Source organism: Hippopotamus amphibius, chromosome 9, assembly GCF_030028045.1.
Source record: "Hippopotamus amphibius kiboko isolate mHipAmp2 chromosome 9, mHipAmp2.hap2, whole genome shotgun sequence".
NCBI lineage: Eukaryota > Metazoa > Chordata > Mammalia > Artiodactyla > Hippopotamidae > Hippopotamus > Hippopotamus amphibius.
Genome location: NC_080194.1, coordinates 40,869,144 through 40,940,507, shown reverse-complemented (window position 1 = coordinate 40,940,507; position 71,364 = coordinate 40,869,144). Strand labels below are relative to the sequence as shown.

The 71,364-nt window shown below is 42.3% G+C and overlaps 5 protein-coding genes across 7 annotated transcripts; 3 read left to right on the top strand and 2 right to left on the bottom strand.

Moving 5' to 3' along the window:
• Nucleotides 1–17,262: 17,262 nt before the first annotated feature.
• On the top strand, nt 17,263–18,301 carry LOC130828961 (olfactory receptor 52I2-like). Its single transcript, XM_057695015.1, has one exon. It carries the CDS (start codon nt 17,327–17,329, stop codon nt 18,299–18,301), a length of 975 nt encoding a protein of 324 aa, XP_057550998.1. The 5' UTR covers nt 17,263–17,326.
• A 3,568-nt stretch (nt 18,302–21,869) lies between these two features.
• TRIM68 (tripartite motif containing 68) lies at nt 21,870–31,600 on the bottom strand. Of its 3 annotated transcripts, XM_057695013.1 has the most exons (8): nt 31,540–31,600; nt 28,516–28,997; nt 26,807–26,902; nt 25,697–25,957; nt 25,208–25,230; nt 24,512–24,612; nt 24,166–24,306; nt 21,870–23,825 (listed from the first exon to the last, which is right to left on the bottom strand). In XM_057695013.1, exons 2-8 carry the CDS (start codon nt 28,939–28,941, stop codon nt 23,662–23,664), a joined length of 1,212 nt encoding a protein of 403 aa, XP_057550996.1. In that variant the 5' UTR covers nt 28,942–28,997; nt 31,540–31,600; the 3' UTR covers nt 21,870–23,661. The 3 variants fall into 3 exon arrangements, with proteins under 3 accessions (XP_057550996.1, XP_057550995.1, XP_057550997.1); XM_057695012.1 differs by having other exon boundaries at nt 21,870–24,306; XM_057695014.1 differs by lacking the exons at nt 28,516–28,997; nt 31,540–31,600 and adding an exon at nt 28,139–28,278 and having other exon boundaries at nt 21,870–24,306.
• A 12,508-nt stretch (nt 31,601–44,108) lies between these two features.
• Nucleotides 44,109–45,083, top strand: LOC130829165 (olfactory receptor 51D1). Its single transcript, XM_057695409.1, has one exon. The coding sequence runs from the start codon at nt 44,109–44,111 to the stop codon at nt 45,081–45,083; it is 975 nt and encodes a 324-aa protein (XP_057551392.1).
• Nucleotides 45,084–58,299: 13,216 nt separating this feature from the next.
• LOC130861634 (olfactory receptor 51E1) lies at nt 58,300–59,295 on the top strand. The gene has a single exon (XM_057750676.1). The coding sequence runs from the start codon at nt 58,300–58,302 to the stop codon at nt 59,251–59,253; it is 954 nt and encodes a 317-aa protein (XP_057606659.1). The 3' UTR covers nt 59,254–59,295.
• Nucleotides 59,296–63,635: 4,340 nt separating this feature from the next.
• Nucleotides 63,636–64,649, bottom strand: LOC130829208 (olfactory receptor 51I2-like). The gene has a single exon (XM_057695484.1). It carries the CDS (start codon nt 64,596–64,598, stop codon nt 63,636–63,638), a length of 963 nt encoding a protein of 320 aa, XP_057551467.1. The 5' UTR covers nt 64,599–64,649.
• Between the last annotated feature and the right edge of the window lie 6,715 nt (nt 64,650–71,364).

Sequence of the window (71,364 nt, the reverse complement as noted above, 5' to 3'; positions counted from 1 at the left end):
CCCAATGCATTTCATGGCTTCTCCTGTGTCAGAACTTTCATATTCTGAGGACAGAAGTAGAATGAAGGGAGGAAAACTTCTAGGATCAGTGTCACAATCCCATTTACTAATCCAGTTCTATCCTCCAGCCCATATACATTACAGGGATCTTGTTGCTCAAGTCAATTATGAGGTTAATGAGACAGCTTCAGGCTGAGAAACATCAACAAACCTCACCAAAAAATCATTTCTGAAGTAGAGATTCTTGAATTCAAAGATCTTTAGTTTGGATCTGAAGTATGGAAAGGAACTCTTGGGTCTGGGGCCCCATAATAAAGCTGCATATTGTGATTTCAGCAGTTCTGTTATGATTAACTCTAGTCTAAAACCCTAGGGCCGTAAAAAGACTCAGAAAATTAAAGAATTTCTAAGACTAACAGCTAAGGGCCAGAGAAAGAACCATGTGCTTCTATGAAGGCAAAAATGCCAAGAGCTTGAAAGTGAGAGCTAAAAAGCAGGAATATGAGGACATTATGGATAGTACAGTCTATCCCCCCAGTAAGTCATTCCCTAGCCTTGGCGTTTCGCCTCCCAAATTCCAGCCAAATGGAACTGGAATCTAAGTGAACCCAAATGCCTCCCAGATTTCAAGCTCCCTAAGAAAAAGGCTGATTAAGGGGGAATGGAAAGAATAAGGAAAGTTAAGTTTGATTAACAGCCCCTGTGTCCTGAAGAGGATTTGTTAAAAGATGCATCTCAGACAGGGCAAGTATCCTAGACACAAAATGCACTGGACAGTGAGTCCTTCCTGAAAGCTTTGGGGCAGCTGGTAGCTATAAAGTAAGCCCAGTGAAGGTACTAGGAAGACAATGGGCTGTATACATAAAGTTTCCCTCTTATGGGAGATACCTTGAGTCAGGAGAGAAAGTAGCCCATAACCCGCCCTCATCAGGCACGCTGAGGCTAGTTTTAAGAGATAATGCTAGAGTTAGAACCAAAGCTTGAGGCAGCTAGGAAGGTCCTTCTTGCAGCCCTCCATTGTAAGGGACACCAAACGGAGAATTAGCAATGCCCTTCCTAATGAAAGCAGGGCTAGGGCTCGCAGCCCAGCCCCTTAGCTAGCATCATCTTTGAGAGTTATTTCCAGTCCAAGGTTTTCCCAGAGCCCACAACAAGCCAAGTAAAGGAAGCAGGGGTAGGAGGAAAGAACTCCACCTGAAGATATAGTTTCCAGTTTTTGATCAGCCCACAGCATTTCTTCAGCTCAGTACCAAGTTTCTTTTTCATTAGTGAAAAGAAAGCCCAAGCCTCAACTTCTTGTAAATATTCTGTGATTATGAGGTAGAAGAAAGGAAAGTAGGACTAAAACCTAGGTGCCTCATCCATTTTGCCTGTCTTCCCCTCACAGCCAAGAAACAGGGAATTCACTTTCTCACAAAGGAGGCAGAAACAGAAAAGTAGAAACTGACAGAAAAGAGAAACTAAATTTCATAACTCCCCGTCTCTCTCCAACTAGTACTCAGGATCAACCCTCCCTTCCCTTCAGCCAGCAGCAGAAAAAGCCGACAAGCTGCAGAATCTTACTTAAGCAGAAGGGGAGAGAACCTAATTGGTCAGAGTTGGAGGCCGAACATGATTGGTCAGATTGGAGCCAATGAGCTTCCTGAATCTATTAAATCAGGAGTGAAGTGGCAGCTGAGGACTGGTGCTTACTTTTCTGTTTTTTAAAAATTGGGAGACATTTAAGTGTGTCCACCTGTAAGTACTGTATGATAATTACCTCTTCAACAAGAAAAAAAAATGTTGCAACTGTCAGAAATGGGCTAGAATCTTAAATTTTTAGTAAAGAAAATAAACTCAGTAAATAGTGATATTACACCATTCTACATGAAAACAATAAATATTTCTTTCCTTAATTATTATAGAAGAAGACACAAGTCGTATCACTTATCTGTGTGAGCAGAAGCCACCACTAACTCCCTCCTTTTTAGAGTCTGTTCTTACAGCCCCAACCCACTTCCTCCAGAAACATATTTGGGCAAAACAAGACTGTGTAACTAGTGGTCATTCAGTCACTTCATGGTCTCACACTGTCCCTCTAGATGGCTGCACTTGATATCGAAACCCACTTTTCATGTCTTAGTTTTTCTCATCAATACATCCTCATCCTCAGCTTTGAGCTTAGGAAAATTGGTGAAATCTCTAATGAGGGAAGCTGGAGTACAATTTTTATTTCTACCCTGACACATTAGTAGAAGAGTGTTTATGCTGCCAGGCGAATATTCATAAGTTTATGAATCTTTTCTCCAACAGCTGCACCAGCAGCATCACCTGAGACATTAGAAATGCAAATTCTTAATCTTCTGAATCAGAAACTCTTGGGATAGCGGTCAGCAATCTGAGGTTTAACAAGCTCTCCAGGTGATTCCAATGTAGGCCAAAGTTTCAGAATCAGTGCTCTATACCAATTCAACCAGAATCTTGTGGGTGGGGGGTGCACTGTGTTGCTTTTCTAAACACCAAGTGTAGCTTTTGTAAAGTTCTCTGGGTGATTTCCATGTGCAGCCAAGGATGTTAACCACTGCCTTCATTATGCACGAATTCAGGTACCATCTTGGTGCAGACTGATAACTCTGGTCCAGACCTCCCTCATCACCTTCAGACCAATATATCCAACTGATTCATAGAGAACTAATTACATGTAGGGCCAGGTGCTACGTGCTTTACAATTTACCATTTTATTTAATCCCTGTGAGGTAGCTGTTTTAATAGCTCTTTAGGAACTGAGGCTTTAGGATATTAAATAACCTACTCAAAAATACACAGTTAATGAGTGGCCAAGCCCAGATTCAAGAGCATAACTTGCTTGATGATTACTACACTGATTTTGTCCATGCTATTTCCCAGCAGTTCATCACTAAACAGAGTCAGCTGACTTGAAGTGTGACATGACTCGGTGACAGAATAGATTTAGAATAATTTAGAGACTTAAGAAAATTATAGACGAGTTAGGATTCACACAGAGTATAGAAAATCCTGAAAGGAGGGTGTCATAGGACACAAGCACAATTCTACATTTGGGGGACCAAAATTGAGGCATTTCTTTGATGTATCAAGAAAAAGCCCTTCTCCTCTATGGACCACTTATATTTCCCCAGCTACAGAATAAAGGTTTTACACTATATCCTAAGGTTCCCTACAAGCACATTTTTGTTTATTTTTTTTTAAAGATTATCTATTTCCTATAGGTAAAAGGAGCAGAAAAGCAACTTGACAGCAGCATTACAAAATGGCAAGTTTAGTGAATTATTAAATCAATAAATGACAAGTGGGCACTCAGGTATCTCCTACGAAGCAAAAACTCTAAGTATAGACAAAGGTATATGGGGAAGGAAGTAATTGCTACAGAAAAACCTTGCTGGAAATCCAAATCTATATTTAACATATTGTACAATATGTTAAATATAGAAAGCTTCACAATTCATTTTATGGCGGTAACATCATCCTGAAATCAAATTAGAATAACAATAGTATAGAAAAGAAAATCATACAGTATTTGCTTATGACAAAGGATACAACCCCTCCCAACCCCCCAAATAAAAATCAGCAAATGAAAACCAAAGGTGCATTATAATGATAATATATAAATAACCAAGGGATTCTAATCCAAAACTGCAAAAATAGGTTAACATTAGATAACTTATTAATGGAATTCATTTTTCAAAGCATTCCTGGCTGGTCACAGATTACACAAAAGAGATCTCATATGTGTTTACTATTGGGATATTTTAAATTCATGATTTTTTTCCTAGGATGCAGAAACTTCTCAGAGGTTAGGTGTCCACCCAGAGAAGTAGATACATCGTATTTCAGAAGGGTTCCTACTTGGTGGCGGTGGTCAGAACTGCCAGGGACAACTAGAATCCCCCTGGATCTGGAAGCTCAAAACTTGCACCTGACCAGTTTTTTCCCATATCATTTAAGTTTATTTACAATTTTTTGTGGTCTTTTTTCTTTTCCATTATGGTTTATTACAGGATACTGAATATAGTTTCTTGTGCTATATAATAGGACCTTGTTTTTCATCCATTATATATATGATAGTTTGCACCTGCTAGTTCCAAACTCCCAATCTAACCCTCCCCTGAAGCCCCTCACCTGACCTTTTAGATTGGAAAATTATGTCACTACCCAAGTAAAATCTAAAAAGCAACAAATGCTAATTTTATGTGTATCGCATGTATACAATCAGGTTCTCTGGCTTCTTGAAGCAAATTCGATATCAAAAAGGCAACATTTCATTCAAGGATAGAAAGCAGAATTATTTAGTCAAATAATACCTTCAGCTTCTTTCATTCTTGAAAGACCATTGCCTTTCAATTATATTAACAGAATTAACACAACATTAATATTTGTTGAATGTAGTCAAGAAATATTTAACTTTCTACTACCTGCCAGAAATTTCACCGGGGGAAAGGGGGAAACCAGAAACACAGTACCTGCCTGCAAAAAAGAACATTCTAGAGGAAAAGTTTAAGAAAGGTAAATGATTGTTTTTGCCTGGGTTTCTCTGAAAGAAGAGCCTGAGTGAAAAGCTTATTTACTGCTACTTCATTAAGGGTTGTAATTTCAGGGAAGCAGTAGTGAAGAAAATATGAATACAGAGAAGAAAGGCAAGCCAATATAGTCGTGTTTTACTAAGCTGATCACCATTTTGTAACAAGTGTGACTGAATGCTTAGCAACATGCCAGCACCTTGTAAAAGTGCATATGAACAATATCATATTAGAAAAACCTATCTAAAGTAAGGATAGGTGAAGGTGAATGTATCTTTTCGCTCCTATATCCTGTTGATAAAAGTTGGCTGCATTATGTATTAACTGACCCTACTTCTGGGCTGCCCATGCATGAGTACCAAGTAGGTTCTCTAGGACATTATGACTCAGTGTCAACAAGGAAGCCTAGAGGTAGGAAGTGAGACATAAACATTTTGGGCATGAGGTGAGGAATTGTGTAGATGTACCCACATGAACTTGATCAGGCTCCACACAGAGCAGTTGCCACAGCAATGGCTGGAATGAAACAAGTGGACAAAAGTACAGGGGGTAGATGAAGATGAGAAGACCCAAGTGGTATATACAAAGTGTTAGATATATTTCACTCCTTGCCCCATGTATATCTACCCATGCCATCCATTATATCCAGCTCTCACGCCAGAATATGTGGCTTATCTTTATGTAAAATCAAGATGCTTTCACTTCTTTCCAGAAAGAGAAGGTACAAGTTTAGTCTTTTATATATTCACCTTCAAGGTAGTAGCTAGCTGCAATCTCTGGCATGATTTAAGGCAAGGGGATGAGTAAAACAAGCTATAATCTCTACTGTCATAGCTGATCCTAAGGTTGTATTTGATGTTCATCTCCTCTTCCTCCACCACGCATTATAGATTTTTCTCATTCTTGTTTAACCCTTTGACTAGTGTGGGTTGCTTACCTAGTGGTTAACTAGATATTTATTCCCAAGGAGTCTGAACTGTTATGTGTCTTGTCCTTCTCAGGCCAGTTGCTTCATTTGACTATATTGCCACTGAGCATGGAAAAAACAAGAGACATGCTGATTAATCCCCTGAGTTCCAGGTATATTCCTCTCTGCCTCCATGTGTAGCAACAATCCTAGCTCATTCTGGTAATCAGGGTCAGCTAAGCTTATCAGTAGAGATACACATCTTTACCTGCTAGTCTGTTGACATGAAGAACCCAAAGAGACCAAGTGGTAGTTGAGGATTCAAGCTCAACAGAAGTTTTACTAGAACTCTGGTAGAAATATTTCCTCTGAACTAAGACCTCAAACCCAACAAAGCTTAAAATTGTGAGGAGAGGAAGTTTAAATACCAAAATTGGGATCCTGGGAGTGATGGTGAGAGAAGCTAAACCTATTCCTATCCCTTGGTTCCTGGAACATGGATTCTAATTACTGTGGACACAATTCCATACATTGGATGTTGGTTTAGAGAACACTTCATTCTGGAGGACAGCTCCCCATCTAGCAAGGCCTTCCCAAAATGGCATCTAGGCTCTCATTCAGATTTTATGGAGAAATCAAAAGCTTTATAGACAATCAAAAACTAAAAGAATTCAGCACCACCAAGCCAGCTTTACAAAAATGTTAAAGGAATTTCTCTAGGTTAAAAAAGGAAAGGCCACAACTGGAAACAAGAATGGATAAAGAAGATGTGGTACATACATACAATGGAATATTACTCAGCTGTAAAAAGCAATGAAACTGGGACATTTCTAGAGACATGGATGGACCTAGAGACTGTCATACAGAGTGAAGTGAGTCAGAAAGAGAAAAACAAATATTGTATATTAACACATATATGTGGACTATAGAAAAATGGTACAAATGAACCGGTTTGCAAGGCAGAAATAGAGACACAGATGTAGAGAACAAACATATGGACACCAAAGGGGAAAGTAGGGAGGGTTGGGGGGGGAACAAATTGGGAGACTGGGATACCAAATTGTACACTCTAAATATGTGCAGTTTATTGTAAAAAATAAACAAATAAAAAGTTAAAAAAAATAAATGGAAAAAAAAATTATGAAATGAAAAAGCTCACCAGTAATGGCAAACATACAGTAAAGCTGGGAAATCATCCACACACAAAGCTAGTAGGGAGGTTAAAAGACAAAAGTAGTAAACTTTTCTATATCCACAACAAGCAATTAACAGATACATAAAAAATTAGATGTAAAATATGGTATCAAAAATAATAATTGTGAGGGGAGGAGACTACAAATGCAGGGTTTTTTCAATGCATGTGAAATTAAGAGATCAGCAACTTCAAACAATCACATGTGTGTATGTGTGTGTGTGTGTGTGTATAAAACAATACAATAACTTGATGGTAACCACAAACCAAAAACCTATAATAGATCTACACACAAAAATAAAAAGGAATCCAAACATAACACTAAAGATAGTCCTCTAATTACAAGAGAACAAAAGAAGGGGAAAAAAAAAACCTGTTAAAAACAAATACAAAACAGTTAACAAAATGGCAGTAAGAACATACCTATTGATAATTATCTTAAATGTAAACATACTAAATGCTCTAATCAAAAGACTAGACTGGCTGAATGGATACAAAAACAAACCTGTATACATGCTGCCTAAAGAGACTCACTTCAGATCTAGGGACACATATACACTAAAATGAGAGGATAGAAAAAGGTAATCCATGCAACTGGAAATCAAAAGAAAGCCAAAGTAGCAATACATATATCAGACAAAATAGACTTTAAAATAAATACTGTTACAAGCGACAAAAATGGATACTACATAATGACCAAGGAATCAATCCAACAAGATATAATAATTGTAAATATATATGCCCCTGACATAGGAGCATCTCAATATATAAGACAAATATTAATGGACATAAAAGGAGAAATTGACAGTAATGCAATAATGGTGGGGGACTTTAACACCCCACTTACACCAATGGCCAGACAAAAAATCAGCACAGAAACACAGGCCTTAAACAACACATTAGACCAAATGTACTTAATTGATTTTATATATAGATATCTATATAGATATATAGATATACATATTTCCATCCAAAAGCAGCAGAATACATATTCTTTTCAAGTACACAGGTAGCATTCTCCAGGATAGATCACATATTAGACCATAAAGCCTCAGTAAATTTAAGAAAACTGAAATCATATCAGGCATCTTTTTTGACCACAACACTATGAGCCTAGAAATCAACTACAAGAAAAAAAATTACAAAAAACACAAACACGTGGAAGTTAAATAATATGCTACTAAAGAACCAATGGATCACTGAAGAAATCAAAGAGGAAATTAAAAAATACCTAGAGATAAATGAAAATGAAAACACAACCACCCAAAACCTAAGGGATGCAGCACAAGCAGTTCTAAAAGGGAATTTTATAGTGATACAAGCTTACATCTAGAAACAAGAAAAATCTCAAACAACCTAACCTTACACCTAAAGCAACTAGAAAAAGAAGAAAAAACAAAACCCACTGTTAGGAGAAGGAATGAAATCATAACAATCAGAGCAAAAATAAATGAAATGAAGACTAAAAAAACAAAAACAAAACAAAACAAAAATCCTAAAAGTTGGTTCTTTGAAAAGATAAACAAAATTGATAACCCTTTAGCCAGATGTATCAAGAAAAAAAATGGAGGGTCCAAATCAATAAAATCAGAAATGAAAAAGGAGACATTAAAGCCAACACCACAGAAATACAAAGGATCATAAAAGACTACTATAAGCAACTATATGCCAGTAAAATGGGCAACCTAGAAGAAATGGACAAACTCTTAGAATGATACAATCTCCTAAGACTGACTCAGGAAGAAATAGAAAACATGAACAGACAAATTACCAGTACTGAAATTGAATCAGGAATTAAAAACCTCCCAACAAACCCAAGTCAAGTCCAGGACCAGATGGATTCACAGGTGAATTATAACAAACATTAAAAGAAGAGTTAACACCTATCCTTCTCAAACTATTCCCAAAAATTACAGAGGAAGGAACAATTTGAAACTCATTCTATGTGGCCAGCATCACCCTGATATCAAAACAAAGATATCACACACACACAAAGAAAATTACAGCCCAATATCACTGATGAACATAGATGAAAAAATCCTCAACAAAATACTTGCAAACTGAATCCAACAATACATTAAAAGGATCATAGACCATGATCAAGTGGGATTTATCCCAGGGATGCAGGGATTTTTCAGTATTCACAAATCAATCAATGTGATACACCACCTTAACAAATTGAAAGATTAAAACCATATGATCATTTCAATAGATGGAGAAAAAGCTTTTGATAAAATTCAACATCCATTTATGATCAAAACTCTCCAGAAAGTGGGCATAGAGGGAACATACCTCAACATAATAAAGGCCATATATGACAAATCCACAGCTAACATCATAAGCAATGGTAAAAAGCTGAAAGCATTCCCTCTAAAAACTGGAACAAGACAAGGGTGTCCACTCTTACCACTTTTATTCAACATAGTTTTGGAAGTCCTAGAGACAGCAATCAGGGAAGAAAAACAAATAAAGGGAATCCAAATTGGAGAGGAAGAAATAAAATTGTCACTGTTTGCAGATGACATGATACTATACACAGAAAATCATAAAGATACCACCAGAAAACTACTAGAGCTCATCAATGAATTTGGTAATGTTGCAGGATACAAAATTAATGTACAAAAATCTGTTGCTTCTATACACTAGCAGCCAAATATCAGAAAAAGAAATTAAGAAAACAATCCCATTTACATCACATCAAAAAGAATAAAATATCTAGGAATAAACCTATCAGAGAAAACAAAAGATCTGTACCACAAAAACTATAAGATGCTGATGAAAGAAATTGAAGATGACATAAATAGATGAAAGAAATATCATGTTCTTGGATGGGAAGAAACAATATTGTTAAAATGACCATACTACCCAAGGCAATTACAGATTCAATGCAATCCCTATCAAATTACCAATGGCATTTTTCACATAACTAAAACAAAAAAATTACATTTGTAGGGAAACACAAAAGATCCCAGATAGTCAAAACAATCTTGAGAAAGAAAAACTAAGCTGGAGGAATCAGGCTTCCTGACTTCAGGGTATACTACAAAGCTACAGTAAGCAAAACAGTATGCTACTGGCACAAAAACAGACAGATTATGGAACAAAATTGAGAGCCCAGGAATAAACCCACACTTAAATGGGGAATTAATCTACAACAAAGGAGGCAAGAATATACAATGGAGAAAAGACAGTCTCGTCAATAGGTGGTGCTGGGAAGGCTGGACAGCTACATGTAAAAGAGTTAAATTAGAACACTCCCTAACACTATATACAAAAATAAACTCAAAATGGATTAAAGACCTAAATGTAAGCCCAGACACTATAAAACTCCTAGAGGAAAACATAGGCAGAATACTCTTTGATGTGAAATTTCAGGAATAGTTTTTTGGATCCATTTCCTAGACTAATGGATACAAAAGCAAAAATAACAAATGGAACTCAATTAAAGTTAAAAGCTTTTGCATAGCAAAGGAAACCACAAAATGAAAAGACAACCTATGGACTGGAGAAAATATTTGCAAACAATGCGACTGACAATGGATTAAACTGCAAAATCTACCAACAGCTTATACAGCTCAATACCAAAACAAAAACCAAAAAAAAAAAAAAAAAAAAAAACCAAAAAACAAAAACCCAATCAAAAAGTGGGCAGAAGACCTAAATAGACATGTTTTGCAAAGAAGACATGCAGATGGCCAACAGGCGTATGAAAAGATGCTCAACATTCCTAATTATTAGAGAAATGCAAATCAAAACTACAGTGAGTTATCAGCTCACATGGGTCAGAATGGCCATCATCAAAAAGTCTACAAATAATAAATGCTGGAGAGGGTGTGGAGAAAGAGGAACCCTCTTGCACTGTTGGTGGGAAGGTAAATTGATACAGCCATATGGAGAATAGCATGGAGGTTCCTTAAAACACTAAAAATAGAGTTGCCATATGATCCAGCAATCCCACTCCTGGTCATATATTCAGAGAAAACTCTAATTCAAAAAGATATATGCACTCCAATGTTCATATAAGCACTATTTAAAATAGCTAAGATGTAGAAGCAACCTAAATGTCTATTGACAGATAATGGATAAAGAAGATGTATATATATACAATGGAATATTACTCAGCCATAAAAGTAATGAAATACTGCCACTGTAGCAACATGTGTGGACCTAGAGATTACCACAATAAGTCAAGTAAGTCAGAAAGACAGAGACAAATACTGTATGATATCACTTATATGTGGAATCTAAAATATGACACAAATGAGCTAATTTGCAAAACAGAAATAGACTCACAGACATAGATAACAAACCTATGGTACCAAAGGGGATGGGGTGTGGAGGGACAAATTAGAAGTTTGGGATTAACAGATACATACTACTATATATAAAATAGATAAATAACAAGGACCTACTGCATAGTATAGTGAAGTATATTCAATATCTTTGTCAGAAAAGAATCTGACAAAGAATGTAAATATATATATATATATATAATTGAAATGCTTTGCACACCTGAAACTAACACAACACTGTAAATCAACTATACTTCATTAAAAAAAGAGTAAAAAAAGAAAAAAGAAAGATCAAGAAGTAACCACTGAAACTGACAAAATAAAAAATGATTAGAGATTACACAATTCTATGCAAATAAGTTGGAAAACCTGGGTGAAAAACAGTACAGTACAATACAGTACAATGCAATACAATGCAATACTTTTGGTCAAAATGGACCTCAGTAGAGGTAGAAAGCACAAACAAATTTTCACTGAAGAAATAAAGCTAAGGACTACTCTCTGAAAAAACAATAAGTTCAGATGATTTAACAGGAGACTCAGAAAACAAAAGAGAAATTTACAGAAAAAGAAGAAAAAGTTTCATTTTTTCCCTACATAGGAAGTGTTACATTGATGGCTTAACCTGAGAAAGATTGTGCAGAAAAGGAAAACTAGGGCTAAACTTCCTCATAAATATTGACACAAAAATACTAATTAAAATATCAGCAAACAGGGCTTCCTAGGTGGTACAGTGGTTAAGAATCTGCCTGCCAGTGCAGAGGACACTGGTTCGATCCCTGTTCCAGGAAGATCCCACATGCCATGGAGCAACTAAGACCGCGCACCAAAAAAAAAAAAAAAAAAAAAAATCAGCAAACAGAATCTAACCACATTATGAAAGTAATCTACCATTACCACATGGGATTATTCAATGAATGTAAGTGTGGTTCAATTACGAGATATCCTTTAATTCAAATCACCACATTAACAGATCAAAGGAAAAAACAACAGGCTTCTTTCTAGAGATAATAAAAATGTTCTTGCCACCTATTGTTTATAAATCACTTGAATAGGAACTGATTGTAACTGATATGTGTACTTCATTCCTAAAATCAGCATCTTACCTAAGGGAGAAACAGTAAACCATTACCATAAAGATCAGCAATAAGGCAAGAGTATCCAGTGCCTTAGATTGTGTTTTCTCAGAAGCAGATCCTGAGTCAAGGATTTGAATGGTCAGATATTCCAAAAGTAGTCTGTTTGTTGCCTGCAGAGTGCCACTGAAGATCATCTAGACAGATAATATCTCCTAAAAGGAATAGGAGCCAGGTATGTTCAATGTGAGTGGTAATTTAGCTAGACAGCCTGAAGGCTGTTCATGGCATCTGTCCCCTGTCCATGCCTCTGGATGTATATGTGCATCCCAGGCACAGCGGTTTGTAAGTAAACACTGATGTACCATGTCACAAACAACACTGCCTTGAGATCTGCCTCTCAGTTTTTAGTGGAACAGAATGATCACATCATTAACAGCAGGAAAAGTCATCTTCATCACACATCATCATGCACTTTTGGGACCCAGAGGTCCAGGATGGTCATGATCAATTAACTGCCCCTCAACAGCAAAAATGGCCAGTGATGGTGGCATTAACTCTTTTCACTTGTAGTAAAAGTGAAACTACAGTTATGTGGTTATCTATCGTGTTAGTTATCTTTCCTGTGTAACAAATCAGCCCAAATTCAGCAGCTTAGACAACAACATTTATTATCTCTTGGTTTCTGATTGGGGGGGAGGGGGTCAGGAATCTGGATGTGGCTTAACTAGGTGCCTCTGGCTCAGGTTGTCTTGTAGGTTGTGATCAAGGTGTTGGCCCCAACTGTGGTCATCTGAAGATTCACCTGGAGGAGAATTTGCTTCCAAACTCACTCACATGGCTGGGGTAAGCCTCAGAAGATCCACTTCTAGGCTCACTCAGAGACATAATTTCCTTGCTGTGTGGATCTCTCCACATGGCAGCTGGCTTATCTCAGAACTTTAGAAAGAGTGAGAGAGACACAAAACAGAGTGAGCAAGTTGGAAAGCACAGTCTGTTGGTAACAATCTCCGAAGTGAAATCCCGTCACTTTTGCAACTTTCTTCTCATTAGAAGTGAGTCACTAGGTTGAGTCTACACACAAGTGGAGGGGATTACAAATAGGTATGACTATCAGGTACTTACTACAGGTACCTCCTGAGAAATCTCAGTAATATTTGGGGCAGGGATTTTGGGGTTCTGTATCAACTAATGTAAATAACAAGTTAATAAACTTGGATGGCATGTTCCTAAGGATAGATCTTTGGTCTATTTCTGAATGCCTCCTCATCCACCTTGTGGCAGAGCACAGTACAGCAGTTTTGGGGACTAATTCTCTTTCAGGCTTGAAGACTGGACCTTGTAATGGATGCTAAGCGTAGTAAATTGCACCTAGACTACCTCCTGGTCATTAGAAATGTGCTGGCTGAGGAAGGCACGAAGTGCCTCCACTCCTCTCCAAAATTTGGCAGCAGAATGTCTCCCACCATTCACATCACTGACAACTATATCTCTGCTGAGGACTTGGGGAACTGGGAGAATGTAGCATTGTCTCCTGATTTTTCATATCTCCACATATCTCTGTATCTTTTGCCATTAAAAAAAGAAAAAACCTTTATATTTTGCACACATTGGCTTCTTCCTCTCATCTTTATTCCTGCCCCATAGTGATACCCAGGCAGAAGTCAGGACCTCTAAAATATGGCCCATGAGCCTCTCTAGCCTCATTTATTTGCATTCTCTTTCAAGCACCCTGCATTCTACCTTCTCTGGTTTATCTTCTGTTTGGAGAATATTTTGTCTTTTCATATCTTGTGCTGAGGTCCAAGCACTTCCCCCAGTTTGAAAAGCTTATCTTCCTTGGCCTCCCTTATATTCTATTTTCCTTCTCTGTTCAAATAAGACTTTATAACACACTGCTAGGGGAAGTATTTAACCAGTGGAGCCCAACATGAGTCCCCAGGCAGAATGGAGAAACTGAACAGAGAAGCAGACTTTGGAGATTAAGTATGCTATCAGTGTGACAAGTTCTTCAACAGTGTGAAATGAATTATGAATGCTAGAATTTGAATCATGACCGGTTAACTATCTTTTGACCTGCTCTGCCCCTCAATTTCATCTATAAAATGTAAATATAATAATGGAAGCTTACTTCAAAGAATTGTGAAAATTGAATGAGATCATCTTTAAAAAGTGTTTAGCAGGGTGCTTAGCATATAACAGGGTTTCACAAATCTAATCTTGGGCCTTTTGTTTTCTTTTCAGAATGCATGCTGTATTCTTCTAACTCAGGTATCCTCTGAGGACTTGAAGAAACAAAGACTCTTCACCCACTAAGCATCAGATTGTTCCTGAAATCTGGGACACTCCAGGGGACACAGCACAGACAAAAATCAGTCCTGGAGGAGTTACAGTGTTTGGTTGCTGGGCAGAGGCCAAGGGAAGCTGGGGTGTCCAGGGAAAAAGCAGGATGATAGGGTCTAAAGGGGCAAGAGGCTCCCAATGGGAAGTCTTTGAAAATGACAATACTCCTCACCATGACTCTATGTTGTTCATATTTGATCTTGTGTCACTCTTCCTGCTTCTCCTGAAGATTCCTATATAAATCCCCCTGCTTTTAAGGGAAAGACATGTGGCCTACCAGAAGACGTCAAATAGAGAAAACTCCGGAGATGTGGGTAACTGACCTGGGGACTGGGTGTTGGGCTTAATGAAGTCTCAAAGCCAGGGTCACCCTAGAAAGGAGGATATAAGCCCTCAACCCCAATCCAATGGGCTGGCCAGGTCTTGTGGGTACTGCTGATATTAAGATCACATTCTGGAAGTGATGGGACAATTGGGGAAAGAAAAGGAACAGGGAACGCATGATACTTTGGTTCAAAGCTGAGAGGGGAAGGGCTAAGTGTTACCTTGGGATGGTGGAGAGACAGTTTTCAGGGACCGGGGGTGTTGAGAGAATAGGAACTGGGCAGTAGGGCTGATTGGGAGCATGTGGTTTTGGTTGTAGAGTGGAGGCAGAGGGTTAGCATAAGCTCAAAGGCTTTATTTGAACCTAATTACGCATTACTGTTTTTACCTTTAAGACAATTTTAATTCGAATTGTGTATTTCCCACCCTTTAAATAGGAATAAAAAATCCTCACATATCCTATGATTTAGCTAAGTGACTTGTCTAAGCTTTTCTTTAGTGATTGGCTCTCCAGCTCTTCATGTGAATGTCTCTGCAGGGTTGAAGGCAGAGGCAGGTTCTGGGTCGGAAACAGGAGAGTTTGGACAGAGCTTTCTGAAGAACAGTGCACCTTAACAAACAGGAAGCAATTGTGTCTGTATCTTGATCTGGGTAGTGGCCATGAGGGTGTGTTCATGGGCTCATTTTATAAAACTTTATCAACTATACACCTTCTGTGCAATTTACAGTATGTATTGATATGTTATACTTCAATCAAAAAGTTAACCAAAAAATGAGAGACCAAGCAGTAATGTTAAATGTTTTGGATAGGTCAAGTAAAATAAAGAATGAAAACACTGGATTGGCAACATGTCACTGATGGAGATCATAGCAGAAAATTTTTAGTAGCAATAGATTGAAGAGAAAAAAAAAAGACCAACCAAACTAATTGTCCTGTCATTTGAAAGGACTAATAAGATAAGTAAACCTCTAGCGGTGCTAATCAAGAAGAAAAAGGAATGGGGGGAGAAAATCTCTCAAGAAAATGAAAGGTATGACTAGTTACACCTTGCCAGGGCTAGAGAGAGAAGGGATGGGCATGCCCTCAGAAGGAAGGTGGATTTAGGGCAGAGATGCAGAGAGGAAAATCCTGGATCAGAGGTGAGTGGACAGGAGGAGACATGCTGGTTTCTCAGACTCTTCTTCTACTCTTTAAGGAATGATGCTCAACCTTGAGTTTGTGGCTTCCAGGAAACACACAACGGTCTTAAGTATATACTGAATAATTTTTTTTCACTCTGCACTATCATTCTACTTCAAAAAGCTTTCCCATATCTTCTCATGATCTATCATTGAAGATATTTCACCCAGTGGCTATACACAGCAAGGTTCTGACTATGAAACAGAGAGCATTGCTTTATTCAGTCCATTCCATTATAAGACATTTCTTATGTTTAGGGTATTGTTTGTCTGTTTCAATAAAGACCCGTTTGCAATCATATCCCAGAAATTTAGCTTTTTAGAAAACTTCTGAGGACTCTGCTGTTGGTACCTGGGTGTGGAGTCACTTAGTGGTAGGCTCCCCAGGGGGCAAACGGAAGAGGCAAATGTTTGTCACTTGATTAGCATGAGAACCAGGTAAATGTTTGTCTCATGCTTGGCTGAAAGAGAAAATGCTACTGCAGCTGATGGGATTCTGCAGCCGGTACTCCATCAATCCGATCTACTCAATCTTTTAGGGAGGAGCCAGGCCTGATGAGAAATCCAAGAAGGGTCAAGTGAAGGCACTCTCCAAGGATATGGAAGGTCCTTAGCCTGAAAGCCCCTGACTGAGGGGAGGGACAAGGGGTAATAATTAACAGCAGGCCAGCCTTCAGGCTTGGCAAATAAGCACTCCTCATTTAAGATTGCCTATACACCTGGGAAACAGTTCTTGAGCTATATATGACTATTGTAAAGTCAATATAGTCACACAATTGGTGTGGTGACCCACTAGCCTGAGGCCTTGAGAGATGCAGTATTAGGGCAGTGAGATATTGAGGAAGGAGAAGATGCAAAATGTGACATGTTCAATTTCACAAAGTTACCTTCAACAATTATTACGTATTAGGAACTGAACATACAAAAATAAAAGAGAAACTCTTTCCTCTGTTTTCTCATTCATTCATTCAACTGTTTGCTATAATGAGTACACATATATTCTTTTAATGGACTTGTGCACCACAGCTATGGGTCACACACTTGGTATAACGTATAAGGTCATGAACAAGACATGTAAGATTGAATACAGTAAAGTCACGGGTAGAGTACTGTAATTATCAGTTTAGGTCCCTCAGAGGTCAGCATGGATGAGAGTCCATAAAAGCTCTGAAGCTCTGAAGTCCATAAAGCTCCTAATTTAGTTTCGGCATGGGATGGGGCAGGAGGTAGAGAAGACTTCCTAAAGGATGTAAGTCATGATCTTTGAACAATGAACGGAAGTTAGTGTGGCAAAAAATACTGAGGAGGATGGAAGGTGGAGCAGGATAACATTGTAAGATGTCAGTTTCTTAATTGTGTGGTCCACTGAGTTGAGAATACCATCAGGCTCTCCTAACACCATAGCTGGGAACAAGTCTTAAAGGATTACATCCTTTTCTTACATCTTATATATTAACAGGAAAGCAGTCTCATCTGTGATGCTAGGGCCACCCTACAACCATACGATGGAATCCCCTGCCACCTTCATCCTGGTGGGTATCCCAGGTTTACAGTCCTCACATCTTTGGCTGGCTGTATCACTGAGCATCATGTATACCATAGCCCTGTTAGGAAACACCCTTATAGTGGCTGTAATCTGGATGAATTCCACTCTACAAGAGCCCATGTACTGCTTCCTGTGTGTTCTGGCTGCTGTGGACATTGTTATGGCCTCCTCGGTAGTGCCCAAGATGGTGAGCATCTTCTCCTTAGGACACAGTTCCATCAGCTTTAATGCTTGTTTCACTCAGATGTATTTTGTCCATGCAGCCACAACTGCGGAAACAGGGCTGCTACTGGCCATGGCTTTTGACCGCTATGTTGCCATCTGTAAGCCCCTACACTACAGGAGAATTCTCACACCTCAAGTGACGCTGGGAATGAGTGTGACCATCACCATCAGAGCTATCATATTCATGACTCCACTGAGTTGGATGGTGAGTCATCTGCCTTTCTGTGGCTCCAATGTGGTTCTCCATTCCTACTGTGAGCACATAACTGTGGCCAAGTTGGCATGTACTGACTCCACACCCAGTAGTCTCTACAGTCTGATTGGTTCCTCCATTATTGTGGGCTCTGATGTGGCCTTTATTGCCACCTCCTATAACCTGATTCTCCAGGCAGTATTTGGTCTCTCCTCAAAGAATGCTCAGTTGAAAGCATTAAGCACATGTGGCTCCCATGTTGGGGTTATGGCTCTGTACTACCTACCTGGGATGGCATCCATCTATGTGGCCTGGCTAGGGAAGGACATAGTGCCTTTGCACACCCAAGTGCTGTTAGCTGACTTGTACCTGATCATCCCACCCACCTTAAACCCCATCATCTATGGCCTGAGGACCAAACAAATACGGAGGCGAACACGGAGCTTGCTGACGCACCACCTCTTTAACCACTCCAACGTGGGTTTATGAACACGTCTGTTCAAACCTTGAGCATTCCAGCCAACTTCAAAGATACCTCACAGGTCTGTGGAGCTGGTTTGATTCACCTGGGACCATAGAAGTTCTAAGATGAAGCTGTAAAGAGTATCTTTGCCTAACTATCCAATTTCTAGCAAGGATGTTAATGAAATGATTAATTTTGACACCTTTAATGGTTTCAATCAACTAGTATCTGAAAAAGAGATAAGTTTAGATAGAGAATATACAAGGGTAAGTCAAAAATTATCCGCACTCCAGTTATATTAAAACTTCTATAAATTCTACAGCCAGAGTGCAGATAATTTTTGACTCACCATCGTAGATTTGGGGTTTTTCTTTCCTTAGATTCTGACCTACATTTCCAACTAAGTGTCCTACCATCCCTCTGCAGAAGAAACCAACTGTTTGGTTCCCCCATACCTGACTGATTTTCTCAAAACTGATTTTTTTCATCTCCTTATGTGATTATATGGAAGCAACTCTTAATATATGACCCTGCCTTCTGGCCCAATGATGAATTCACTCAACCTGGGTCATGTGCTCACATCTGGACCAGAGTTCTTCTCTGGTCAAAATAAATTCCAGTTTATCTGAGGAGATATAAATTTGGGATCACTGATGGTGGCCATTTTCCAACTCATGAACTTGGAAAGAGAAATCTGTTCCACAGCAAGAGAAGCAGATTAGCAAAATGGGATGAAGAAACTGAGTCTCTGGTTCTCCAGTTCCAGTTCATTCTGAACACCTAGGTACCTCCCTCTTATTAAGTTCTATAAGATATGCCTCTATAGCCTTTTAATATACCCACTATTGTTAAGCTAGATGGAATCAGTGTACTAATCACCAGCTTTTTGTTTCTAAGCAACAGAAGCCAAAGCAATGTTTTGACATCTATCTTTTTGTTTCTTAGTCCTGCTTGTGTAACTTAACTATAAGATAGAAAATAGAGCGTGCTGTTCTAGGATGAAAAGGTTGATGGAGAACAATAACAGTAATGAAGTAGAACTATCACTACCCTTCCAGGTCATCAGATAGTTCATTGGTTTTTGTTTTTATTTTCCCCTTTGGAAAGTCTTAAACTAAATAATTAGTATATGTTAAAAGAAAGAGATTTCATATGTAAGAGATACATATATTTGACTCTGGTACATTTGAAAATCTTAATAAAAGGTAATTTCCTAATAAGTGTTGATGGCAAGTTATTGTATCTGAGTCTTAATATCTCCTTTCTACTGATGGGGGAACATGCTAATTCATAGATGGTACTGAAGATAAAATAAAATAATGAAATGGAAAGCACATAAAACAATACCTCATGTACTGTATATACTTTAAAAATATACCCAATAGTAAAATAGATAGCTAGTGGGAAGTTGCTGTATAACAAAGGGAGATCAACTCGATGATGGGTGATGCCTTAGAGGGCCAGGACAGGGAGGGTGGGGTGGGGGGTCGTGGGATGGAAGGGATATGGGGATATATGTATAAATACAGCTGATTCACTTTGGTGTACCTCAAAAGCTGGTACAAGAGTGTAAAGCAATTATATTCCAATAAAGAGCTTAAAAAATATATACCCAATAAATTTATAATTCCATAATTTTAAAAGGTAGTCCTAGGCACTATTGAAACTGTATTTCTGCATAGATCAGTGTTCATGTAGTAACTGATCCAGAGAGATCTCATGCTTAACCACCTAGCATCCATACTCTTTGCTAATATTGATATTATTTACCTATGTAGAATGTATTCTATTTCTGAATATCAGAGAAGTATGAATCAACCTCTAAAAATCAGATGATGCAGAGTTCCCAAAGGGTGGTGAAAAGAAACTCTCCTTCCCTGGCAACCCCATAACATAAAACTAAACCAAGATCATGAGATGGTTAAGCATATTTGATAAGATTTCCATTTAGTTGCACTATTCTTTCTCCATAAGCAACCCAATGACTTGGCTATGCCCATTACATTAAGGAATTATTATATGCATTAAAGGATCTGATGGAAAGTGACAAAGGGATAGTCCAGCCTGCACTCAAAATAGAAATTTCTTTCCAGCATTTCCATCAGGAGGCTGTCCTGCCAGCTTTGTGTTTCATTCACACTGGTATTCACTAAAACTAGCTGAGACCCACTGTTGGTACTCGAATATTGAACTTCATACTTCCCAAGGTGCACTGGTTCTCTGCCATGGCTACCCCAAAGAGAAAAACCTGTGCTTTTGCCAATATATTCAGATATGACCCCTGGTCTAGCACATGAAACAACATATCTCATTTAACTAGAGCCTGGGACTCACAGTAGAGTCTCAGTGTTAGGATTTTTAAAAGATTACAGCCAATCCTGCTTGCAAAAAAGGGAGATTGGATTTCCTGTGGGGAGTTGCTACCCCAAGGATTTGCCCTTTGTCTCCACCTTTTGCAGGACCCAAGCATTCTACCCTTTGAATAGCCTTTCCCCTCATGGCTCAGGCATTGCACCCCTTGATTTCTCTGCCAGTAAAACAAGAATATGCAAAGCTCGTCCCTGCCTTGTAGCAAATTATCACACCAAGTTGGAGGTACAACCCTAGGCATTCCAGGGTGTGGTGCAGGCACTCTGCCCTCCACATGGCTACCTGCCTTGTCCTCTTCTGGACCACTTTTGCAGTTACCATCAGATCAGTTTTTGAATGGGACTGTAATTAAATAACCTCCATTCTTTAATGCCCCTATGAGGCAAGAAGAGCTTATTTTTATTTTGATTCTAGACATATGAATGAAAGTTGCCTCACTTAAATAGTTACACACACACACACACACACACACACACACACAGAGTGCTAGACTGTGGCTGCACGGTGAAGCAAATAAGGTCCTTGTTCTTAGAAGGGAAGCGTAAGCAACTACGCTAGAAAGAAGGATTTTCATACACTTAAGACCTTTTATCTTCTTGTCTGATTTTAAAAATCAGACATTATGATAACACAATATATTTAACTTTGTAATTTTTCTAACACTCATAGCACCCAAATCAGCTTATGAATGTAAAAACAAAACAAATTAAAAAAAAAAAAAAACAACAGAAAAACCCAGAGAGCACATTACAGATGAAGCCATTCCACTCCTTAATTCATTCTAGGTTTGAATGAATTTATCAACTAATAATCCTCTTTTTCCAGGAAGCTCCCAAGATTTGGCCTAATTAAATAAACCACAGTAAAAGAACAGCATTGATTCGGCCCCTAGACTCTGTTAAGTTTCCATGCACATAACTGGAAGCACTTTGAAGATCTGTTTCTCATGTCTACACACACTTCCCCAGGGAATCCCCCACCCCACCTCCAACACACACACAGACATATGGTCCCTCTAATGTAGGTCTGCTCAACCCTTTGCCAAGACCAGGTCTGTGACTTACCAGTTCACTCCCCTCCAGGCGGATAATGGAAATTCTCCCCTTCTACTGTTAATGCTCAAGGAGCAACTTGGTAGCTTGGTGGAAGGAATCCGTTTACTTCTCCATTTTGGCCTGTTTCACCTCCTTCATATGTGAATAACCAAGACAATTAAGGTAGAAAGACAATTTTTGCTATTCTTTATTATAGGAATTATTTTGCTTCTGCCTGTACCTAAGCTAGTATCTACTTTGCTGCCCAATCCTAACTCAACAGTCACTACCTTCAAGCTTAAACTACATCAGAGGTTGTGTTACACAGCATCATGGTGACAATGCATCATGTATATATGTAGCCCCTTTCAACAGGCAAAACCCAGTTTTCACATGCTTGCCTTGCAGTTTGTTTTTAGTGCAATCATTCCCACATCGCACTCTGAAGACCTGTAACGAATTATTGATATTTTCGCCACACACAACAATCACTCTAAAGGGCAAAGAGCCCAGATATACAGTCTTAATTCCCCTTCATTATAATGCAGGGGCTTTTTGTGCCTAGTCCTATTCTTTCTTCCCACACTTCCCCCCTGTTTCCCCCCTTCGGTCACAGATTTAGAGAAGAGCAAGGAAAAATATTATGTACGAGTGTAAGTCAAAACGTATCCGCACTGTGGCTGTGCGGCCAAAGGAAGGTTTAATATAACCAGAGTGCGGATAATTTTTGACTTACCCTTGTAGTTATCACAACCATGAAGATGCCCTTGGTGACATACCAAGACCCAAACTTTAGCCCAACAAGCTTGTAGGTGAGCCTTTCAGTGCATTTGTTTTACATATGTCTTTGTATTATTTCCAGTCTCTACCCTGATGTCACAGTCCCTGTTCTAATCCAAAGACGAATACATGTCACAGATGCTCAATATGTTACGGTGGCCTGAAGTTTGCCAGGCATGGGCATCTTTCTGTCTAAAGGGCTCTAGATTGTCAGGAGAGGCCCTAAGAAACTAAGGCAGTGCTGCAAAGATGCTGTAAAAAAGGCGAGATGGGAAGGTCATGACCACAGGCAAAATCCACGGCTCGCCTTCCCTGTCCCTGAGAAAGGAACAAAAGTGCGGGATGGATCTAAGATCTTCGCGACAATCCTGTGAGGTAGGAGAGTATGCAGTTGCTACACCCATTTTCCGACGGAGGACACTTAAAATCTTTCAAACACTGGGGTGTTTCAGACCTGAATGTAATGAATGATATGCAGACACGTGACCTGAGAAGCGAGTTTGTCAACTGTTTCATTTGAGTGTGAGAAATACTTTATCATATATGCACTCTTCTCTCCACAGCTTTGTGAGAAATAACTGGCTGCACTAAGGCCATTTCAGTTTCTTCATCCATGAAGTGAAAACAGAAACAAGGCTCACAGGTTTTCTGATCCTGACATTTAGAGAAAAGGGCAGGACCAGGACACAGGTCTCCTTAGAGTCTGAGATAGTGACTTGCTCTGTTTGTGCTCAGACAGGGCACAGCCACTGGGTGGTCTGGGCAACTGGTGATGCATTTCTCTAGTTGGGAGGTCAGAGAGCTGGGGTGAATTATGGGTGCTCAGAGGCAGAAAACCTCAGGTGAAGCATCCTCCTGCTGGTATCAGCACAGCAACCAGCTCTGGACACGGCCAGTGTTCTTCTGGCTTGATGGTAAACCCGACCCAACAGGGCTCCTGAAGATCAGATCTACTTCATGGACCTCACTGAATTACGGCACGGACAGGGATGGGGAAGAGGGGCGTGACCTGCAGAAAGGACTGTGCTGCTCCTCAGAACCACTGTGATCCTCACCAAAAGCCTTGTCACAGTTCCCGCAGGGGTGCAATGCTCCTTTTGCCAAGCCTCAGCTTTTTAACATGAGTAGTTTAGTGGGAGACTTTGGCCCAGTAGAACAAACCACTGGGTCAGGCACAGGAAGCCCTGGATTCCAGGCTCAGCTCAGTTCAAGGGGTCCCTTGTCAGGGGCAGTGTCCTCCAAGACCCCTGTGGTCCAGGTGAAATCCCAAGGCCTCTGGCTAAAATGGCGGCTCTCTTAGTCTTCCCCATCCAGGGAGCAGATGGCCAAGGGAGCGGTGTTGTTGGCTCCGATGCTGTAGCAAGGACTGAAATAGGGCAGGAGGCGGCCAGGGAAGGGATAGTGGGGGAAAGTGAAAATGTGGGAGCCTTTGTCAGTCACGTTGTAGAAGGAGATGTCATGGGCCTCGTAATCCAGGAAGACTCCCACCCGGTGGGGAGGGACGGGCAAGGACAGGAGTGGGTATTCGTCGGTGCCTGCCCGGTACTCATTGCCCTTCCTCAGCCTTATCACCCAGAATCCGTAGTGGGGGGATAAGTAGACCACCTCCTTCCGGTCCACATTTTCCTTACACACTCCCAGGCCCCATTCAGACCTGTCTCCCACCTCCACCTCCCAGTAGTGCCGACCCGAGGAGATGCACTGACTGCCCAAGACGATGTTGTAGCGGTAAAATCTCTCAGGATTGTCGGGCAGCTTCTGCTTTGTGTCTCCGTAGCGCACACATCTTCTGTCCTCAGACACGATGAGGCGAGAATAAGCAGTGTCTGGATCCAGCCGCACGTCCGCTGAGAGAAAAGATCCTGGTTGGTACCCTGACACAGGGCCAGGGCTGGGCAAGGTCTCTGTGATAGATTCAGCCACCGACTTCTCAGTGACGGGTGTGAGTGGGGCCAGATGAGGCAGCCAGAGGGCACTGAGTCATTTCATTCCTCCGGGAGGGGTCCCGCCCGCCCACCCCCTGCTCATCACAATCCCCCCAGCATTCATTACCTGCATACGTCTTCAGGATCTCTCTGAGCCCCAGCACACGGCAGTCCGTCTTCAGCTCCAGTGAGACTGGTTCTGGTCTCTGCAGGCTCCAAGACTTGCTCCTGGTAGAGAGGGGTAGGCCTTGGGGCCAGAAGTCCTGGCTCTGCCACACAGGCCTTCTCTTAGTACAGGGAAGGGGGCTTGGCCAGGGACAGAGTCAATGAGGCGCCCCTTCGCAGCAACACCAGGCGCAGAGAGGTGCTGCCTATTTGACTGAGCCGAACAGTTTGTGGCACAGAGAGAATATTCACATTCCTAGGCCATGGAAAGGGTCAGGTGTGAATCTGCCTTGGGAGAGGAAGAGGTGTACCACACACAGAGGAGAAAGGCCAACATGCACACTCAGAGCACTAATGCTAATGGAGACATCTGCAGTCTTTTCTCCTCCTTGGGCCATCTACCTGAAACCGCACATTTTATAGCTTTACCTGAAATCCTCATTGGTAATGCTTTAAATGAATCTGACCAAGTACAAAGAATAAAAAAGAAAGATGTTCAAAGCTTCTTTAGCCAATACAATAGAGGAGGAAGAAGATTATGAGCCAGCACCCACGTCTCCGTAGGTACTTGGTCTATGTTCCTTCCCCACTTCTGGCTCTGGCCAGGCCCGACTATCCCTTACAGGGCTGTCAAAGGGCTCCAGAGATGGAAACATACCTGTTTAAGACTTCCTGAATACCCTAGAAGGAGAAAAAGAAAGACAGCACATGAGTATGCCCTGTTCCTCGGAGGGACCAGACAGACACAGAGCTCTGGGATGGGGTCTCTCTAATGGAGAGGGAGGCAGAGAGCAAGGCTGGAGAGAAGGAATGAGGAGGCAGAGGGGGAGAAGCCTGCAGGAGCAGGGCAGGGCAGGCTGAGCCCTGGCTGGACTGGTCAACTTCAAGCTCCATCTCAACTTGCTGGCCAGAGTGGAGAGACAGGCATGATGCGAGAGCTGCCTAAACAATGTCCATCTAGGAGGCTACGAGGTCATTCACCCAACCAGGGGTAGGGGAACAGCCGGCATGAGGGGCAAGCATACGGGGTCCATGTCTGCGGGCCGAGTGCCGGCAGGCCCCATGGGAGACTAGGTAATCCCCTCTTCCAGAGGCCCAGGCTATCTTCAGCTCTCGCTCAGACTTCCCAGGAAACTCTGCTCCTCACCTGCAGCATCCAGCGGACAGGCCTCTGAGCCCTCTCTTCCAGTTCCGCGATCATCCTCCACAGGACCCGGCTCTGCTGGATGAGCGCGTTGTGATTCAACTCCAGTTTCTGCGTGGTTTCGCCTTCCTCCTGCTCCAGGCTGGCCAGAGCGGCAGCGGCCTCTACCTCCAGCCGCCGACCTGGTGGCTGTTTTTTCTTTAGTAATCGCCGATATTTCTCAAACTCCCATATGATGCTCTGCTTTCGGGTTTCCACCTGTATCTGCAGAGCCAAGATTAGACATCAGCACGGACACTGGTCGTGTAAGGGCCACCCAGGACTGAGGACACTCAATACATACACATGCACTCTGGAATGTTTTAGTACCAACTGTGTGCCAGGCACTGTAGAGGCAAAGATATAGGATATGATTTTTCCTACCTTCCTGTCCCCACAGCTCTAGTACATGCTCCTCAGTCCCTATTACTAACTCTTACCCCAAGGCTCAGGATATTACCTTGGTACTACATGTTCTGGACTACTTTCCATCTTCAGAATAATATATCCTATTTTCAGAATAATGACCGGAAGCATTACACTTAAGCCCCTAAGACAGTGTAACAGCTACACTGTTAGATGTTTTTGCTTCTTACTGGTATTATATCAATTCAATATGCTGTTGTAGACCGATTCAATGTTACCTTCTGTATCAAAAGTTCTGATAGTTTGATAGTTATGGGCCTCAAGTTTACTTGTGAAGTGATTTCCCAATATTTTAATAACTTTTAGTAAATATGCTTTAGCTAAGAGAAACAGACACTAAGCTTTACTAAGCATTACACAAGTCATACCCCTGTGAGCTAAAGCATATACGAGCATGTACTTTTCCTTTCTCACATATGAGGACATAAGCCCAGAAGTTACCTCTACATCACATGCGAAAAACTAGAAGTGAGTGGTTCCAAGGCCTGCTGAAGGCCACGCAGCTGGTAGAGAAAGCTGGCATGAGGAGCCCAGGCTCTCTGACCTCAAACCCCACATTCTGCCTCACAGAGATGAGGAAGCTACTGCGGGCCAGCTCTGGGACAACACAAGGACCACACAGACTCCTTTCCCCAGGGGGCAACTTGCCTTCCAGTTGGCAGTTCGTTTCCTCTCACCAACTTCCAGCTTCCAGGCCTCTTCTTGCTCTTTCCTCAGATGTTCCAGAGCCTCATGGAGTTTCCACTGAAAGAGACAAAAACCTCATGAGGCCAACCTCGGGCAGCCTGGGTGGGTAGCCAGGCTTCCTAGCATTGCTAGGTGATGGGAAAACAAGCATCCCTCGGGGGATGGGCCAGAATGCATGAGGGGAGAAAAGGGAAAGCCACAGAGGGAGCAGGTTCCTGCCCAGATGACAACCAAGGTGTCTCCATCTGAGAAGCATTTCAATTCCGATAGTCTCTAAGTTTCGGTAAAGGAGAAGAAAAGGCACAGTTTCAACCTGGCCAGAAAACTACCTTGGACTTTCCTACCCATGCCTCTTCTTACACTTATCTGCCTTGTTACCCTACAGCCTACTAAACTTTGTTATTCAAAGCGTGGTCCACGTGCCTCAGCAGCATCAGGGGGCTTGCTAGCAATGTAGGACCTTGGGCTTCACCCCAGACCTCCCAAACCAGAATCTGAATTTTAGCAAGATCCTTGTGTGGTTCATACGCACATTAAAGATGAGGAGTACTTTCCTACATACTAATGCAAGAGATTGCTACTGGCAAGCATAACGTAATTTCATACTAATATTAACCATTTTATTAAAGATTTACCAACAAAACTGAGGCTTAGAGAGTGACCTACCCAAAGTCATTCAGCTAGTAAATGGTTGGGCTGGGATTTAACCCAGCTCTTTAACTCTTACGCCTATGGTATATGGCCTCCATATTCTAATATTTGCAAAACAAAATAAGTAAATACTTTTAATTTTTCAGAAATTTTTGCATAGGAAAACAGCTAATTCAGGGGATTCGTCTTACACTTTTAGCTTCTAATCTCAACTGCAAGAAAGAGAATTAAGACCAGCACAGGATCAATGGATCACAGAATCACTGGGATAATGATTCTGATAAAGCTATGTCAGCATGGACATCTAAGGAAAAAATAATAAGTTAGAGAAGTCGATAGGATAGCTACAAAAAAGGAGCAGTGGGTGTGTCAGAGATAGCTCCCCCCATCCCCCCCCAACAAATAAATGGTAAGGAGAAGAGAAAGAACACTGGCTGAAGAGTAAGAAGGCCTGAGTCCTAGCCTTTGATCTTCCTTCAACTAACTTAAGTCAGGAGGGACCCTACAACATTAGATTACATAATTTCCCTCAACCCTAAATGACTCAGCCATGGTCCCCTCTGGCTCTAAAACCAAGGATCATGATCTCAAATTTCTAAGCCTTTGTTTTGTCTATAAAATGAGGAATTTAAAGTGACTCACGTGATGGCTAATGATTATTTGTGGCATCACCAGGAGGAGTTTGCAGGTTCTGATAGGTACAGCCTTGATGACCTCGTCCAAGGCACCCTGAACCCCAGCTAGACCAAACTGGTCTCCCTCAAACTATCAGTAAGGAAAGCAAATTTGGGTTAGGCATTAAGCCTGTTGGGACTGGGGTGAGGTATGGATGTGGGAGAGAAGTCAAAAGAGGTCATAAATGCAAGGAGAGGTGCAGCTCACTGGATCAGGCCCCCAGGATCTGGGGGTGTGAGAAGCCAAAGGAATCAGCTCTCATTTTGTCTCTGGGGCCCCTGGTCAAGTTCTTGCCAAGTGAGGGGCAGGGGAGAGACTGGGGGGAGCTGGCCTTCATCTCCCACCTTATAATCCCAGGCGACATCCTCCATGGGCACGACACCATGGGTCTCATGCTTGGGGGACCGGGCGCAGGCCTCACACACGATCAGGCCGTCCTCTTTGCAGAACATCTTTAGCTGTTCCCCGTGGGTCTTACATACGTCACCCTTCAGCCCCATCCCAGGATGCAACCCTAGCCGTCGGATTTTTTCTACAACATTGGCCAGCTGCCAATTAGGTCGCAGGTTCCTTGGCTGGATGGGAGCCCGGCAGAGGGGACACGAGTAACCCCAGTTCTGGGATTCTCCTGGGACCTCCCAGAGTCCGGAGAGACAGTTGTGGCAGAAGCTGTGGCCACAGTCGATGCTCACGGGCTCCTTCAGGAAGGTCATGCAGATGGGACAGGCGACTTCTTCTACAACGGCTTCCACCAATGCCGAGGGATCCATGGCTCCTCTCACACCCTCCTCAGAACATAAATAAAACCAGGTGGAGGCACTGAAGGCTTAGAAGAGAAAAAAGAGAAGAGAAGAGGGATAGGTAAAAGGGATAAATAGTGACTGAAAAAATTAACTTCCTCATTTGGATCCTTTATGGACCCTGTTTAATAAGCACTGGCCTTCCCAACTGAATCTGACTGGGTCATGCTCCTCACACCACAGAAGGGACATCTGGGGATGCCCAGAATTCTCAGTTTCCACCCACCGGTCTTCTCTGACCCTCCTCTGGGTTGGCTCACCAGACCATTCTCACTCTACCTCCCATTATGCTCTCCAAATCAGCACTCTCTTGAAGTTGGGTAAATTTAAGAGAACTTACCCGTGTGGTGTTTCGGTATCCAAAATAAGGCCAGAAATACCCCCAGCCTCACTCTCTAGGAAGTTTCTATGTGTATTTATATATATCCAGGTGCAGAAAAGGTAACATGCCAGAAGCCCATTTCTATATGCTCAATTTGTTTTCTTCTGTTGCACACTGAAGTGTAAGGTATAAGGGAACCAACAATACTTTTGCCATCTCCTGTAAACCTCTGCCCACTTCTCCAGCACTAACATCTGCTAAGATACCAAGACACTCTCCTCAGTGATATGTTAGAAGCAGACATGGACAAACAGCCTTTGGAAGATAAAAACTAAGATCATCTGATGATAATTAAACCCACATTGATGAATTCACTACTCCAGCAAGAAACCTGATATTTCTGCCAGGGACACATGTGGGCACAGAACTTGAATGATCAATGGCAGCTTCTTGGTACAGTTGACAATATTTATTTGTTCACCGTGCAAGTTTGTGTTACCACTAAGTCTGTAAAGGGAAGAGCCCTGATGGTCTTAGTCACTGTTGTATCCTCAGGACCTAAACAGTGCCTGCCATGCAGTTATTGCTGAATAAATATTTGCTGAAGGAATAAATGAGCTAGACGTAGAAAACAGTTCCTAAATCCAAAGTGCTTTTATAATTAGCTAAGGAGTTGAGAGCATATTATACCTTAATAGTTATAGCGAGCACTCCTTGAGTACACTATATGCCAGGCACTCTTCTGAGCATTTTACATGGATTGGCTCAATGTATTTCACAACCCTAAGTAGAAGCCATTATTCTACTCTCCTCATGTTACAGATGCTTGGTCCTGGGCTCCACTATTCTATCTTGGGCAAAGTACTTAACCTTTCCAGCTTCAAGGTATAATAAAAATTCAAGAGGAGAGAGAAATCACTGTGGTTTAAGGGTAGTTCAGTAAGGTCTCCTGAAGGAAGTGGGGCAGTAAGATTTTGCAGGACTGTCTGTTACAGACCATCAGCCAGTCCTGCCTTCTCACTGGCCTCCCTGTCTCTTGCTTTTCCTCCTCCCACTGTCACTACCAAACTGTGGGACCAGTATCCTAAAACCTTGTTTTACTAAATCACTAACCTACTGGTTCCCCAACCCTCAGTCCAACAGGAAGCTCTCTCTTCGCCCTGAAATAGCTCAGTCAAGCAAAAGGAGGAACTTCGGCACTTTCTTGAAGACCCCGTGTCCATTCATTCCACCCCACTTGGATTCCTGCTGTCCTCCCAGCTTGAAATGTCTTCTCCAAATTCCTGCTCTTAATGTCATTTGACATGTATGTGTTTATTGTCTCACTTCCCACGGTAGAAGTTTCACGAGGATAGTGACATCCTCTATTTTGTTCACGACCATATCCCCAAGGCCAAAAACAGTGCTCAAGTATTTTTGAATACACGAGTATTAAATGTAAATATTAAGGTCTAGGTGATAGCAGGTTGGAGGTGGAAGAAATGTCAATATCCTCATCTAACATGGAGGGGCCCCAAAAACTACCACCTAAAGCTGACACAACAGAAGCTGGTATTTATTATTTAAAGCTATAGAGATCTACAAAAGAATGGAAATAGCTACTGAAAACTTAAAAGATGGTGGCAGAAGAGAAGTGGGGTAAAGAAATACCAAAATGATATATCAAGAAATGAGATGGAAGCCTATTATTTAGACTGAGTAGGGTCATAAAAAGGTCTAAACATGAAGAGTTAAAAGTGGTGGCCTCTGCAAAAAAGGATTTAAGGGCGGGTAGCTATTGCCTTATTTTGTTTTTATTATACACAAATTACTTTTACAAAACTTTAATTATCAAACGTTTGATGGCTTCCACCGTGCATCTGGCAGATTGGGGAGCCTTCTAGGAAAGACATTTACCGGGGCGGGGTGGGGGTGGGGGAATGGGCGGAGCCTGGAAGAGGCTCGAGAGGAGGGGCCAGTGTGGGAAGTGAGGAGGCGGTGACCTCCGGGGTGCGGAGCAGAGTGGGGGATGGTAACCTCCGGGACACAGGACGCGGAGCAGGGCCCCAGGGCACCGTGGCGGGTGAGGGCAGAGGAAGGCTGACCGCCTGCAGGACCTCTGAAGAGGCACAACTGTCTACCCACTTCCCTCCTCAGCCGGGACTAGCGCCCCGAGGCGGACACCGAAGGTGGAGACGCCCGGTTGGTTCCCATGGCCGCGCGTCCGCAGCCTCCGAAGCGACTGGCCCCGCCAGCGCTGCACTTACCGCCGGCCCGGAGACGGAGACCCCAGCCGCGGCCCGTTCCTCGGTCTCTCTCCAGGGGCTCCGAAGCCCCGCCCACAGAGCCGGAGCCAATGAGCGTCGGGCAGGGCACGGAGCCGGATCCGCCTCCCGGCGGCATCTTTGTGGGAGCAGCCAATCACAGACAGGGGACGGGACAACCCTAGCCAATCGGAGGAGGGGACGGGACTCCGCACGCCTGTCGGCCTGACAGCGTATTTTCTGTTTTTTGGTTTTTCTGGCCCTTTCCCGCACTCAGAGCCCTTTGAAGTGTAAAAGGGGCCAGGAGTCAGTCGAGGACGGGTCGAAGGGGTGAGGCTCCTGGAGGAGGCCGTGCAGGCCATGCTACTGCAAAGACCCATCAGGCCCTCGGCTTAGAGAGCCCTTTGCGTGTCACGCTTCCGCTCTGGATGACTAGTGGCTCTTCAGGGCGAACCTTGTTCCTTCCGGGTGATAGCCCCGGACCTAATGCTGTTCTTTTGCCAGTTTTTCCACGTTACACCCAGCAGCCTATGAGATCAGCCATGTCCGGTTCTGTGACCCAATTTAGTGCCAGGCTGGGCACTAATATAATGCAGTGAACTACGCAGTTTCCTGCAAGATGAGCGACCTCTCTTGCGTGACTCCAGGCTGCAGATGGTAGTTTGTCATTAAAAAAAAACCCCAAAACCCCGGGTTTTCCTGGCAAGCTCTCATCCTTCAGTACTTCAGCAGACAGCCTCTCATCACTATTGCCACGACCACACTTTAGAGTTAGAAGCAGATGGTGGGAAACTGGCGTACTAGAAGCGGAATTCCTCGTCTGAAACTGCTATAGAAACTGCAAAAAATTTTTAAACAAGCTGTGCTCGTCCCTCGGCGAAACACACACAGATATGTACACACACAAACTGCTACTTAAGGCAGTGATTTCGGTTTTCCTTTGTAGTCTCTGCACCTTGTCCTTTTCCTGATACTTCAGTGTTTACTGAATACTGAATAAACAAAGGCACATCCTGCCTGCGTGGAAAATAACCAGGAAATTCTCCAATTGAAGCCCAGTTGCAAATGATTTTCTTGTGGGGACTGATACACTTGGGATCTTCATGCTAATGTCAGGGCTCGGGCCATGGCTGAAATTCTGAAGGGTGAGACCCAGAAAATTCATGAAGAAAATTCAAATGGGGCCATGAGCAAGAAAAGAAGAAAAGAGGTAGCTGAAGTCTGAGCTATACCCTGTGACTCACCTGGATCCTTGCTGCCTAACAGAGTAGTAAATGTATTGATGGAAACAAGGAACTTTAAACATTTATTGAACATTCATTTTTTGCACTTTGTGCTGGGTGCTAGAATTATAACCGTAGGACACAGTCTCTGTTTAAGTAACTCAAAATCAAGTTGGTTGTACAGTTGGCCCTTAAACACTGCAGGGGCCAACTGTACAGTCAAAAATCTGTGTATAACTTTTGACTCCCCCAAACCTTAACTGCTAGTAGCCTACAGTTGCCTTGAAGTCTTAGCAATAGCATAAAACAGTTGATTAACACATATTTTGTATGTATTATATACTGTATTCTTATAATAAAGTAAACTAGAGAAAAATGTTATTAAGAAAATTACAAGGAAGAGAAAATGCATTTACTGTACTATATTTATTGACATCATGACTTTACATCTTCTTTTTACGAGATGAATCATCTGTTAGTATCTACATCAATATTGTCAAAAACACTGTATATGTTATAGATATTATTAATGCTAGACATAAGAAGTGAAAAATAATGTGAAAAAGAAATTAATATTTATTTATAGTTATAATAATTCATGCATTGATAACAAAGAAGCAGCAATATGATTGCTTTGTGGTAGCCTAGTGTAACTGATATGATTGCTTTGCTGTGGCCTAGCCTATACACTAATGAATGAATCATTATAAATTTTTATGGCATGCAGTATTGTAGTCATGTTAATAATACAGTATTGGAAACATTGTTTCATTTTTTAAAAAATTACTTGCCTGTGATGATAGGCTGATATACAATTTCTCTAATTATGAGAGAAAGGCATATTGTACAGTTATGTAATTCTTTGAAAGCAAAGTTATAAAACAATAAGAAAATTAACACATTATTAATTTTATATTAAATATCCTCACCTATGCCTATGTAAGGATAGGCTAGTATCTACATTTAATTTATGCATTCATGACATACCTAACTTTTTCTTATTTCTTTCAGTATTTCCAGGCTACATGGTTTATCTGCGAGATTTTTCAAATTGTTGCAAATGCCCCAAACTTTTTCTGATATATTTATTGAAAAACATGTGTGGTGTGCTCCAAGGAGAAAGAACAAGATAGACTCAAAGGGCCAATATTGCCAGAACAAAGAGTTACAGGACTCCTCTCACTCTGTACAATGCAACAATTGCAATGTTCCAAACTTTCCCAAGCAGCATGCCATGTCCCTTGCCCATCCCATATAAGGAAAGACATTTGCCCCACTTTTCTCCTGCTCAGCACACTAAAAGTATACATTCTCTGCCCAGTCAGCAGATAACTGCAGGTTCCTGGGCTATAAAAACAGGCAAGCAACCCATGCTCAGGGTCGGCTTTCCCTGGCTACCAGGAAGTCAGCCCGCTGTTCTAAACAGCAACCTTCTCTCTAATAAACTCTATCTTCCCTGCATTCTGCCTTGGGTCTGGAAAGTCTTTTCCAACCTGCACTTGGACCAAGATGATCTGTGTATACATGAACCCACACAATTCAAACCTGTGTTGTTCAAGGGTCCATTGTACTTCTCTGGAGCTTCTATGAAGTTGAAACAATTAAAGGGGAGAACTTTTTCATTTGTAACTTGGCAATTTGTCCATAATTATGACTGATTTTAAGCGCCTGGCAAAAGGGCCCCTTAATGTTCCTGGGGGAGGGGGTTTGTGTTCATGAGGAGAAAGCTGGACAGAGCACTTCTGAGGACAGATCAGTCCACTACACAAATACAGCAGCTCTCTTTTCTGGCCTCCATCAGGGTGCTTTGTTTGCTGTGAGAGGCAGACAGGTGTGTCCAGGTGAGGCTCTGTCTTGGATACAACCTAACAGTATAACTACAGATCCCAACCCTCTACCTGAATCCAAGGGGGACCAGGACCACAAGTTGAGTGACTAACTGTGGGATGGGCTCTATTTGTGCTAAGGGAGAGGAGTGGCAGGGAATGGAGTCCCAGCTTCCCATGGTGATAACCTGCTTGAGAACACTCACTTTATGGACTTTCTCACTTTCCTTTCTTTTCTCACTTCTCAACACTCCTACTACTTCATCCTGAGATCACCTCCCAGATAAACTACTTGAACTCAGATCCATGTTTCCAGTTTGTTTCTGCGGCACCCAAACTAAGACAAGTCAGATCATCTGCTAAGAAAATTCTCAAATAATTTCTCCATGTTATCACAGTAATTATGAAAGTGTGATATTGGTGCAGGGTACCACTGGGCCAATGAATAGAAATAAAAGCCCAGAAGCACAGCTGCTCATATACGGCCAGTTGTTATATGATGAAGGTAGTACTCTAGAGCAATGAGAAAAGAAGGATATTTTCAATAAATGGTACTGGAAACACCAAATATCCATATGGAAAAAAATGAAACATGAACCCTAACCTCATACCACTTACATATGGGTTGTAGATATAACTATAGAAGTCAAAGCAATTAAACTTCCCTAAGTAATTTAAAAGAATATTTTCATGACTCCAGGTAGAGATTGATTCCTTAATGCCGGCTAATTCACCCATGAATATTTATTGAGTGCCTACTATACAATAGACAATCTTTCAAGTGATGGAACTACATCAGTGAACAAAACAGAAAAATGCTTTGTGGAGCTTACATACTAGCTGGTATAATTTAGCATTACTTTATAGGCATATCTTCTAGATGCATATAGGATAGTTTATTTTTTATTGGAATTCAGAAATTTCATCTGAAATTAAGTGTACATCTTTTATTTTATGAATAAGTGAGTGTGTTATCTTAGGTTTTGGGCTTTTGGAAATGGTCTCCTAGTTGTTTCCTTGCTTGTTGATTTTACTCCATCAGCTCCATCCCCTCCTTCCCTTCCTTCTGGAATGCCTGCATTTTCTCTCCATGTCTCTTACTTTTTCTTGCCCAAGTCTGTATATTTGCTGAAAAACAAAGAACTGTGCATGGTCAACTTGAGAGATTTTCCTAGGATGTTGTGCAGAAACTCAAAGGGTACTCTGTTTCCATTCAGCGATTTGGTTTTGTTGTTGTTATTATTGTTGTGTTTTACACCTTGGGGATTAAGGGATTCAAGAAAATACTCTATCTCTTCCCACTCTTGGTTAAGAACCAAGTTTTCCCCATAAAATTTGCACACTCTGTTTTCTTGTTATTATTTCAGATAATTCTTATTTTCTTGCACATTGCTTTTCTTCTGTAGCAATCTGTTCGTGTTTTTTGGGGTTGTTTGTTTTTGGGTTTTTTTTTTAAGCTCTTTATTGGAGTATAATTGCTTTGCACCGTTGTGCCAGTTTCTGCTGTACAACAAAATGAATCAGCTGTATTTATACACATATCCCCATATCCCCTCCCCTCCTTGACTCCTTCCCACCCTCCCATCTCACCCCTCTAAGTCATCACCAATCATCGAGTTAATCTCCTTGTTTTTAGCTCTCACTGATGCTATAGATTTTTTTTCTAAGTTCTCTCATTTCTGCCCTATTTTCTACTGGGCATTTGATCTGATTTCTCATATTTGTTCCCTTTATTCAGGCTCTGATATTTTCCACATCACTTGCTTCCTTTGTTTGCTCATGGTTATGAGTGATGGTTTCAGAAGTCATAGTTCCTAGCTGACATAGGTTCTCATGGAGTTCTTCCTCCTTCTCAGGGAGTAGTAGATTGGGCATCTTCTTAGGAAGGTTATAAGGAATGGCACAGGTCAGCTGGCCAGCCATACTCTTAAGAAAGGTAAGACCCATGGAGACATGAGGCAGAGCTCTTTCTGCAGGGGCCAAATACTGGAGGCTCCAAAATGAGGGCCTCCCAACATGGTTTCATGAAAGCTTTCCTTCAAGGTAGGTCAATTGCCTTCCACCTTATTCTGAACAGACTCACAGGAATCCCAAATTTTAGAAAGAATTTTTGCTCTCTTTTGTGTGATGGGATTGTAGATTCTTACTGAATTTTATCTTCTTAGCTGAATTTTTTGACACACAAAATTAGAGGGAATCAAAGAGATGTTGTCATATTCCCAGAACCCTCCTGAGTGCAATGTTGAATCTTTCCTTATTATTATGTATTATAATGGACTTCCTTTCTGCCTCATAGCCTTGTATAGTCCCAAGATAGATAGATAGATAGATAGATAGATAGACAGATAGATAGATAGATAGATAAATAGATAGATAGATATTTGGTGCTGAGGATACAGCAATGATCAAGATATTTTTTGCTGTCCTTTGAGTCTAAGTTGAACAGCCATAATAACAAAAGAAACAATCAGTAAAATAAAAAGATAACCTATGGAACAGGAAAAAAATATTTGTAAACCATCTATCTGATAAGGGGTAATATCCAAAATATATAAGGAACTCATGCAACTCAATAGCAAAAAACAAAAACAAAAACAATCCCATTAAAAAGGACTTGGGCAAAGGACTTAAAAGACATTTTTCCAAGGAAGATATACAAATGGCCAACAGGTAATGGAAAGATGCTCAACATCACTAATAAGAAAATGCAATGGGCTAATACCTTACATCCATTGGGATGGCTATAATCACAAAGACAAGAGATAAAAAGTGTTGACAAGATGTGAAGAAAAGAAACCCTTGTGCACTGTTAGTGCGAATGTAAATTAGTACAGCCACGATGGAAAACAGTATGGAGGTTCCTCAAAGATTAAAAAAAATATAGAATTACCATATGATTCAGAAGTAATACTTCTGGGTATATATCTGAAGAAAATAAAATACTGTCTCAAAAAGATATCTGTACCACCATGTTCACTGCAGCATTATTTACAATAGCCAAGACATGAAAACAACCTCAATGTTCACTTACGAATGAATGAATAAAGAAAATGGGCTTTTATTTCTATTCATTGGCTCAATTGTCTACCCTGCACCAATATCACACTTTTATAATTACTATAGCTTTATAATGTCTTGATATTTGATATAGCAAGTCTTCCCACATTTGTCAATTCTTCAAGAGTGTTATGGTTATTTTCAGCTAGTTACATTTCACTATAAATTTTTACTTAAGCTTATCAGGTTCTACAAAATGACCTGTTAGGATATTAATGAGATTGTATTGAATCTGTAGGAAAATTGGAGATAATTTAATTCTTCAATTAGGTTCTTAATATTATTGAGTTTTCCAGTAAAAGAACATAGTTTATTCTTCCATTATTTAGAACTTCTTCAGTTTCTCTTAGGGATTCCTTTTGGTTTTCTGTGTGAAAGTTCCTTTATATCCTTTATTAGAGTTATTCTTAGATATGTGATTTCTCTATCCTACTTTAAATGCTGTTTTAATAAAACCATGTCTATTTTATAAAGAAATGCAGTGGAATTTTGTATATTGACTTTGTAATTTGCAACCTCTTTGTACTCATTAATTCTAATTATTTATCAATGGATTCTTTTGGATTTTTATACATATTCAATCACTAATCCACAAATAATGATCATATTTGGTTGGCCAAAAAGTTCGTTTGGGTTTCTGTATTATCTAATGGAAAAACCAGAATGAACTTTTTTGGCCAATCGAATACAATTTTTTTCTAACTCTCATACCATATATTTCTTTTTCTTGCCTTATTACAAGTTATTAATGTAAGGAATCATTTCTAAAGCTGTATTCTCTTTTCATGAGGGCTGTCTGTGGCTTTGTATGGTCATGTCCATTAGTGTTTCCTAACAAAAAACAACGGCATTACTCATCTGTGGAGATCTCATCCACACGAAGGAACCTGAATGTGAGTGGCAGGGCAGAATTAAGAAAATTCACACAAGAGTATAGGAAAGCATGGGGTCAGGGGACTCAAGACTAAGCCAGTCAAGAGTCCCAAGCTCTGATTCCCATAGCGTATTTATTAAGAAAAAGCATTCCAGCATTCTGGATTATAAATCATGATAATGGACATCACAAGGTATATGCTTCAATTAGAGAAGAGAGCAGAACACCTTGTTTCCTATGACTACTAGGGGATATAGTTAATCTTTAACTTGGAGCTGGAGCCTGGAGTCATCGGGCTCTGTGACTGCTTTATCTCAACCGGTTTTCCTTGAGACTAGTTCTACTTTCAGAACTGCCTGCAGCCATGTAGCAGGTCGTGCGCTCTCAGGATTGTTACTCCAAGTCAATGTCCTCTGTGTCCTCTGTGGTTCTCTATACTCATCTGCAAAAGGAACTTGGATACCTTTGGAAACAAGAGAACATTTTCTTACAAGAGAGATTTCCTTGTAGAAGCAGTACCTACAGTGGAATCTAAGAATGGTTAGTATGTGAAAGAGGGAAACAAAGAGGTTGACTATTCCAGATAAAGCAAGTGCTTGGAAGTGAGTATAAGTACAGGGAACTTTCATATGAAGAATCGAAAGAATGCCAGTGTAGGACTGTATTGAGGGATAGTTAGTGGGTCATGAGGTGGGGGTGGGGAATTATTATCAATGAGTTCATATAATTTAGCACCTCCTAAACCAAGAATTTGAGTATATCCCTGGCCAGAGGTCTGCATTATTGGCTGGACCTTTTAATACTCTGTGTATCTTGAATGATTTTTTTCCTTGTACCTTGTGGAAAATATTGAAACAAAAATATAGGGATATACTATTATTTCAAAAGTTCACCTTACTCAGTAAGATACTATTCTTATTACAGTAACAAGTGAAAAAAAATGCTTGAATGTTTCCCATGAAAAATCCTCATTAAAAACTTGTGCCAACTTGGTGCTTGATGTTGCTAATTAAAATTTATGGGGACCTGCCCATTACACATTCCTCAGCTGAAGTAATTGAATTGTGAGTTATGAGTGAACATAAATAAGAGGACCAAAAATTTCTTCATTAAGAGTGAATGAAAGAGGAGTCTGAAAATCTCCCCTTTTAAATGTACACATCAGTGTTCATTCCCCCCACAAAAATAGGAGGATAAGACCTGCTCGGAATTATGAAGAATAATTAATCTCATAATGTTAAAGTCTTTAAGTGTGGGAATGTAAATTGATATAGCCACTATGGAAAACAGCATGGAGGTTCCTTAAAAAACTAAAAATAGAACTACCACATGACCCAGCAATCCCACCACTGGGTATATACCCAGAGAAAACCATAATTCAAAAAGATACATGTACCACAATGTTCATTGCAGCATTATTTGCAATAGCCAGGACATGGAAGCAACCTAAATGTCCATCGACAGATGAATGGATAAAGAAGATGTGGCACATATAAACAATGGAATATTACTTAGCCTCAAAAAGGGATGAAATCGAGCTATTCATAGTGAGGTGGATGGACCTAGAGTCTGTCATACAGAGCGAAGTAGGCCAGAAAGAGAAAAACAAATACCATATGCTAACACATATTTACTGAATCTAGAAAAATGGTACTGATGAACCTAGTGGCAGGGTAGAAATAGAGATGCAGATGTAGAGAATGGACTTGAGGATACTGGGAGGAGGGGAAGCTGGGACGTAGTGAGAGAGTAGTATCGACATATACACACTACCAAATGTAAAATAGATGGCTAGTGGGAAGCTAATACAGAGCACAGGGAGACCAGCTTGATGCTTTGTGAAGACTTAAAGGGGTGGGATAGGGAGGTTGAGAGGAAGGCTCAAGAGGGAGGGGATATAGGTATATATGTATACATGTGGCTCTTTCACTTTGTTGTACAGCAGAAACTGACACAATAGTGTAAAGCAATTATACTCCAATAAAGATAAAAAAAAAAAGTAAAGTGACTCCATCAAGTTACGGCCCAGGAAAGATCTTCCTAAGGAAGGATGTTTAAACAGATATCTGAAAGCTAAGAATTAATAAAAACAGGGGTAGGATGAATATTTTTACCATGGGGAAAAACTTATTGAAGGCTGAAGGGTATGAGAAAACATGGCACAGTGTAGCAGAGGGATAATTTCAGTGTGTCTGGGACTTGGCATGCAAAAAGGGAGGTAGAATGGTTGAAGATGGGATGGAAATGTGCTCTGAGAGGGCACATGAAGGCATTATGGAGTGTGAACTTCAACTTTTCATTCTAAAGTCAATGAGAAGACGCTATGAACTGATTTGTGTTTGGAAGATCCACACTGTGGCCAGTGAATTGGTAGGAAAGATCTTCAATGAGCCTGACCAGTGAACAAGTTATTCTCATGGTTTAGGCAAGAGATTATCTTGGTTAGGAGGCAAAGGAAATGGAGAAAAGTAATCTGATTCACAAGATATCCAGGATGTAAATTAAAGAGAAATTGGTGACCGATTGGATGTGATCAGAGAGAGGCAGAAGGCAGAGATGAAGGATTCTTAAGTTCCTGGCTGGGGCAATAGAGTCAATTCTGTGACAAGGAACAGAAAACACGGACTGGGGGCATAGACTGGGGATCAGAGATAATGAACTTAGCTGGAGGCATTGAGTTTGCGGTGCCTGAGGAATGTTTAAATAGTGATGTCCAATAGACATTACCATGTCTGGAGTTCAGGATATTGGTTTGGTCTGTTTGAGTGATGCTGTGGGAGCCATTAAGATTTCTCATGGTCACTATATAGAGGCAGAAGGACAGAGGGTCTACCTGGGTCACAGCCTTGAAGAACTCCACTAGGAAAATGAGAAATAAAGGACAGGGAGCCTCCCTACTAACTCCATCTTTTTGACATTTACTTGTCTTTAATCTCTTTAAGCTTTAAAATACAATTTTTTTTTTAAAAAACTCTCCTTAGAGCTATCAGTGCTTCATGTATTGCCCATTACATCCTTCTCTTCACGTGCAAACTTCTCAAAATAGTGATCTACATCCACTTTCTCCATTTCTTGTCAACTCACTCACTCCTCACTCTGCTGCATTCAAGATTCCGTTCCTACCAACCCACCTCAACAGTTCTTCCCAAGGTAACCAGTGACCTTTTATTTTCAGTCCTCATACTGCTTGATCTCTCAGCAGCCATCAGCACTGCTGTCCACTCCTCTGCCCCAATGTATTTTCTTCCTTTAAGGCTGTTGTGACACTATCTCAACTACATTTCCTCCTATTTCATTGGCTCTTCCAGTTGTTTTGAGCAAAGATAATAAACACAGTCATTCACTGGAGAATTGCTAGTACCTCATTTTATTTTTCACATCAGACAGAGGCTAAGGATGGCAAGTGGTTGAGCCCAGATTTGGACATAAGTCTGTTTCCTGATAGAGCCCCACATTTAAACAACCATTCTACACTGTCTCATTGTGGGGGCGGACAGGAAAGCTATTATTAGCAGCCCGAGGGATAAAGAGTTGGCTTATTAGGGAGAGGAGTGTGAGCTAAGGGGCAGTCGTAGTGCAGTGGCAGGAGCTCAGATTCAAGGTTTAAGTTAGATCTTTGGTTCATCAACCTCTCAGTCAGCGCCCAAGTAGCCACGAGGCTGCAATTCGCCTACATTACCGTTAGGGGCAGCATCAAGAAGCGAGGGGCAGTGCCTGAGCACAGCGCAGGACCCCCTTGCACAGTGCGTTCTGGGAGTGAGAGGGAGTATTCACTTCTGTGTGCTTTTAAGTGCGCGCCCACGCCACCATTCCAGTGGGTGCTTTCTTCCAGGGCAGGTCATCCCTCGCCTCCACTGCACTCCCCTTCCCTCTAGTCTCCTGAGGTGGCCTTAGGATAATAACAGAGTGCAGCCCCCGGGGTAGGAGTCGGGGTTCAGCTTTCCTTGGACGCCTGAGCGGAGCGGTGGTCCCGGGGAGCCTGGTGTAGTTCTCTGCGCATCATCCCTCACGCTCCCTAGGGCCCCCAGAGACGCTATATAAGGGCAGCCGCCTGGGGCGGAGGCATTGTTGGAGAGTGTGTCAGGCTTCCCCAGCATGGGAAGGGGAGGGGAGGGGAGGGGAGCCTTGCCGGAGCCCTGGGAAGTTCGCGGAGACTGGGGCAGGGAGGGCGCATTGCCTGAGAAAGGCTGGCCTTTCCGTAGACAGCCAGGTTCCTTGGAGGTGTCTGCCAGCGCGCACTCTTCCTGATTACTGCGTCTGGATCCCAGAGCTGGTTGAGTGACCTTCCCAAAGAGGAATTTCTTCAAACCACTGTGAGGCTCATTCCAAACTTTGTCTATCCTCGTGCCAGGAAGGACCCCTCCCCCCGCCCCGTTCCAGCTGCCCACCCTTCATTGAAAAAACAAGGCAAGGGGGATTAGTTTACCGGGGGAAAGTGTGTGTGTGTGTTTCTGTGTATGTGTGTTTCTGCGTGTGTGTGTGTGGTGGTGGCGGCAGCGACTGGTAATGAGAAGCTGGGCTGGAAAGCTAAGTGGGAGCCACACTGGGAAGGGCTTTGAATGCAGACTGTGGAATTCCACTTTGACCTTGAAGGCTATGGGAGTCACCTGTAACTTGCTAAACAAGAGCCCCACAAGTCCAGTTTTGCCCTTTAGATGGCAGCCATGTGGAAGGTGAATTGAAGTATCTGGGTTTGGAAGCAGGGAGGTGAGTTAGGAAGTTCTTTTCATAATCAGAGCGAAGCGAATGATACGATGAGGTTGGCAGGGAGGGACAATGTGTTAAATAAAAGGAAAGGCACAATAGATTACTTGGAGAAACAAAATCACAGTGGAGGAGAAAGAGCAGAGAAATCCAGATGGGACTAGCTTCCCTGAGCAGGATGACTTGGTGACCCATTGGTACCATTCAGAGGAGTCCTATTTGGGACAAGGTGAGTGTGAGGCCCTTAGGCTACCTAAGTAGAAATATGAAGAGGCTGCAGGTTATATGGGTTTGGATCTCAGGACAGAGGCTTAGAACAGAGTGGTCTGTGTAAAGAAAGGAAGTTGAGCTTGGGATGTTCTGTGCTCACCAGGTAGGTGGTAGTATACCACATAGCACTGGCGGCAACACAGACTGATTTTCTTTTCATGTCTCAGTTATCTGGTTTCCATGTCACACCCCAGCCAAGCACAACCTGGCACTGACTCTCATGTGGGCCTTGAGAAATCCCAATGAAAGACTATATTCTTTGTTGGAGGCTGGAAATGATAGTCTTTCTTCACTCCTATCTCCCCACCTCCCAGAATACCAGAACAGCTTTTTCCCAAATTTCTCTGATTTAAAAAAAAAAAATCACATGGAGAGAAAGGATTTATTGTTTTTTAACCAGATTTCTGGACCCCTCCCCTGAAAATCTGATTCTCTGAGCCTGGACTAGGACCTGGAGAGACAGTGTTTTCAATAACTGCTTCAGAATTACCAGCAGTATTTAGTCTTTGTTTGCTGCCCTCACTGTTTCAGCGTCCTTTCCTCATAAGTCCTTTCTCTCCTCTGGACCATGACTGAGTGATGTTTCTCCTCTTCCCTTTCATAGACCCTGGACTTGGGATGCAGAAACCTCGATTCTTGTGTCCTGCCATGGCCATGCCAAATGGAACTCTGGTCCACCCAGCATACTTCCTGCTGGTGGGCATCCCTGGCCTGGGACCTAATGTCCACTTTTGGCTGGCTTTTCCACTGTGCTGTATGTATGCCTTGGCCACCCTGGGCAACCTGGCCATTGTCCTCATCATCCGTGTGGAAAGGCGCCTGCACGAGCCCATGTACCTCTTCCTGGCGATGCTTTCCACCATTGACCTGGTCCTCTCCTCTGTCACCATGCCCAAGATGGCCAGCCTCTTCCTGACAGGCATCCAGGAGATCGAGTTCAACATCTGTCTGGCCCAAATGTTCCTTATCCATGCTCTGTCAGCCATGGAGTCAGCTGTCCTGCTGGCCATGGCGTTTGACCGCTTTGTGGCCATCTGCTACCCATTGCAGCATGCTTCTGTGCTCACAGGGCCTATGGTCGCCAAGATTGGACTAGCTGCCCTGACCAGAGGGTTTGTATTCTTCTTCCCCCTGCCCTTCATCCTAAAGCGGTTGTCATACTGCCGAACACACACTGTCACACACTCCTTCTGTCTGCACCAAGATATTATGAAGCTGTCCTGTACTGACACCACGGTCAGTGTGGTGTACGGGCTCTTCATCATCCTCTCGGTCATGGGCGTCGACTCCCTCTTCATCAGCTTCTCCTACATCCTCATCCTGAGGGCTGTGATGGAGCTGTCCACTCGGGGGGCAGCACTCAAGGCTTTCAACACCTGCATCTCCCATCTCTGTGCTGTGCTGGTCTTCTATGTGCCCCTTATCGGGCTCTCAGTGGTGCACAGGCTGGGTGGCCCCACCTCCCTGCTCCATGTGACTATGGCTAACATCTATCTACTACTACCACCCGTGGTTAACCCTATAGTCTATGGAGCCAAAACCAAGGAGATTCGTTCACGGGTCCTCCATGTATTCTCACAAGATGGTAGGTAAGCAGGATAACCTCCTCAGTGTGCTCTGTCTCTGCCAAAGATGGCAGGATTCAGGTCCTGTTGAATATCTTGGTGATTGGAACATCGAGCGCACTGGGATGCCTGCTCCCAGTTATCTAAATAGACCTTGGATTTCTGTCTCCAGGAATGTGTCAATACAGAAGGACTGATGAGAGTTTGGACAGGACATGCTGGAGAACGATCACCCTAGTCTCTCTGCTATGGTGGCCTTGCCATACTCCTCTCTCCCAACTAGAAAATACACACAATATTGACATGAGAAGGCTGTGAATGACATACCTCATGGTTCATTCCAGTCTTGACATGTGATTTTAATTATTTTGCTTCCATGTGTCCATGTCAGTGAATCTGTGTTAGCTATAAATCTTCTTTCTTGGACCCCAAAGTGGTTACCCAGTCATTTTTTAGGGGTCGATGAAGGTATTTGGGTGATAGTGATTGGAGGGAGGGGAGGGAGATGGTAGCAAGCGAAGAGACAGCTCACACGAGATGTTGCGGGTCTGTATGCATGTGAGCACATTTATGTGGAACCTGCCAATGTCATCTACGTGGTTCTATTGGAGACTGTTTTTCCTTAAGGGCGCTGTTTATCCTGGTTGTGGCTGTGAGTGTGTGTGTTTATGTGACCATGTTTGATTTTTAGTGTGTGCGTATGAGTACACAAAATATGTACCAGTTGTGTTTTGGTCTGTGTAGTAGTTGTGTCCTGGTGTGTATACATTTCATAAATAATGTCTCTTATTGTACATTTTTTATGTTTATGTGGCCTCTGTTAGTTGGTATGTGACATGCATCTACGTGAGAATGATGGACAATATTTTTATGTGTATCTGATGAGAATGCTGCCTCTTTTTCCCTTCATATTTGTAATATGTTAATGTAGAATGTAAAATGTTACATATTTGTAACAGCGTGGAATATATAATATACATGAGTGTGTGGAATGTGTAGTGTTGGGATGGCTGTGCCTTTTGGCATGTGTGGTGTTTATCTTTGGGCATATGTGTGTTGTGCATAGTATTTGTGATATGAAATCTTTTTGCGTCATATGTATCTCTTTAGTCATATGTAGGTGGCATATAATGTCCAGAAGGATATGTGAAGAAAAGGATGTGTGTACGGGGGTGTGTGTGTGCATGCGCATTGTTTGTGATTATTGTGTTTTAGGGAGTATTTCCTTTGTTCACTGGGTGTGGATTATATGGCATAAGGGTGGGTATGACGTCTGTGTTCTAGGGCACTGATTGAAGAATGTGTGTATATATCGGGGTGGAGGTAGGAAATTGAAGTAATTTCCAGATTTGGGAGCCGTGACTCAAAGAGGCCCAGTATCTTGGCTTCGGCTCAGTGTGGCATTATGTTTCAGTCTCTGGGAGTGATAGGAAAGCACAGTGGCTATCTTCTCAATAGGCAGGACACACCTTCTTCATCTTGACCACAAAGATTTCAGGTGCTCCTGTGACTTTTCCCCATCTTTCCTCCCCCCTTTCTGGAGGTATTGACTTCCCTAAATTTCTGGCCTTCAATAGCAAATCACATATCTTCCTCTCTGTCTTCTCTTTCTTGCTAATCTATCAAACATGTTTCAGTGTCCTTGATTGTAGGGAGTTTCTCCTAATCCTTTTGGAGAATCAGTGAACAAGGATGGGGCTTGCGAGTGAAGGAGACCAAGATGAGACATTGCGAAGACTCTGGAACCCCCTCAAGGGTCTCTCCCTCCAGATGGACTCACTTAATTTCCAGCTGTTGTAATTTGTTAGGTCAAAAACATTCACATTGCTGAATTATAGGTAGAAAACAATGTATGCTCATTTGAGGCAGAGGAAAGAATATTGAAGTAGGACTTATAAGGTTAAAATCCTGGAAATATCATAAAGTGGCTTACTGTATAACTTCTCTGGATCTCATTTCCTCTTCTGTATAATGAGAAACTACAGTGGCAGTGATGCTGTACAGCTTAAACCCTATGAACGTCCTTTTGTCCTCTGTAAACTTAAAAGTGTTGTAAACATGCAAGAAATGACCATGTTCCTGGTTGTCTCATTGTACAACTTTAGGAAACACTGTCCACACCGTGGTCCATGTGAATGGTGCTCCCATATTGTGCAGTCCATCACCAGTTTGGCCACATGTGGCTGTCTTGACTTATTGTTATGAAAGCAACTCTTTATCTCTTAATAAATCGTTTTCACAAAGCTTCAGACAAGTTGACATTTATTTTTCTGTGCTGGTGTCTGATTTACAAATGATGTTCAAATTTACAAATGACATTCAGAGAAAGCACAACCTTGCCAAGAAATTCCTTTAGACATGGTAGATAACTGTACTGGGAAAAGAGACATTGTGGAGTTGGAATTAGATGCAATAGAGGTTAAGATCAATAGCTTTAACATTTGGGCAAGTTACTTAGCCTACTGCACCTCAGTAATTTTGGAAACTGTAAGTGCTGTAAAAAGGAAATATACTGTATCTCCCATTGGGTTGTTGTGGGGATTAAGTAGGATAATAGGTGTGAAAACACACGGAAAATAGAAAGTGATAAATACACATTGGTGGCAATGGTTTTAAATAATAAAAGTGATAAAATGAGATATGTTTATTCCATTATAGGAAATTTGCAAAATACAACAGACTTCACCTTTCATAATGACCTGCTGTGCCAAGGCCAGAAGCTAGTCCCTTATTCAGATTGCAGTATCACTGGCTTTAGATTAACTCATGGCCTTCTTTCTCAGGAGGTCTTGGGAAATCTCGGAGTTCTCTAGAATCTCTTTACTTGGATGACTGGTGGTGACTGGGGTAATCGTTGCTTATTGGAAACGGTGGCTACTTGCCAGACTAGATTAAAGGCTTCCCTTAGGCTCACACAGAATCTGTGTTTCCCTCTGTTATAAACCTTAAAGCTTTATACTCCAGCTGGATGTTTATCCCTCTGTCATAGAGCTCAAATAGCTTTATGATAGCTGTCTATTTATTTTCCATCACGGAACTGAAATATCCATATATGTGGTTGTCTGTCTCCCTTGAGGACAAGGACTAGGTTTCTTTATCTCTGGGGCCTGACATACAATGTGCTCAACGGCTATTTGGCTGGGACCCTTCAGAGAGAAGGAGAGGCTGAGTGGGCTCTGTTTTACTTAAGATAAACAAATTCACTTATCCCTCCCCAGTCTCCCCCTCCCCACCCCTATCCACTCTCATCTCTTGTTCCTGTCTCTATAAATTATAGTCCCTAGTTCGACCTGTGCTATTTTATAAAGTCAACAAAGTACTCCGCCCCCGCCATTACTGACCAGTTATGCTCTAAAACCAACATTATGCTATAGATAATATTTGGTTAATCACTCCCCACTGTGGAGGCAGGATCCTTCTGTATTCTCTACTCAGTGCCCTGTGAATCTTGAAGTTTTCCAGTCTGGCAGGTAGGAACAGTCACTCTCCTTGGCCCTATGTGAACACTGGGTGATGGTGCTACCTCTAATCTTCCCAGGTTGCTCTGACCCAGCTTTAGGTAGCTTGTTCACGTGCATGTGGGCTCACTCCTCAGCTGGAATCTTGGGGAGGACCTTGTACATGTCTCTGGAGTTCTCTCTTTGTGTAGATCTCTCACCTTTAATAACTGGTCTTCTAATTTTAGCTAGCTGGAGCCTCCTGGATTCTCAGCTCCATGTCCTTAACTTAAGGTATCCTCTGGACTCTACCTGGGTTCTCCCTTCTCTGGGCTGCAGCAGGGGTCCTCTCTCAAGGCAGTAAGTTGGGGAAACCCCAGGTTCACCTCATTTTTTTCTCATGCCTCAGGGCTCATCATCCTTCATTACCTGATATCCATGATCTTGCAAACTATTTTTTATGTATATTGTCCACTTTAGGTTCCTTCAGGTGGATGTTACTTCCTGTTATTCTGTCTTGGCCAGAAGTTGAAGTCCCAGGGGTATCTTTTTTTAAGTCTTCACACCGTCTAAGTCTATGGGAAGTTAAAGAAGGCAGCAGAGATAGCTCCAGGGTGGTGGCAGTGAGTATCAGGATGCAAGTTTACAGGTACCTGGAGGTCCTATAATCGCTAGTTTTGATGTGGTCTGAGTTGGAATGGCCTGATTTGACACTGTCTAGTTTTTCATAGCTTAAATCGGCACGTCCTGTGTTGTGAATTTAAAACTTGTGGTTGTGAAACTGTTGAGTAACACATAAGGAGAAACCAACTAAAATTTCCTTTGCTTTATTAATAGACTTTAAAAAAACTTATTTAAATATGTGAGGTATTCTATTTGACGATCAAACTGTTCTCTTACTCTCTAAAATGTTCTCTCGCTATTTTTGCCCTTAAGAGAGAAACCAGATGGCATTAGTCTTATATGGTTGTAGTTGGAGGTAGGGGAGGGTTAAGGAAATCACATCCTCCTTCCTCAACAAGAAGTTCAGGAACTCAAGCCCAGGGAGTGGAAGGCAGAGGCATGGTCCCCAGGGAATCCCTGTTATGAGTTAGGTAGAGACAGGCCCCAGAGCCTGGGGGACAAAGAAGATGCAGACCTAGAGCTTTGGGGAAAGGCAGATGGGTCCATTGGGATCCAGGCCCAGCAAGGACTCAAACAGGCACCACCAATGGAAAGAAGGTGGAGGCCCGGGAAAGCTGCAGGAAGGCGATGGATTGGCACTAAACCATGGGATCTCCCTGAAAGCATATCCTGCTTTTCCTCTGGCTGAGTTTGATAAGTCTGGTAAGAAACTTGGAGAAAGCTCCTCCTATAGGCCATGGCCACACACATGCGTTTCTTCTAGCCTTTCCTTACCCATTCACGCTGTCTAACTTCACATGGGAGCTGGCAGAAATATCCCAGCCGGCACAGGACCATCTGGGGAGGACCCCAGGGACCCCTCTACCCACGGCTCCTCCTTCGCCATACCCCAGGCACACCTTCCCAGGACACAGAAGCCAAGACGGACATCAGTCTCACTGCTGGCTCCTCGGGGTACCTGCTGCCAGACCCCTCCCATGAGGGAGAAGCCAAAGGAGGGAGGAGGTATGACAGAATACGTAAGCCTGACTAGGGAGGCCCAAAGGAGGGGGCGGAGACAGAGAGGGCTGCACTGCAGCCTGCCAGACCGTTTCTGGCAGAGTCCTGGAGAAAAGAGCACACGTTCTTCAGTGCAACTGAGGTGAGCGCGGGAGAGGGGGTGAGTCCAGGGGTGTGGGTTTCTTACAGCCAGGGGTTCCTCATTAGACCTGCTGAGTGAATGAGAAACCGGGCCGGGAAGAACCAGAAGTACAGGGGTAGGGTCGGGGATGGGAAGGAGGCCCCTGACTCACAGGACAGACAGACTTAGCAATTTCTACGTTCGGGTGGTGAAGGGAAGCATGGGTGGTGGTGGATGCTTCCTTTGCAGTTTTCCAGAAATTTTCTAGTGATCATTTTACTGGGGTGCCCATCTAGATCCTGGCTTAAATGGAGGTGATGGGGGCAGAGAACAGAGGGGGCTGGGACTGGGCTAGAGCTGAATTGGGGTTTGGCGTGGGAACACGACCAGTCCCATCAGGTTGTTGGTGTGGTTGAAGCTCAGTTTCTGAGCAGGGGTCAGACGATAGCTCTGTTTGGGGTGTGGGCTCTGAACAGGGTCCAGGCTCATATTGTACTTTGCACGAGGAGTCAGGCTGTGGCTGAGATTGGAACCTAGAAATCCTCCTGGGGCTCTGACCCTGACCCAGTCTGTGTCTAGTCTTCAGCGCATTTAAGAAGTGGATTTTGTGTCCACACTTTGACTTCCCCGGACTTGCACTCGTTTAACCTCTCACTCCCCTCCTCCCTCTGAACTTTTGCAGCTTTTCAAACAGGGAGTGCTCTCTTTCTCTCTGGGTCTTTGCGTTTGCCAGAATGCACTTTCAGAAACAAATTAGATCAGGTCTATTGCTTAAATTCCCCCACTCAGAATGAAATCAAAGCTCCTTGCCATGTCCTGCAAGCCCCTACGTGATCTGGCCCCTGCCCTCCTCTCTGACCTCATCTTCTACAACTCTCCTGTGCTCTTGATACTCCGGCCATCTTGACCTTCTTCCTTCTGTGAACTCCCAAAGCAGGAGAACTTTTTCTCTTGCTTCTTCTGCCTGCAACACTGTTTGCCTTGATCTTAGAATGGTTTGCGTTTTCTCATCACCCAGCTCTCAGCTCACATATCACCACCTCGGAGAGGCCTTCACTGACCCCCACCCCTCTCTCAAATATGGGTGCCCTGCTCTCGTCCTTTTCTGTCCCATTACTCCGTCTTATCTTCAGTGCACTTATCTTTATCTGAATTGTTCTTGCTTATTTGTTTACCTTCTGTTATGGCTCTCCTAGTGCTTGAGCTCCGTAAGAGCAGTGATCTTTTCTGTTTTATCTCCAGTTTGGGGCACACAGTAGGCATTCAATGCTTTTTGTTGTCAGACTGAATGCTGATGTCCCCATGTCCCCAACCCTGCTGGGTTAACTGTGGCTGGCCCTGCAAGTCTTGGTTCAGATGTCACCTCCTCAAGGAAGCCCTCTGAGCCTGACAACTTGGTGAGCTGTTGTCTGCCTTGTTCCCGAGGCTCTTGCACTTAGCCCTGCCCTAGCATTTATCACAACATGTTATGATAGCTGCATATTTGTCTCAATGTCTCCCCACCACTGGAAGGCTGAACCATGACTTGTTTACTTTGTATTTCAGTATCTCCAGCACTTGGCACAGAATTGGGCCTAGTAATTAGGTCCATAATTGTCACACACACACAAAAAACATCAGTTTATCAACCAAAGTCCCAGATTGGGCTTTTTCATTGCATGTAGGCAACAGAGAAGCTCTGAAGGGCCCCAATAACTAGGTCAAACTTTGAAGGTGTGTGGGAATCTTATTGATTCTGGTCCTACTTGGGAAGTGGAGGGGCAGGGCACTGGACCCCTGGGGCCCTGCCTGGGGGTGATTTTGGAGGCCCAGGCTGACTTGAGTGGAGAGAGTGGGAATGGGAGCCTCACTCTGCTTTTTGTGAGTTAAAAAATGCAGTCTCTCATCTTTCCAATCTTCTTGTGGATATTCTAGAAAGAAGGGCCAAGGCCCTGTGCGCGTTCATCTGCGTTATCAAATCCATGCAAAGTATGAGGGAGAGACGATGCAGATGATTCGGGGTGGGTGTGAATCTGGGGCCAGCACCCTCATGGAGTGGTAAGGGAAGGGCTTCCTCTCCATGAACTGAGCGATGAGCTCCAGTCATCCTGGCAGCCACGGCACCACCCTCGAGGTCTGCCTTCCCTCTCTGGGCCTGGGAGTAAGAGCTGGAGGCTCCCAGGTATTCCCGGGCATCCCTCCAAGGCCATTTTCTTCCAGATGTTCCTACAGAAGCTGACAGGGGCACCAGAGACCCCCCGCCCCACCCCACTGTTCTAGGCAAGGAACCTTCTGTGTGTTTAGCCCAGGCAACGGCAGTGACCACAAATCCCCTCTTCCATTCCCTCCTGGTTCCCCCTCCCCGCTGAACGCAAGCAGGGAGAGCTGGGCAGGTGTCCTGTGTCCTAGAGAGGCCCTCTGGACTCAAGGGTTTTCACATTTTGGATTCCTTGGAGATTAACATTGAAATAGTCCTTAAGAAGCACTGGTTCATTCAAAAGGAGACTGGGAAAGGGGCAGGGCAGTAGCTTGGCCTGTTGGAAAGCAGAGGGATTTGATGCCAAGAGCTCTAACCAACCCTCGACATCCTTATCTGTCAAACGGGACTAATGACACCTGCCTAACAGGCTGATGAGAGGCCTGTGTGGTATGAGAAGAAAGTACTCAATAAAGGGTAAAACTTTTTCCTTTCTACGGTGGGCCCTGCGCAAGTCACAGCCAGAGGAGTTGGGGCTGAAAGGGGAGGGCAGCCAAGTACCCGTCCAGGAGGGCCCTCTTTACCACCCCCTTGGTTTCCCTTCCAAGGGTCTAGCCGAGCCAGGTGTCCTGCTTACCAAGCCCTTCTTCTACTCTGCCTCTAGGGCAGATTTTATTAGCTTTCAGAAGGTACAATACATGTAAAGGCCGTTAAAGGTGAAAATGTACAGGCGTCGGAATTGAACAGTCTAGGTCAAATATCTGTTTTACCAGTCAACTGTTAAACCCTGGGAATATTGTTTAACTTCTTTGGGCCTCAGTTTTCTCACCTGTAATGTAGAAATGATACATAGAAGTCCTATTATGCAGAATTGTTCCTGGGTTAGATAATCTTTATACAGTGTCTGGCATTTTGTAGGCATTCAGTGATTTCTGTTATAATCATGAAAACAACAGAAGCAAGGCGGGCAGGGACTTCGTTGTTCTTTTAGGTCTGTATCCCTGACTGCTTCTCCATGCGTCTCTGAGATGGAGGTCATTCAGAGAGCGCTGGGGAAGAATCTGAGGACAGGCTGGTCCAGGGGCTGAGCTGGCACTGGGGGACAGGGTCCTGGAGGCCAGGGGGAAGGAATGGGGAGGATTGAAGGCCTCAGTGTAGATTTCTACTCTGTCTCACTGGAGGCTCCTGATCCCCCATCCTCAAGAAAGGACTAAGATATCAATCTTCACAGTTCTCCAAGAAACATTCCTGAGACTTGCTAAAATAGTGTGACTTTTCAGAGAAAACCTCAAGCAGAGGGCTATTCCCTGGGGGTTAAGGCAGTGCTGGCTTTCTAAAAAAGAAGAAGACCCCTTTGTTTATTTTTCCTTATGTTTTGTTTTCAAAGTAGAGTGATTTAGCTCCAATTTCTTTCAGAGCTTCCAAATGTTGTCTGTGTGCGAGATGGTTTTAATTGCTAACAGCTGCCCAGACTGGCAGTCAGCTGGCAGGACTGTGGAAAATTGGGATGCCTCAGGGCTGGACAGTCTGAAGGGTGATGCTCGGGTCCTCCGGTTGGCTCCCCTCTCGTTCCTTCATTTCTCTTCTGCTGCCACCTTCTGAGGTCCAGCCTGATTTCACCTACAGTGACAGCTGCCCACTTCATGCTGTCAAGGCACCTCCCTTCCAGGCGAGCTGAATCCTCCTCTCTCTGATTTCTGGTATCTCCATCTTGGTGCTTAATCTTTGCCATTGTGAGAGATTGACTGCTAGTCAGTATGTGTGTGTGTGTGAGAGTGTACTTGAGGCGAAGTGATAATTAAGGTGACAAATGGGGGGGGATAAAAAGTTTTTGAAAACTTCATTTTCAGAGACTTTGTCCCCCATTTTTATGGAAACATGAAAAGAAGTGCTTTGTACACGGGGATGCTGTTTTATGATGTCTTTTGATATTCCTGATCTCATTACTTTTGCAGCAGCACGATGAAGTTATTATTGTCCTCTGGCATTTACTTAGACCCAAGACTCACATTTCTACTCCCAGGGCTCTGCTCAACATCACTTTACCCTCCTAGGTAATAGGGTTCAATGTGCCAACCCATGATTCTTTCCCAATATGTTTCCTAAGGCAGCACATCTTTATGCTGGGAATTGCCCAGCTTTACAGTGTCTGTCCATGTGAAATCTCTGGATGGTATTGACATCTGACCCTCTGGAGCACCAGAGCCTTTTCGCTAATGTCTCCAGGGCAGGGATCCTCGGTCACCCCCTCTCTCAGGCACAGACTGTGCTGCATGTCCACTTTGCATTTACTTAGAGCTAAGGCTTTGCACTTGCTCTGTTTTCTACATACCCATTCTCATGCCCTCTGGCTTTCTGGGTAAGAAAGTTCTTATCTGTTTGACCCTAAAGATGCTTGTTCTGAACTTATGACCACCCTGCCCTGACCTTCCAAACAGTCTTTATTTCTTCTCAAAATTTTCTGTAGTTCAGACACCTGGCAATCTATCTTACCCTCTTGGCTGTGCTACTCTCGTTAGACACTTGTTGAGGAATCCTTCTTTTGATAAAACTCCTTTTTATTTTCAACAAACATTAACTAAACACTAATTAATAAATAAGATAGGGTCCCTGCTGTTAAGGAATTCATAATTTAGTGGGAAACAAACATAGCAATAACTCTAGTTCAGGATGGTAAATGCATAAAAAGAGCCCCAAACAAAGTTCCTTGGGAGAACAGAGCAGGAAACATTTAATTATACCTGAGGGAAAAAGGCTTAGGAAAAGTGCATAGGAGAGAGACAGTAAGTCAGGATGTGAAAGATAAGATTTTGCCCAATGGGAAGTTAAGGAGGGACATCTGGGAGGATTGTGACAACGGGAAGGGAAGTAAAAAAGACAGACACAGAGGCATGGGAGCAATGCTGCATTTATGGAATGGCATATATTCCAATGTGTGTGGAGCATAGGGGCCATGGTGAGGAGTGCTGAGAGAGAAACTAGGGCTGGATGCTGAAAGGCAGAGCTTTTGCCCCACCCTAGTAGTTTTGTCTTTATTCTAGAATTAATTTGGAGCTTTGAAAGGTATTTTTTAAAGAATAAATGGTGGCCTGATTTCATTTGGGTAGAACATTATTGGGATTGTGCTGACAACAAAGATAACACTAGGGGCATGGCCATGAGAATCAGAGTATTTAGCTCATGTGTCTGTTGAGGCCACCATAATAGAAAAAAGGAAGCACTACGGGAAAACAGTTAACAAAAAACATATACATTGTTGCACATTTACTACCTTCCAGGCATTGTATTAAAAGCTTTACACTCATCGTCTCATTTAATCCTCACATTGACTTCTTTTAGGCAGTGACTATTGTCTTCATTTTAACAATAAAGAAACCGAGGCTTAAAAAGCGTAAATGATTTGCCCCAGATCACACAGCTAACAGAGTTGTTGACTGGGATTTGAATCCAGGATCAATTTCAGGGCTCATACTCTTAACGGCTATGCAACACTGCCTCTGGGAGACTGAGCTTCAGACGTGGAGAGTTTGATGTGCTTGAGAGACAATTAGGTGGACTCTTTTAGTGACCAGAATTATGAATCTGGATCAAAGAAGATAATTTAGGCCTTCCCAAGTAGATTTGGGAATCAATAGTTTGTATATAACAAATGGGTTTACTGAAGGTGATGAGATGGTCCGGGGAGAGTGTATAGACAGAGAAGAGATCTGAGGATAAAATTCTGAGAGATTAACACTTAAAAGTATGCTTAAGGGTCAAGTGGAGGACACTGAAGATCTAGAAAGAACCAAGAACTGGTGATCAGAGAGAGATGAGGAGACGTAGAAGGAGCAAGGAGAAGTTTTAAGAAGGAGGGAACTGATCAGTGTCATACACTACAGAGAGGTCTGCACGGAAGATTTAAGTGACATTGAAGACTTTGGCCTCTTAGCCTGAAGTTCTTGGTTAAGCATGGCTCCTTCTATCTTCTGCCTCCAGTTGTTTGAATTCAACTCGGTCACTCTCTGTTCTAAAACTCACGCTCCTAGCATCTTCCCCTTTGTGTCTGGTCTGAGGGAAGCACTGAGTGATAGCTTAAAGGTGGAATAAGGACCATCAACACATCCTGAGCCCGGTGAATGGTGTAAGCCCCTCCTGATGCTGGCCACGAGCTCTTCTCTGTGTTCAGCTCTTATCTGGTAGCCTGTGCAGAAGCCTCTACCCCAGTTGTCAAGGGTCAGATCTTAAGAACGTAACCCTTCTTTTCTCTTACCAAGATAAAATGATCTTAAATATACCCTAGCAATAAATGTCACTATTTTGATAATGGGAATGGGAAGAGGAGACAGCTACTTATATCCATCACTTTAAAGCCAGATTCGGGGATACTAGAACTCTGGTATAGGATTGATTTTTCCTCCAGTGCTTCTAATGCCATCATCTTTCAGGTTTAGTCCTCTGTGTCAGTGCCACTCTCTTCAGCCTGGTGGGTCCCCTAGAAACAGAGCTTGAGATAGAAATTCTTGTTTAAAGGATATATTGTCACAAGAAGATGAGTGAGGGAAGTAGGATAGAGCAGGGAAAGAAAATTATGCGAGGCTGTGGTCTCAGCTGGAGATCAGCTTCAGCTTTGGTTCCTCAGGAAACTCTGAAGCACACATTGCATCACAGCTGTGGTCCCACCTGGAGACAAGGAAGCTGGCCTTTTGCACCTTTGTGTTAGGCACTCATTGACTTCTAGATGTGCCCTGGTGGGGATAACATAACTTCCTGGGTGAAATGCCTCTTATTTGATAATGGAAAATTTTCTGCAGAAAGGAAGAACTCTGAGACTTTAGTACTCAACACCCACTGCTAATGGGATACAGGTGCATTGGCTTGGTGAAGGGAATCTGAATGAGACACCAATGGCATCCATTGCAGCCACTGTTCCTTTTCTCATATAAACTGGGCACTCTGAACAAGTATAAGACTTTGGGTGGACATTTGGGTAAGAGTGAAACGTAGAGTTAGGGTTCACAATGAAGTTTGTGTCTTTTTTTAAAATTAAACTAAGGGTTATTATAATAAAATAGACGTTAAGTTTTACATTGTTTTAAATAGCTACTAGAGTTAAGTCTTAGGTTAATTTTTTGTTTGTTTTTAAAGATCTTTTTTTTAATGTGGACTATTTTTAAGGTCTTTATTGAATTTGTTACAATATTGCTTCTGTTTTTTATTTTGCTTTTTTGGTGGCGAGGCATGTGGGATCTTAGCTCCCCGACCAGGGATCAAACCCTCATCCCCTGCATTGGAAGGTGAAGTCTTAACTACTGGGCCACCAGGGAAATCCCAGGTTAATGTTAAAGTTAGGGTTAAGGCTAGAATTGGAGAGATCATTAGGATTGGTGATAAGGTTAGATTTCAATGTTAATCTGTGTTACTAGAGTACGGCTACTTTGGACTGGGATTAGTCTTAAAGACAGTCTAATGGTAGAATTGTGGTGGGTATTGAGCATAGGGAATCATAAGGTAGGATAGGATAGAAGTGACAAGAGTCTTTAATCATCTAAATCTGATGTGTCCTTAGTCAGTAACCTATCCTTGGTGAACTGAATGATTTGAAGTGCTTAGAATTTTTGCTTTAGTATTTCATTTGTTTTCAGAATGAACTTTAGAGGTGGGATTAGTAAGCAGGACTGGGTGAATGCTCATTTGGGCTCATGCTCACATGAGTTATGAGAGATAGTTAGGTTGAGTTTAGCATAGAATCAGAGTCTAGATAGGCAATGAAGTTCTGGCCAGAGAATAGGACATCAAGGTGGAGGAAAAGAAAGTGGCAGTGGAATTCTGGAGAATCTGACAGTGGCTTATCTTTGTATTCCAGCCTCTACCTGCCTGGCACTCGTCTCAGCTCAGCTTCTTCACTATGGCGGGTCCCAATGGCAACGAATCCAGTGCCACCTATTTCATTCTAATAGGCCTTCCAGGCTTGGAAGAAGCTCAGTTCTGGTTGGCCTTCCCATTGTGCTCCCTCTACCTAATTGCCGTGCTAGGTAACTTGACAATCATCTACATCGTGCGGACGGAGCACAGCCTACACGAACCCATGTACATATTTCTTTGCATGCTTTCTGGCCTTGATGTCCTCATCTCCACCTCATCCATGCCCAAAATGATGGCCATCTTCTGGTTCAATTCCACTACCATCCAGTTTGACGCTTGTCTGCTACAGATGTTTGCCATCCACTCCTTATCTGGCATGGAGTCCACGGTGCTGCTGGCCATGGCCTTTGACCGCTACGTGGCAATCTGCCACCCACTACGCCATGCCACTGTGCTAACATTGCCTCGTGTTACCAAGATTGGCATGGCTGCCGTGGTACGGGGCGTGGCACTGATGGCACCCCTGCCTGTCTTCATCAAACAGCTGCCCTTCTGCCGCTCCAATATCCTTTCCCATTCCTACTGCCTACACCAAGATGTCATGAAGCTGGCCTGTGCTGACATCCGCGTCAATATCATCTATGGCCTCATTGTCATCATCTCTGCCATTGGCCTGGACTCACTTCTCATCTCCTTGTCGTATCTGCTTATCCTCAAGACTGTGTTGGGCTTGACGCGTGAAGCCCAGGCAAAGGCGTTTGGAACTTGTGTCTCTCACGTGTGTGCTGTTTTTATATTCTATGTACCTTTCATCGGGTTGTCTATGGTGCACCGGTTTGGCAAGCTGCATGACTCCCTCCTGCCCATCATCATGGCCAACACCTACCTGCTTGTTCCTCCTGTGCTCAACCCTATTGTCTATGGAGTGAAGACAAGGGAGATCCGGCAGCGCATCCTTCGTCTTTTCCATGTGACATCCCACACTTCGGAGCCCTAGGTGTCAGAGATCAAACTTCTTTTTCATGCAAAGTCCTTCAATTCAGATTTTAATATCAATACTTTGGGAGACAGTATTGGGAAAAAAATTCTTAATAAAAACACAACTGATCCTTCAAAGATGAAACTGGTTTGAGACTCTCCATGTGGGTAGGGACGGCAGAACTGTATACTCCCAATCCTTATTTTTCAATATTATTTTTCCCTTTAGTTCTTTGAGGTGGTTGTGATTGGAGGCTTATTACTTCACACTTAACCATTCATTCCAGTTCTCAAGTCCAAACCATTCAGACGATTGTTTGCACTGAAAGTTCTTACCATTCTGACATAAGGGTGATATTTCTAAAGGACATTTACCAAAGGCTTCAACATGGCAAGAATAAAATAAATACAATATAATAAAATTAGATAATCTGGCTTAAAACTATGATTTCCTTTTCAGAATCCCCTACCATTTTGGATCTTAGGAAGGGAGACATAACTGGATTTCCCTTTTCAAAATGACCTCCACAGAGAAAAAATAATTTCTTTTCTTCTGAGTACCAATCCTTAAGAAGAGGATTGAAAGTAAATTCACAAAAAGATTATATTTAATCTACATTAATGAAAAATGATATACTGTATTCTGAGCATTTTCATAGACTGTGGACACTTTTCCTTAATTTCCAATTTTCTTAGCAACCTTTGGATGTAGGCAGGAATATCATTAGTACCCTCACTGTACCAATGGGGAAACTGATGTTCAATGAAATCATATAGGCTCAAAAAATTGTCTTTTGATGCCCAGTCCTGTATTGTGAAGAGGGACTTTAGACTAGTGGGGTAGTGCGTTAGATGTTCCAGAGTCTTGCATTTTCTAGGCGAGATATTTAAGTTGCTCTGTCCCTCATCCAGTATTGTATTTAGGAATTTCTCGTTAACATTGCTTCTGGTTTTTATCTCAATAATTCTTGACCTGTTGGCCATTGTACTTGTGTAGTAGCAACAGGAGTATGTTTGGGGAATTCCCAAACAGTGGCTAGTTGGGTAAATAGTATAATTAGCAGTATGGGCATTCACTGGCTATCTGGAAAGATACTTCATGGAGAGATGCAGCAGAGAAAACCTAGAAGCTCAGGGCAGAAATGGCAGGGCTGGTTACCATAGACCAGAGAGTCAAGAGCAGGAAGCATTGTGAGACTGAGTTGGGCCCTGGCCCATGTGGCTAGCCAGGAAGCAAGGCTAAGGCAAAAATAGGTCCACAGAAAGTGAATAGAGCATATAAGTGCACACCATGTATTCCCAGAATTCTGAGCTACCCTGCAGGGGATGCCCACAGCATCAAAGCTCAGAGAACAAGACCATAGGAGAGCCCAATAAAGACTGCATCCCTGATGGCTGTACTTAGCACAAGTATGGTTCCAGAGGCTCACCCCGAAGCCCCACAAGCACAGCACTTCCAGAAGGAAGCAGAATGGGACGGAGGGTGTGGGCACTATAGGAGTACAGTAGGAATGAATGAGGGAGAAATGAGACCTCTACCCACAGGGGAGTGCTAGTCAGACCTAAAGAGAGGTGGGTAAGTGTGAGAAGCAGGTAGTATAATGGAGAGCATGGCACATGGCTGGCCAGACTTTTCCAGCTATAGCTAGTAACACAGGGCTACTTGGTAGAGAGGATATAGAAAGAACATATCCCATATCTTGGACTGGAAATCAGAAGATGAGAATTGTGAGCAGTGTGGAATCTGCTATGCCCAGGTGAGCGGTGGCCAGCAGAACAAGGGACACAAACTAGAGTCAGTGCTGGCTTTGAACTATTTGGAGGGTCATTCCAGTTCCCAATAGTGCCCTGACATTGAGGTTGAAAGAAAGAAACAGAAGGAAAGAGAAGAGAGGGAAAGAGACAGAGTTTTTTCTTATTAGAAAGGCAGTATATGCTCACTGTAAACAAAAATCTTAGACACTCTGAAAATATAAAAGAAATAAAAATATAATTAAAAACTCCAATAAACTTGTCACCTTAAAAGAAAAAAAATATCCTTGGCATTTTGGTGTTTACTCTTCCAGATTTTTAATAAGCATTTGTGTACATGTTTCTGTATGGACATATGATGAATGTGTGTATCTGTTTTATATTTGAAATCCCATTGGAGGCATAGATAGACAGATGGATAATAAAGAGATAAGTCAGCCAGACACACTTTACATTTTTTTTTTTCTGGGGATGCAGCCATTATCTTAGATTTCAAAAGGGATTCCAAGTTTATGATAGTTAATATGCTCAGGATAAAGTTCTGTGGTTTTGACCCTAAATGGATTAACCATTTGGTGAATGTAAACAAACACACACACACACACACACGCACACACACACATATTACCACCACCACCACCTTCCTACGTTTCTCAATAAATACTAAATGCCAGATACAGAGACAAAACTATATTTGGTTATTTACTTCATAAATACTTACTGGGTCATCCAGAAGGGCCTGGAGTTAAGAACTAGGATAAGAGGAAGAGACTGCCTCTTGTAGGAGATTTGGCCAGAAGTTAGGGTAGACCTTCATCATATACCTTTTCCATGGGCATCATTTTACCTTCCCCATTTCCTTTGTTTGGATATTCTTGTCTCTGGCCCCACCATCTAAGCTACTTGGACCTTTGTTGGGCCTTAGAGAAATCTGAATAATATGAAATTTCAGTCTTTAAGTCACTCAGTTTTTTAGGTTTTACTTAGAAATGATTCATAAACATGTCTTGTGTTCTTAATTCTGACTATCAATTCTCTACTCCAGATAATCCCCTGTTGCTTGGACAATTGTCAGAACCTCCACACTGGTCTCCTTGCCTTGAACATTTTTCACACCAGTGCTAAATCCTACATATCTTGTAGGAGTTTTTCCAAACACAGCTCTGATTAACTTCCCTTAAAATTTGTCAAAGATCTTTTATCATTTCTCATAAAAAGTCCACACTTCTCAGAATGACGGTAACCTCCTTTCTCCTTTTATACCTGTTCCCACCTTACTTTTCTAATATAATATTTCTAATTTTTCCACATACTGTATTATTCAGCTGGTTTATTTGGTGTCTCATTGATTTTACATACTTTAAAAGCCTTTGTTTCACTCTATTTCTGTTGTCTGAATTGATTTTTGCCATTTTTCTTTTTTAGTAACACTTTATTAAATGAAGCTGTTTATGATTTGTCAGGCCCAAAGAAGTATCCCTCTTCAGTGTTCCCAGACTTCTTGAAAAATCTTTAGAACTGGACCATTTCCAGTTCAGAACAGTTTGAGTAAGACTTCTGAGTCATATCTATTTAGGATGATAAGATATCTTGTATCACTCCTTTAATTAAGTTGAGATAAAATTCCCTTGGATGCAATGGACATACACCTGGAGGGTCATTGCCTTCCGCTATGTCTGGCCTTCTTGACATAGGCAGATCTGAACTCGGGAAAGGATTATAACATTGGTTTAGGATTTCAGAGTTGATATTCATTGTTTCTCTCTTAAACAAAGTATTTTCAAACTTCTAGTCCACTCCCCTGCATCTCATAGATTTTTATCTTAGATTCGATCCAAAGGGAAAGAAGCTGATGCAGAACCTGCCATTTCCTTTCCTAAGGAAGCCAACGAGGTTGTAGGGCTTTTAACTCTGGCAAAGTTGAGGAATCAGAGTATGGATAATCCGGAGGAGACCTGAAGTGGGGTTACAGAAGAGGATGTAATTGTCAGTGTCGGACTTCTTTATGGACTCTGTCAGGCAGGGGAGTCTCTTGGAGAAAAGGACATTCCTGAGAGGGGTTACAGGAAGAGTTAGCGCTGAGGTGGGTTGTACCGTATCACATGATCAACATATTTATTTATTCACTTGTTCAATAAAAATTTGTGGAAAAATTAAAAATGCCTTTTTTCTATGTTTTTTCCCCTAGATTTTCCTCTTTCTTAATTCATACTTTGCCTAGAAAAACCCTACATATTTTTTCAAGATAAAATAAAAAGCATTCTTCCCTTTGTAGAGGTTTCTCTGATCTTCCCAAGAAAGTTCTGGCAAATATAGATTTACAGTCCCTACTAATCTCTTGCACTGAGCTTTATTATGGTATGTATAAGACTACCGTCAGCTTCTGTATTTACATGCATTCACAAGGTGGTGAGTTTCCATAAAGAAAGGACCATGTTTAATATATTCCTTAGTTTTTAATCCTCAGCACTGCTTCTAGTCCAAAGTAAATGGTGAACATCCATTTGTATCATGAAGAAGCCTGATGGTCTTCCCACTGTATTAACATAGACTAGGAATTTTCAGTGCTTGCTGAGGGTAGCAGATTCCTATGAGGCTACAGAAAGTGTCTTTTATGGTACCCAGACCCTGTAATATTTCATAATTACATCAACCTTGGTCTTTGCCCCTCAGCACCCTGAGCATGGCTTCCCTGATGGGTTTGGACTTGACACTGTAGATGATGGGGTTGAGCACAGGGGGCACCACCAGGTACACATAGGCAACAAGGGCATGTACAATGGGGGGCAGATGCCTCCCAAAACGGTGGATCATGGACACACCTATGACTGGGATGAAGAAGACAAAGACAGCCAGGATATGGGAGACACAGGTGTTGAGGGCCCGGATGCATTCTCTGAGAGACGCCAGCCCCATGACTGTGTGCAGGATGAGAGTGTAGGACAGGACAATGAGCAGGGAATCTATGCCCCCAGTGGACAGTACCACATAGAGCCCATAGCGTATATTGATGGTGATGTCAGCACAGGCTCTTCTCATCACATCAGGATGGAAACAGAATGAATGAGACAGGACGTTATTGCCAGGGCAGAAATTTAGACGCTTAATCAAAAATGGCACAGGGAAGAGGCACAGGGTAGCACGGACCACAATAACCAGCCCAATCCTGAGGATGACATTGTTTGTGAGGACAGCTGCATAGCGCAGGGGGTTGGAGATGGCCACAAAGCGACCAAAGGACATGGCCAGGAGTACCGAGGACTCCACCACAGAGAAGGAGTGGAGGAAGAACATCTGGACCAGACAGGCATTAAAGCTGATGAACCGATGGTCAAACCAGAGCATAGCCAGGGTGGTGGGCATTGAGGACAAGGTGAGGCCCACGTCGGTGAGGGCCAGCATGGACAGGAAGTAGTACATGGGCTGGTGCAGGCTGGGGGTCCTCCTCACAGCCAAGAGGATCAGGCAGTTTCCAGTGAGGGCTGCGGTGTACATGGAGGAGAAGGGGATGGAGATCCAGCCATGAGCGGCCTCCAGCCCTGGGATGCCAATCATCAGGAAAGCAGGTGGCTGGAAGAAGGAGACATTGGCAAAGGACCTGGAAGGAACCATCCTTGGGGGACAGATGAGGTCTCCAGAAAGATGTGACTTCTTCAATCTGGGCAGACACTAAGAGGATCCAGGGTGATAGGAAAGAAAAATCTAGTAGTGAATCCAAATTGTAAAAATTAAGTCCTGTAACTGGCTGTACAATTCACCAATATGTTTAAAACCTAATAATGGTAACAATTTAAATCTTCACTGACTCCCTATTTATTATATTCCATGTACTATGCTACTGCATTTGCCTAGATTTTCTCATTTCATTATAAAAATCATGTTTCTTTTTAAGGCTGTTCCCTCTCATCCACAGTATTGGGCCCTAAGAGTCACATCACTATTACATCATTTCATCAATCCTGAAAAAATTCATCATCCCTAACGTTGGGTCCTGGTATGAGCTGATGAAATGAAATTTCTGTGCAGGAAACAGTGATTAGAGTTCAGAGAAACTGATTATTTTCTACTTGTTGCCCAAATTGAGGATGTTATTTCCATGTGCGTAGGGAGAAAAGGAGAATACCTGTTTGGAGAGAGATAAGGATAATTGAATCAGATATGCAGAAAGAGGCAAGGATGAGAGTTCACGGAGTGCCATAGAGAGAGTGTCTGAAAGAGTGAGAAGCTGTTTTTCTTCCCCCATGGAGATGGCTTTGTTCTTCTTGAAACCAGGTCTTCCTAAGGTCACATGTTTTTCTTGCTCTTGACTTTTGTATGACATACTTTTGAGTATAATAAATTGATTGATTTGCAGGTAAGCAATTTTGACTGACTTTCTCCATCTCAGAATCATCAGGCCATCTTCCCCCTCCCATTATACAGATGAAGAAACTGAAACTCAACTCTAGTGGCTGACCTCTCAATAAACGGCTCGTATATTGTAGTCCTGGACATTAAATCCATGTCTCTCTGCTTCCAAATCCAATATTCTTTTCTGTGACCTCTTCTTTAAATGAGATAAAGTATGTGAAAAATTGCCTTAAGTGCAAAGCACCATAGACACGATTTTTGTTATTTCTGTCTAACATGTTGTACTTCTCTAAATCTTTCACTGTGTGTTATTCCTTTAATTGTCACGATTATCCTGTGATGTAGACCCTGAAGGGATTACTATATCTACTTTAGGGATGATGTAACTGAGGTTCAGGGAAGTGACTGGTTTATGTTACTCTCCTGCTTAAAACCCTTCAATCATTCCCCAGTGCACTCTGATAACATGCTTGTGATATGATGACATATGATGATATTGACCCCTATCATTTTTTAAAAATTTTTATTGGAGTGTAGTTGATTTACAATGTTGTATTAATTTCAGGTGTATGGCAAAATGAATCAGTTATACATATACGTATATCCACTCTTTTTTTACATTCTATTCCCATATAGGCCATTACAGAGTATTGAGTAGAGTTCCCTGTATTACACAGCAGGTTCTTATATCATATAGTAGTGTGTATATGTCAGTTCCAATCTCCCGATTTATCTCTCCGAACCCCTAACATCTTGTACCTGCCTAACTCTCCACCCTTATCACATAATGGACTTCCTCTTGCTCAATATGCTTTAATCACACTGAGCTTATTTCAGTTTATTTAAAAAGCCAAGTTACTTCTTCACTTTGGGGCTTTCCTGTTGATCCTACATTCCTCTCGTTGCTTTTCTCATGGCTGGCTCCTCAGTCTTTAAATCTTCAATATAATTTTCTCAGAGACCATTTGGCATGGGCCTCACTAAGCAGGTGCAGAGCCACATACCCCACCCTATATCCTCACCCCCACATGTTCTTAGTTTCCTTTATACCACTCCACACATTTTAAAATGTTATGATTGCTTCTTTCCTTGAAGACTTTTGTTCTCTCTTGGTAGACTGTAAGAGCCACTAATATAGCAGCCATATGGTTTTATTTGCTGACACATAGCTCTTGCATAGTGCAGTGCCTGGAACAGAGCAGATTCTCAGTTAATATTTGCTTGTTTGAATAAATGAATGATGGAATCAATAATCAAATCTATAAACTTATGAAAGGAGAGGAAGTGAAAGAAAATGTCTGTTTCCTTATCCTCCAGATACTAGGATCAGTGGCTGATTTGGAAGAGGAAGGTGGTTGAGGTCTTATTCCAGGCAATAATGCATCATAGAATTGGAAATATATTTGATTTCTGGATGACTTGGCATAGAAGAAATTTCCAATGAAATGTTTGGTTAAATGACTGAATAAATGAATTTACAACAGGTCAACAATGAATCTCAAGTATTCGGGTCTATCCATACTCTGCTTTGAGAAGTGTGATGGGGGCTCTCACAGACATGTGTACTTACAACCTTACCATTGGATGATCTGCATAGAATTAAAGCGAATGGGTGTCTTTTCATCAGCTCATTCTATCTGCCCAGTATGCCTTACATCTGTGCTCTTCTTTCCATTTTTCAGTCCCTAATTCAATTGCTCATACTCTCATCATTTCTCTTATGGTTTCTTGGGGTGGCTGCTTGGCTGGTATCATTTCTCTCAACATACACCCCCATCTCCCTCTTCTTGAAGATTTCTCAACCTGCTTCAATCAGCTCAATTTTCCTAAGGCACCACATTGAAATTGGTGTATCTCTGCTCCATTGAACTTCTCAATCATTTCTAGGCCAGTCCAACAGTGCATTCAGCTGAAGCTCTATACTGTTACTTGTGTGTACATTCCTTCAAGGCTCTAGAATCTCTGGGGCAACCACAAGGGTAGAGACCCTCGGTTCTCTCCCCATGCTTTGTAATTGCTGGAGTAACACTATCACACAGCATGAAGCAGTTACAATGCATTTCAACTTATTTTAATGTAGAGAATTAGAGAAGAGATTTCTGGACCCAGATATGCCATTATATCATAGAGTTGTGTTGGTTACATAAGGCACATATTAGAAATTAGTCAAGTTTTGATAAACAATGAATTCCCTCAGCTCTGAAACAACTTGTAAGATAGATTTAATTTTCTCCATGTATATCAATGAAGACACTGAAGCTTGGAAAAGTCAAATATCTAGTGAGGAGTGAGCATAGAATGATGTAATCTTGATTCTGTTTGCCAAAAAATACCTTGTTTTTCCAAATAAGCCTCACTGTTTGTCACGGATTACACTTGGTGCCAGGCTTACTACATATTTGTCAGTTTCTCCTTATGGTGTGCAATTTCCTCATTTGTAAAATCAGGAAACTGGACTAGTTTATCCGTCTTTCTAATTCTGGCATTCTATGATTGCAAGATCCAGTGTTCCTGAAATAGAGTTATTTTTCACTTTCCCACCTCTTCACTTTATTCTGTTTTTTTTTTTTTCCCCTCTGAATCCCCTTCCCCTAAGGTTTTCTTGCTCCTAATGTTTTGTTTTTGCTAAACAACCCTCCCTACGCCCAACCGTTTTTTCTTCCCTTCTATTTGCTCATTGATGTCTCTTGGAAACCCCATTCAATCAGTCAGTCATTTACATGGTCATTTCTGATTTCCTTTTCCTTTCAGTAAGCTCGAGCTTCTCAAGAACAGTAACTCTGATTTATATTAAGGCTCCACTCAGCACAATGTATGCTAAATCTTGGGAATTTGATTGTTTTGATGAATGGATGAATGAAAAAGTTACTAGAGAAATTTGTGGACTATGCTTGTATGTTGTCAAGCATGAACATTTCTATTTTTCTAGAATGGCAGCCAGGAAGAGATTTTGTATACTTAACCATTACCACTCTGGACCACCAATATAGGCATTATTATCAGAAATAGAGTCTGGGACTCTGAGCCCTTCTTTGAGCTAATCAGAAGCCACAGGAAGAGATTCTCCTCCATCTCTCCCTTATGCAGAATATGAAACTACCATTGGGGATACTCAATACCCCCGTCTCCATATTTCTCTGCTATCTCTGCCTTCTGTCATTTACTTCCATTTAAGTCTTATTTTGGAGAAGGAAAAGAGGAGGTGACAGAGGTGCCCTCCAGGACTCTGCGCATAGAGAAGTGTCTGAGTCTTGGCCCCGGCTACTCACCCTGGCTGCTTCCCCAGGCTGTTTTGTTGTACCACATCCTATAGAAGCCCAGGAAGACCCTGCAGCCAAGATGCTCCCCTTTTATGCTGCTGCATGTAAGTGCAGCCCATCTCCAGGGATATCAGGCTTTGGGTCACAGAGAAACTACCCTCTGCTGAGCTTCACTCCTGGGATGGGAACATGTGATGAAAGCGTAAGGAAGATGGAGGAGGCTGAAGGGAGCTCTCAGGAGAAAGGAAAACCCAGGGAGATTAGAGACATAAGCCAAAGGAACTCTCTGGAATGTAGAGACTCTTTGGTTACCTAGCCCAGCCCTCTCTAAGACATGCTTTCAAAAGATGTTGATGCTTCAGTGGCCCATCTATACTGTTCACCTCATTTTTAAAAAGAAGATTTTTCTTTTTGCTGGAAAGAGGCAGAGTTAGCCAACACAGGGGTGAGACTACTTGTGACTGGTAACTAGATGGAACACAGTAGCTCATAAGAAAAGAAGTAATGCCTATGTCACAGAAGGAAAGATGCTTTTCACCAAAAGAGCTTTCAAGAATTGAAGGAACATGATGTTTGGACATGGATATTGAGATAACTGACCAAGAGTTTGGAGACCAAGAAGTAGTAAGTACTCTGAATACCTTGGCAAGACGTATGCACATCACAGAGTAGGAGATAAAGTCCTCAAATATTAGACTGCCTGACACATCAGCGAAGTTCTTATAGGTTCAGTACTGTGTGTCCTGTCAGCACACCCTGAAACAGAGTTATTTTTAAGGGCAAGTAAAGGGCAGGTTATTGTACCTTGTCCTTCCTACTGTCAGCAAAGAGGCACTGCACCTGTGAGTCTTCCTTGGAATTTAGAGAGAACGCATATTCACTTGGGAATAATTCACTTAACAGGTGTGTAGCAGGCTGTCAGTTTTGAGAACAAAAGAGGGTTTTACAGCAGCTTTAGTCTGCAATGCAAGAATTATGTCATATAACTTAGCAAAACCATGATGCCTGCTGTATCTGTGGTGATAAATATGTGTGATGTCTCCATAGAGTCCTCATGGGAGAGCTGCAGCACCGACTCCTCGGATTCTGGAGCGAGGCAATGCTGTCTCCAGCAGAGTTCTCTCTGTTCAAAAGGCAGGTATTGGAATGCTATGCGGACCCTAGTAGGAATTAAACACTTGACCATGGAACACTAAGTGCCTACGTAACTAAAATTGCCTATTTTATATGGCTAACATTGTCAGGCCTACCCACGTCATAAGAATTATACTATGTCTTATTACACATAAGACAGTACTATGAATTATACTGGTACAAGTTTAGGAGGCACAAGTGAGTTATGTAAACAGGTGGCCTAGACTTCCTGTCACCAGTCTCTTTTGCATCAATGCCTCTTCCTCAGCTTGTACCTATGGTCTCACGGGGATTTCCCTATACCTAACTGATGGAGGAGGAAGTAGCCTGGGCCTGATTCATGGCTCGGGTGGCTTAATATGTAGGTAGAAGTAAAACAAATAATGCTGCCTCACTACAGCTTTATTCAGAGATGGTCCTGAAGAATAGTGAGGGGGCCTGGAAGGAGAAATATTGGAAGATTGAAAACAAAAGTCTGGGGGAGATATGTGAAAGGCTACATGAGAATGTAACTAAAATGTGAAAATCCCTATGTCTCACATTAATGCTCACCAGAGAGTCTCTATCCTACAGGAAGCACTGAACAATCAGATAAACAGGATGACAGGATGACACATCCAGTGCCCAACACGCTTGTGTCCTCCTGCACCCCAGGGCCTGCACGAGGGGCCCTTGAACTGGGTGGCCTGGGTGTCAGGGATGGAGGTAAGCAACGGTCCAGTGGAATAAAGTCCCCTTCCCCTGGGCAAATCTAGTTTCTGCCATTGCTGAATGTCTGACTGGTTAACATTAGAGACTGATTCAAACAAGCTGCTTATAAAAGTGTCGCCCTCCTTAAGGAAAAGGTCTGGGTTGCTTGCTGTTGGGTAAGTAGCCTAAACCTGCAGAAGTCTGACCATGAAAAGGTAGCATCTAGAATGAGTGGTAAAGGAGGGAAATTATGAATGTTAATTTTATCTGGGACCATTCAGAGTAATGGGACATCTAGATTGTTCCTCTATACCTTTAGTTGTAAATCTTTTTCCTTTCTTTCTCTTTCTCAAATTGCCACCACTATGAAGGATGAGTGATGTATGCAGTTAACTTAGTGTAAACCTGTGATCATGGTGGTACAAGATGAAGAGGGTGGGGTACACTGAGTACCACTCCCATAACCCTCAGCACTCACTTTTCTATCCTGACAGCATCCTCCCGCATCCCAGTTTTGAGTCTTCACCTGGAGAATTTCTTTCCGTCACACAGGGGCAGACTTGAAGTGCTAGGGATCAGCTCTCAGCCAATGATAAATGGGAGGGTAAACATCTCACCTTCCTGGGATCCCACATTTTCTACACTGTGTTTCAAAACTACTCCTTGAATTTTTACTCCATTTACCCACACAGGAAACATGCTCAATCACGCACCCTTACTGGTTTTCTTACTTCCCTATCTCTCTATTTTAATAATACTTCTTGGAAAAACCTCTCAAATAACCTACTTGTAGTCAAGTCTTGTCTCAAGATTTGTTTCTGGGAGAAATCATCTTAAGAGTTTTACATACAGTCCCAAGAGTTGTAGAATTTAGGAAGAAGACATTTTCCAAACTGTGTGCCATTTTCAATTTTCCTCTTCTTATATCCACCTTCATTTCTTCT

What these genes read in the sequence shown, in the direction of transcription:
- LOC130829165 (XM_057695409.1), top strand. Translation starts at nt 44,109, where the DNA reads ATGCAGAAACCTCGATTCTTGTGTCCTGCCATGGCCATGCCAAATGGA.
- LOC130861634 (XM_057750676.1), top strand. Translation starts at nt 58,300, where the DNA reads ATGGCGGGTCCCAATGGCAACGAATCCAGTGCCACCTATTTCATTCTA.
- LOC130829208 (XM_057695484.1), bottom strand. Translation starts at nt 64,598, where the DNA reads ATGGTTCCTTCCAGGTCCTTTGCCAATGTCTCCTTCTTCCAGCCACCT.
- TRIM68 (XM_057695012.1), bottom strand. Translation starts at nt 28,941, where the DNA reads ATGGATCCCTCGGCATTGGTGGAAGCCGTTGTAGAAGAAGTCGCCTGT. An exon ending in AACGAACTGCCAACTGGAAG is followed by an intron (nt 25,958 to 26,806) that starts GCAAGTTGCCCC and finishes TTGGCTCTGCAG; the next exon opens with ATACAGGTGGAAACCCGAAA. An exon ending in GATCCTGAAGACGTATGCAG is followed by an intron (nt 24,307 to 24,511) that starts GTAATGAATGCT and finishes CTTTTCTCTCAG; the next exon opens with CGGACGTGCGGCTGGATCCA.
- LOC130828961 (XM_057695015.1), top strand. Translation starts at nt 17,327, where the DNA reads ATGCTAGGGCCACCCTACAACCATACGATGGAATCCCCTGCCACCTTC.